This window comes from Diplotaxodon limnothrissa, linkage group LG20 (assembly GCF_057381915.1).
Source record: "Diplotaxodon limnothrissa isolate DT_005_m linkage group LG20, D_limnothrissa_male_GT1.1, whole genome shotgun sequence".
Taxonomy (NCBI): Eukaryota; Metazoa; Chordata; class Actinopteri; order Cichliformes; family Cichlidae; genus Diplotaxodon; species Diplotaxodon limnothrissa.
In genome coordinates, this window is record NC_140615.1 from 16609090 (window position 1) to 16681178 (window position 72089).

The 72089-nt window shown below is 39.1% G+C and overlaps 2 protein-coding genes across 2 annotated transcripts in view; both read right to left on the bottom strand.

Moving 5' to 3' along the window:
* Positions 1-13333: 13333 nt before the first annotated feature.
* Positions 13334-36592, bottom strand: LOC146610744 (scavenger receptor cysteine-rich type 1 protein M130-like). The gene is made up of 20 exons (XM_085345062.1): positions 36230-36592; positions 33199-33271; positions 24397-24717; positions 24098-24196; positions 23649-23867; positions 23407-23586; positions 23133-23287; positions 22796-22943; positions 22247-22549; positions 20154-20459; positions 19593-19889; positions 18916-19224; positions 18022-18318; positions 17459-17731; positions 16865-17046; positions 16334-16436; positions 15979-16128; positions 14861-14956; positions 13659-13793; positions 13334-13518 (listed from the first exon to the last, which is right to left on the bottom strand). The coding sequence occupies exons 1-20, from the start codon at positions 36590-36592 to the stop codon at positions 13334-13336; spliced, it is 4194 nt and encodes a 1397-aa protein (XP_085201188.1).
* A 26018-nt stretch (positions 36593-62610) lies between these two features.
* LOC146610745 (scavenger receptor cysteine-rich type 1 protein M130-like) overlaps positions 62611-72089 on the bottom strand; it is a 16884-nt gene continuing 7405 nt past the window's right edge. The window contains exons 12-19 of the mRNA XM_085344429.1: positions 71665-71961; positions 71102-71374; positions 70475-70635; positions 69955-70063; positions 69618-69776; positions 69107-69202; positions 63140-63292; positions 62611-62997 (exon numbers count right to left, since the gene is read on the bottom strand). Coding sequence (XP_085200555.1) covers positions 62813-62997; positions 63140-63292; positions 69107-69202; positions 69618-69776; positions 69955-70063; positions 70475-70635; positions 71102-71374; positions 71665-71961 — 1433 coding nt within the window. The 3' untranslated portion in view covers positions 62611-62812. The remainder of the gene's footprint in view (positions 62998-63139; positions 63293-69106; positions 69203-69617; positions 69777-69954; positions 70064-70474; positions 70636-71101; positions 71375-71664; positions 71962-72089) is intronic.

A 72089-nucleotide genomic window follows, 5' to 3' on the forward strand; every position in this document is an offset into this window, starting at 1 on the left:
TCAGTGAGAGACTGAGATTACCGAAAAGCACCACTGAACGACACAGGAAATCATTCCTGCCTGTGGCCATCTCCCTGTACAACGCATCCACTTAACACACTGTTTGCTGCTACAGCTACACATGTTTCTTTTCCAACTATTTATTTATAAGTGACTTATGTATGTATGTATGTATATATATGTATATATTGTACTATTCTTAGTTAGCGTATTGTCTGTCTTGTCTTAATGTTGGTTTAAAATGGAGCACTGTAACAAAAAATAATTTCCCCCAGGGATCAATAAAGTATTCTGATTCTGATTCTGATTCTGATATTGGGTTTTAATTTGCTTTAAACATTTACTGTAAATATTCGTTCAATATTCGTATGTTTGTATGACATTGAATACAATATTAAAGGGCACGCTAACCAGCAAACAAGACTCTCTGTGTGCACAGCCCCCAACACACTACAGATACACACAGTGTTAAACAAAACTGTGTGACTTTTACACATACCATACATTACCACAAACTGTAGCAACTGCCAGGGACTAATACATTGCTTGGTTTCAAGTATTTAAAAATGAAAAAAAATCACATGAAAAGACAAAAATTAATTAGTGCAGTGATGATGTATATATCTGTGCAAACCTTGATAGAGTCACTTCAGAAGTTACTCAGACATCCTCTTTTACAACATGCACAAAAATCATAATAATGTTTTAAAAATGCATTTTCTCTTGTACCAGCCACACCCTGGCCTGATTACTGCCAAACAAGTTCAGTTAAATAAAACCTGTCTTAAAAAGTGTAGCAAGGTGAACAATCTCAAAAGTCAACACATCATTCCACAATCTAAAGAAACTCAAGATGAACTGAGAAACAAAGATATTACATCTATTGGTCTGGAAAGTTTTACACAAATTCTTTTATGAATTTCAGAAGGCTGAGTAGTATAGCTGAATATCATCAGCAAAAAGATGATAAGAAACATCAGGAAACTGCTGTATCATCTGGCCTCAAGAAAGAATGTATATTAAAAACAGAATAAGTCCCAGCATGGAGCCTTGAAGAACTCCACATAGAAGTTCTGTAAATTAAAAGGATAATGGATAACTACATAAGTTACCTCAAATTTCCCAAGACAAGAACAAATCACCATCATCTAAACAAATCAGTCCATGACAAACTTAAAAAAAATGGCATTATCATAAAGATAGTAGAAAATGAATTAATAAGGACACTGTAAATAACAGAAAAGTACAACAATACTTTTCTGTTATTTACTGTAGCATTAAATGACTTTTTAGTAGTTTACAGTGTCATTAATTTAGTAATATCACACTAAATTAATTACTAAAATTAATTAATTTCTGTACTAAATTAATTAAATTCCAGTCACAATTGTGCCGTTACTTGGATTGCAAAGGTTCTTCAGTTATCTGCACACAAGGATAAAAGACACATTTTCTTTCACCTGAAGTGCCAACTACATCCACGAAAGATACAGCTGAATTATACACCTAACACAACTTCGGCTCTTCATGCAAGCATCTGCACAGACAGCATGCTTATACAAAGACAGCCAGGAGCGCAGAATGATGTTAAAGCTGAGTGTGTGCATGTACGTGTTTTAACAGTATAATCACTGTGGTGAGCTAACCATTAAAAATGTTACTGTTAATTACAATTAACTTGTGATTCAGCTTAAATGAGATTTTGTGATTGGTTAAATAATATTAAATTAAAAAAAAAAACATGTTTGTTAAGCATTCCTGTTGATGAAGGGGAACATCTGCCAGGTTTGGTTGTGAGTTTACATCTGAAGTTCAGGAACCACTGTTTAAACAACAAGTCAGTTTTGTTATGCAGCACGTTTTATCTCAAGTCATCTTAACGTGCTTTGCATTCAGATAAATGCATTTAAAAACATTTACCCAGAAACCACATCTAACCCAAGCATGAACCCCCCCTCAACACACACACACGCAAACACAGTGTAAGTAACGATAACACTGAGAAATGTTCTAGAATGCAGATGCAGATGTGGAAGCTTTCAGGTCATGTAGGCAGTTTGTTCCACTGAACAGACACCAAACTAATCAATAACATCATCAGTCTGGAGCCCACCACTGATAACTTGAGAGACTTCAGTCTAGAAGCAGGTTTCAAACTTTCTGAAAACATAAACATCTCAGTATTTTTCTTTGGAAGAAGATTAGGGCCACTGGAAGAAACAAACAAACTGGAGACAGCTTTAGTTTGGTTTTTTTTGAGAAAATAGTCAGAATTTGACTTTTTTTCTCAGAATTCAGAATTTTTTCCACAGTGGCCCTAACCCTTTTCCATATGTCTCTCTATATAACAATAAAACATCAAATTAAAACAATAAAAATGAAAGAACTGTCAAGGAATAATTATAAATAAGAAATATTATGGTCCAGTGGCTTCATAGCGTAGTATTTGCCTAAAAAGATTTCTAGTTTGATCCCACCAGGAGACACAAATCCCTTTGAACTTAAGTTTTGATTGTTTGGTCAGGGACTTTCACACCAGTGACTTGATGGACGTAATTTTGCAGCTCTAGCAGTGCTCATCCTGTTCCTCCTTGTAGAAATGACCCGACACTGACAGCAGTTTATGGCATATTTTCAATGTCAAATTAAACAGTGTCAAAGATTTTACTTCTTACCTAATGCTGTCAATAGATTAAAAAAAATAACAAATTAATCTCACAATTTTCTGTAATTAATCACGATTAATCACTATTACTTGATCAATAGCCTGGCTGCAATTACACTTCAACTTTATATTTAAGCTTGTAACAGACATTTATACAATATAACGAATTAAATGGAGAATAAACACAAGGAATGTGTGCTTAAATTCCAAGAGAATTTGAATAGTTTTCTTTTTGCACAGGTTCTCTCCTGTGAAATACAACTTTTTAAAAAACCTACATACTAGTAGGTAAGCATAGACTAATATATAATATATATATTAGTGCTCTCAAACAATTACAATTTTAAATGAGATTCATCACACAGTTACTGTGGATTAATTTTGATTAATCACGAATAAATATCATTCATTTTTATTCTATATTAATAACATTTCATTTTGCATGAGCAAACAGACAGAGTAAAAACACTGAACATTTTGAACATTCAAAAAAGCTCTGTAAACATTTATCCACTCTCTCTCTGTCACTCTTGGGGAGGCACTTCAAGTCATTGAGACGAGGAACCAAAGCTATGTAAAGTGTGTGTTCTTACTGAGCCCCCGATGCTCCGTGAGAAGGTAACTACTTGGGCAAACTGCCCGAAATGCGTTGACAGAAACATTTCAGGGATTTTGAGTCATGCTGCACTCCAGATGCGTTGATAGCGTTCATTTTTTTTATCGCGTTAATTGTGATGACGCTTAATCTAGAATAGAATAGAATAGAATAGAATTCAACTTTATTGTCATTGCACATGCACAGGTACAGGGCAACGAAATGCAGTTTGCATCCATCCAGAAGTGCTTTAGTGATATAGATATATTACAATATATATTAGCAATAATATAGATATGTGAGTATATTACAGAAATGGGTCTATTATGGTATGTTATAATGTACACGGTATGAAGTATGTTGTGAATATTCTATAACTATAAGTATGTACAGGCTGTAGTGAGTACAAGCTATGTACAGGATATGAACAGGATATAAATATGAAAAACTATACAGAATATGAAATAAATAACTTTACAGAATCTGGGATATACAGCTATACAGAAATGGGAACTATGCAAGTTGTAAACAGTTGTAGGATTAAAGATTATCGAATGTACAGAATGATTATTTACACAGAGCTATACAGTAGTGCAGTTAAGATAAGTGAGGGCGTAGATAGTTTCTACAGAGGCTATATAAAGTGCTAGTGGTTGTGAGTGGTGGTTCAGTCCATGTTATTATTGTGTTTGAGGGTACAGTTGTCCATTGTGGGTGTGTGTATGTTCAGTCCATGAGTTTAACGTGGGTCAGATGTCAGGAGGCAGAGGTCAGGAGTCTGACAGCTGTGGGGAAGAAGCTGTTCCGGTACCTGGTGGTCTTAGTCCGGAGGCTCCTGTGGCGCCTCCCAGAGGGCAGGAGGGTGAAGAGTCCATGTGATGGGTAACTGGGGTCTTTGATGATTTTCCCAGCCCTTTTCAGACACCGCTTCCTGTAGATGTCTTTTATGGCAGGAAGTGGTGCTCCGGCGATGCGCTGGGCAGTTTTCACGACCCTCTGCAACGCCTTCCGGTCCGAGGCAGAGCAGTTCCCGTACCAGACTGTTATACAGTTGGTCAGGATGCTCTCGATGGTGCAGCGATAGAAGTTCACCAGGATGTCTGAGGACAGGTGGTTCTTCCTCAGAGTCCTCAAGAAGAAGAGGCGCTGGTGAGCCTTCTTGACCAGCTTGGAGCAGTTGGTCGTCCAGGTGAGATCCTCGGAGATGTGGACTCCCAGGAACTTGAAGCTGCTCACACGCTCCACAGCCGTCCCCTTAATGTGGATGGGTGGATGTGGGTCAGCATTCCTCCTGTAGTCCACGATGAGCTCCTTGGTCTTCTCGGTGTTAAGCAGCAGGTTGTTTCTGTCGCACCACTCAGCCAGACGATCCACCCCGATCCATCTATGTTAACACGTTAATTTTAACAGCACTATTCTTATCACATTAAATAATATATATAGATATATAGGTAATAATAATTACCTATATAATGTACAGTATTTAAATAATACAAAGCTCCAGACTTTGATCAATAACATGTTTAAAAATTAAAAAAAAATGCAGATTAGAAAAACTGAACAAATTGATCAATTTTACACGTCATATCTGTTTCTCTGTTATGACACAAGGTAAAATGGAGGCAAAAATGAAATTATGTACCTTCAAGTGGTCAACAGGGAGGAGCAGTAGCACTTTAAATTCAATTCAGTATTATTTATATAGTGTCAAATCACAACAAGGTTTGGCTCAATCACGACTGGTCTTTGACTCAGCATTTTTAGTTTATTTTGTATACATGATTCTTTCCGTTGCATTATGCAGATGTTCTAAGTTCACGTTTATATAGTTTAGCCTGGAGTTTAGTTCTTTTGTGTCTGTGAGTTTTTTTGTATTTCTTTTTCTTGTCTTTGTGTCATCGCTGTGTCTCCTGTAAGAGTCTGTCATGTCCTCTGTGTATATGTTTCCCCAGTCACGTCTCTGTTTATTCCCTCTACATCTCATGTTTGTTTTCCTCGCTTCCCTTGGACTCAGTCTCTTAGTCACGTATGTGTTTCGTCTCCCTTATATGTTTCCTTGTTTCTCCCCTTGTGTGTTCCTGTCAGTGTTTGCGTGTTTGCGTACTTCTGTTTTATTTTGACATTCACTTGTTCTGTGTTCAGTGTGTTCAGTTTTGCTTCCCTTGTCTTGTTATTTCTAATGCATTCTTGCTGTTTTCCCATGTGTTTCCACTTCCCTCGTCACTCTTCAGTGTGCACATTGTCTCTGTCTTTCTCAGCCCTTTGTTGGATAGTTTGTTAATCCTTCTCCATGTTGTCAAGGTATTTCCAAGTGTTGGCTTTCTTGTCTGGTTTATGTTTGTAATCAGCTAACATAAACAAAATGTCTCACTTTTTGTTAAGTTAACCTCTGCTTGTCAGCATTTGGGTCTTCATTCTCTACAACACGCACCCTGCAGCCACAGGCCATGACAGACTGAAGTTGTGCATCTCATTTTCTTTCTTCAGACATCTTCATATTCCCCACTTTTAGACTCCAATTCTTTCCCTGACAGCGATCTTGCTGAAAGGTTACAGTATTACACATTTACTGATATAGTACATAACAACTGTTTCACTAATACACTGTGCTAATGCACCAGTACACAGCACAAGAACATAAAAAACACAAGCACAGGTCTGGGTCATTTTCCCAGTTGTGTTTTTGCATTTTTAATCAAGTAAACAAATGATTGGCTGACCTGTGCTGTTTGTTCAGTCATCAGCAGTAAAGGTATTATTAGAAATGGCTGTAAGCTGAGGAGTACAGAGGAGTCAGAATGCAGTCAGTATGTTGAAAGACTGCCCTCTCCTGGCAAAAAGCCTACAACACACTTTTACTTTAAACTTGGATGATTAGGATAAACTTTTTGCTCAGTAAGGGTTTTTACACTTCATGGCAATTCATTAAAACTGAAACAAGCTATTAGTCAGTTAATTCTAACTGATGCAATCAATATACTCACGTGAAACTTTAGACTTCTTGGGTGTTTGAACACTCAGAATTTTATATATACAAAACGGTGTCTCTATAAGAAGTCTCACACCTACAATAACAGGTGATATGAATATAGAAAAGGGGCACTGGTTGTAGTGGAAATGTCATCACATAGCCTGAAATCAAACATAGTCCTATTTAATTTTTCTACATTCACTCACAGTGACTGTGAGTCTGTGACTTGATTTATTTTGTTTATCTATATCACATCAATCAAAGTAAGCAAGTTCAGATTTACAGAATACACACCTTGGTAAACACGTGAATGAATATTTTGAAAACCATTATGAGTGACTGGGAAAGGATTCATAGTTTTAGCACTTTAGGAAACAGGTTTTTATTGTTCCTCCTGAGTAACTGACTACTAGTCCACCACAGGTCTTACTGACTTTTATTACTGGTGGTACAAGTGCCCTCCATTCATAAGTTAAGCAGCAGGGATAGAAAGGACATTCGGGAAATTTATAAAAAGAACATAAAACATAATATATTCAACAGGAACTAAAACAAATAGATTAGACACTGCAGCACAAAAAGAAGGTAAGGTAAGGTAAGGTAAGGTAACTTTATTTATACCTAAAGGCAAGGTAAATTTGCTTTACAGAAAAATGACAGCATTTGACATCCCTTTAAAAACACACATACCTAGTAAATATATAAAACTCACTGTGACACATACTTTAATATTTCGAATCAAAAACAGTTCTTATTTAATTCAGTGACAGCAACGGGGACAAAGCTATTTTTATAACGCTTTGTCCTGCATCTCGGAAATAGAAACCTCCGTCCTGAGGGAAGAAGCTGAAATTCACCCCTTAGAGGATGGGAACCATTATTAAGGATTGATAAAGCCATCCTCTGTACCTGCTTAGAGTACAGGGAGGCTAAACAAGACTGTGGCTCACCTATCAGACGACTGGACCATCTCACTATCTGATTTAGAGAGTTTTTCTCTGTGACAGAGGTCTGACCAAACCATGCCACCAAACAAAAGGATAAAACAGACTCAATAAAAGAATGATAAAACAAAGTTAAAATTTTTTGGTCAATGTGGAAATGAACAAGTTTCCTAAGGCAATAAAGGTGCTGGTGACCCTTTTTACAAACTGATTTGCAATTTTGATCAAAGTTCAGTTTTTCATTTATTATGGTCCCAAGATATTTATATGATTGTACTTGCTCTATTTTCTGACCTTTAATTAAAGTGACTGCTTGCCCATTTTGTTGTTTCCTAAAATCAACAACCATGTCTTTTGTTTTAGATATGTTCAGCTGGAGATAAGACTCCTCACACCACTGAACAAAGTCATCAATGACTGGACCGTGGTTAGTTTCACCCTCTTTCAGTAAGCTGACAATAACAGAGTCATCTGCATATTTAATAATGACCCTGTTTTCATGTCTGCCCTGACACATATTTGTATAGAGAGTGAATAATAAGGGCGATAGGACGCACCCTTGAGGAGAACCTGTGGAGGAGAACACTGGGTCAGACAGAACCCCATTTATTCTCACTCTTTGTGACCTGTCAGTTAGAAAATCTAAAATCCAGCCCACCAGGTTTTTCCTGATTTCAAACTGTTCTAAAAGTCTTTTAATTAAAATATGGGGCTGTATTGTATTAAAAGCCGAAGAAAAATCAATGAAAAGAAGTCTTGCAAAAGTCCCTTTACTCTCTACATGTTTAAGAATTAGATTTAGTAAGGTCAAAAGTGCGTCCTCCACTCCTCTGTTGGGCCTGTATGCAAACTGCATTGGATCCAGCTGACCTTCAGTCTCTTTCATAATCACATTTCTGATGATTTTTTCAAAGACTTTCATGACAACTGAAGTGAGGGCAACAGGCCTGAAGTCGTTTAGAATTTTTGGACGACTAGATTTAGGGACAGGAACCACGACTGCTTCTTTCCAAAGAGAGGGCACATGTTGTGTTTGCAAGGATTTGTTAAAAATAACCTGAAATATAGGACTGAGTTCATCAGCACAAGATTTAATTAGGCGGCCACTAATATTATCAGGACCCTGGCTCTTATTCACATTGACTGTATGAAAGGCCTTTTTAACATCGCTGAGTTCAATGATAAAGTGCTGAGTATCTCTCAGTTTCTGTTTCAGTTCCAAAATATCCTCGCTAAAATCAGAAGAACTAAAACGAGCATAAAACATGTTTAAAGCATTTGCAAAATCTCTGTCTGAATTAAAACCATCTAAAATGACCTGACTGCTGCTCTGGGGATTTTGAAACCCTGCTATGGTTTTCATACAAGTCCAGGCAGACCCCAAATTTTTTGCAGCAAATTTGCTTTCAAGAAGGTTTTTGTAGCTCTGTTTTGCTTTCAAGATCTCGATTTTCATTTCCTTGGTGGCTGTCTGAAAATCGGTAACAGCCCCCTCTTTAAAGGCCTGTCTCTTTTTCCTTAAACAGGATTTGACACTTTTAGTGACCCATGGCTTATTGTTAGCGTAAATTTTAACGCGCTTACGGGGTATAATCATGTCTTTACAAAATACTGCATAAGAGCTAGTAACATCCACCAAAGCGTCGAGATCATCTCCACAAGACTGAATAAAAACTTCCCAATCTGTACACTTAAAACATTCCTGCAAGGTAAGCACAGATTCTTCTGACCATATGTCAACATCCTTAGTCTTTGTCTTCTCTCGTTTTAAGACAGTTTTATAGATGGGCAGAAGATGCACACAGTTATGGTCAGAAGATCCCAGAGGAGGAAGCGGGAGGGATTTATAAGCATTCTTCACCGATCCGTAACAAAGGTCCAACATTTTATCCCGTCTGGTAGGACAGGATACATATTGATACAGATTGCCCAAAGTTGATTTAAGGGAGACATGGTTAAAGTCCCCCATTATAAAGTTTGGTGCATCAGGAGAAAGCGCCTGCAGCTTCTGCACTACGTCTGAAATGATGCTGCAAGTGGAGGCGGGGTGAGCCTTCGGGTGAATGTAAACTACGGTTATAAAAAGTTGTGGAAACTCACGAGGGAGATAAAAAGGGCGCAGTGACACACAAAGAAACAATATTAGCTACCACAAACCCCACATAAGAAGGCCCCAGCAGGCCAGATGATTCAAAACTGGGACCTTGTTGCTGTGAGCTAATGGGTAGGGTGGCCACTGCCCCGGGGCAGTGATTACAAATGTACCTACATTTGTAATCAGTCACTACAGAATGGTTTATTATCTGATAAGATGAAAATTGCAAAGGTTATTTCCAATATATAAACCTGAAGATAAACGTCTTCTCACAAACTGTTGGCCCATCTCTTTACCACCGCAGTTGTCTAAGATACTGGAAAAAATATTTTACAATAGATTGTATGACTTTATCACAAACTCACAAACACTTTATCATTATGGCTTTGCCAGACTGGCCCACTTGATTGATCTTTATTATTTGGTTTGTTTGTTTGTTTATTTTTATCTTTTAAGTTATTACAAACGGAACAGACATGACCAGGGGATAGAAAAGGGAAAGACAGACAATAGAAGCTGAAGAAAAGGAGAGGGAAAGAAAAACAGAGGGGAAGCGGGACAGTGAGAAAAGACACAAAAAATCTGCTAGATCACCTGCTGGGAAAAAAGAAAACAAGCAAGAACAGAACAACACAGTAGGGAAACCACAGCAATAACCAAGATAAGCATAAATAACCGTAAATAATAAATATTGAATGCTACTGAGCAACACACAAGATCGAAAACACAAGATATGTGTTTTCGACCCCCCCTCCCCGAAATGTGAGAAACTATTTTTTTAACTCAATCTCTTCATTTCAGGGGCTCAAAAGTAATAAATAAAAATAACATTTTCATTTCTAAACCTTTCATGTATGAATTATGACAACCTCAATCAAGTATTTTTATTCATCTTTAGGCATGAAAAGATGAATAAAAATACTTAAGAAAAAATGAGGTTGTCATAATTCATGCATGACAGAGTTAAATAACAATAATTACAATGAACCCCCCCCCCCCCCCCCCTACCCAATAAAATTATGAATTATCTTGCATAAATAGGCTGTTGATTTTCTTTAGTCATTAGTCAGTTATTACCAGCATAATAGTTGCATGTTTAATCATCTAGGAATTTACCCAGATCTATTTATTTATTTAGACATAGTGGGCTTTTCTGTTCAAAGTTTAGTCTTCAACAAGTGAAATGCATGCTCAATTGGGTTAAGATCAAATAACTGACTGCCCATTTAAGAATATTGACCTTCTTTGCTTTAATAAACTGCTGGGTTGCTTTGGCTGTATATTAAGGTGACTGTCCATCTATGTTATGAAATAAAATGCCACCCAATCAATTTGACTGTATTTAGCTGGATTTGAGCAGACAGTGTGTCTCCTAACACCTCAGAAAACATCAGTCACATCATTAATTAACTAGCCAGCGCGCTCTAATGTCAAGGGTGAGCATTGGTTAATGGTCATCATGTGACTGATGCAAGCACATCCTTTTATTTAGCAAAATTGTGATTAATAGTTAAATGTTATTGTTGAGGGGCACAGGCAGGACTCCACATGCACACACAAATAAATAAAAAAATGTCTCAAGAAAAGGACACTTGGGGGCACTCATCACGCTTTTCACTGTAAATTATTTGAAAAAGAAAACAATTAGTTGAAGTTACTCCTGGTGCTATGAGGTAGTTCTACAAGCTGTGGAGTCATGACGTTTTTCATGCACTGCTTTCATATTTATATTCAGTTTTTGTGAAATAAACAGTAGCATGGTGTAATAATATGTTATATAATGTTCTGAACTAATTTTATAGCTTGCAGAAACTCAATTGATTCTTTTTTGTTGTCATATGTAAAACCTAAGAACTGAAGAAGGCTGTGTGTGTTGGATAAACACACTCTTTTTTAACTGCAATTAATGATTATATGTTATATAGTTATTATGGTTATTTGTATCATTCTATGAAAAGGAAAATGCATTCATCTGCTTATTCTCCCTCTTACCTTCCCGTTGTATTCGGGTCAAATCTGACCAATTTACAAATGAAACAGTCATAAATATTGGGGGGGGGGTTACATCCGATTGCCTCGAGGCCTTATGACATCCTCCACACTATGCACTTGAACATCTAAAAGCGATGAGCACCTCTTTCATTGAATTTTGAGTGTTTTAACCAACTTTGTTACATCTGTGGTGTTCCGCCATAGGAAATGAATGGGAATCCACAGAGGCAAAGTCACCCTGAGCGATGTAGGGAAAAGAATATAAAGGTATCTTTAAAAATTCTCCTTCCTTTTCTCTGCTCGTGTTTATATATAACTAATTCAAACTGAATACATTGATTAAAATGAAAACTTACATACAAACTCTATAAAAGTTTGTATTATCATGTACTAATAACATTTTATTGCATTTGTATAACACAAGGTTAAGTTTGCTTTGCACAAATATTTAAGTCCAGAATGGATTTGCCACCTTTGCAGACAACTATGCTGAATCTATTTCAACTTCAGCTACACAGCAGACTTAATCCTACATCATGGCTCCTCAGCAAGGCATCTGACATCAGTGCTGCTTGTGACAGAATGCTCTTTACAATTAGTCCCTTTGGCTCTCTTCTCACTGGCCCTTTGCTCTGACCAAACATCTGAGGCCTTAGTAAATCTGTCAATGTCCTAAAAGCTGCACCTCAATGATGAGCTTACCCATGTTAACATTTGCAGCAAGCAGTTGCTCCAAGTTTAACCACTGGGGAAAATTATAAATTGCAATAGAGAACATTAAAGTGCATGATGATGTAACTGTATTCAAAATATTTTCAACCCAAACACTGGTGAAAGAGTCAACAACCTGTAAGAATGGAACGTAACAAGTTTCAGAACTTCAGAGACTCTAAAGCGTTGTCCTATTGATAAAACGGCTTATTGTGCTGTGTATCAAACTATATATAGCATACGTAACATACAGTTTGATACTCAACATCTAAGCCATTTCCAAAATCCCAGAGTCTCCGAGGCTTCACTAGATATTCTTTAATTATTAAACCTAAAAATGTCAATAATTTAAAGCTCTGTGAGTAAAGCAGTGTTATTCATCACTCCAGTGACTCATGGTAAGAACAAAATAATGAGTTAGTAGCTAACGGTCATGCTAGCTAGTTAGTTCTGTTAGCAATGTACATCCATAATTCACAGAGATTTCTAATCACATGCTACTGTTGACTAGTTTCAAAACAAAATGTACCTACCCAGAGAAGCTAAACAGGATGAAACATGTCATTCACATCAATCACAACCTTAATCATGCCGTAATTAAGTCTCAATACAAACAATACACAAATTGGGTGAGTTATAGAAAAATGTGCACTGTGAACAGTTGTCAGGAATGTGAAAATTAGCCACAAAAAAGCTGTAGTCATGGGGGAAATAATCAATAATAATAATAATAATAATAATAATTGGGTGTTGGGTTTTTTTGTTTAGTTTTTTTGTCAAGTTGAGCATCGTTAAGATAAGCTGTTAACAGACCAGTTAAGAAATACCAACTGCATTGGTATTTCATGTTGGACCATTTAATGACACATTGCATTAAAATGAAACAATATCACAAAAAGACGACAACCACAAGATATTGAATTCTTTATATTTATGCTTTAAAGAATATACTATATTTAGAACAATAGCTTAATATTGTGAGAAATACACTTGTATTTTTATACTCAGAGTTTGATGAGAATATTGATATTACACACATTTCTATGCTGAATATAAAAGTAACAAGACAGTTAGGTAAGCCTATAGACTAGAAGCAGGAAGAAGCGGCTGGCATTATAAAACATTGTACATTTTAAGTTTTTTTGCTATACAGTATCAAAAGATAGATTTTCAGTCGTTTTGCACTGTTCCTCCATCAAATGGAAGTTTCCTTCACCCATTTCAGTAAATGTATGTTGAATTTAAAGATTTTAATATTGCTTTTCATTTGATATTTATTTGAGAGAAATGAAGGTGAATTTGGACATGAGCCACTTTTTGAGACTGATTTTTAAAAGTAGTTTCTAAAGCCACATTCGGCTCACCCATCCACATCTGGCTCTAGGTAGTCCTCATCTCTCTCCACCAATCCTGGGGCAGCTGAGTTTAAGTCATGTGATGTTTCAAGGCTTTCATGGACCTCTGCTGTAGTCTGTGTGGTTCCAGGGATTGTATCGATGTCGTCATAATTCTCCTGTGGATCTTCCACTTCGTAGGTCACCCCGTCTGTCACAAAGAAAAACAGATGACATGTGTTAAACAGAGATTAGACTCACTGATTTTCCAAATTGCCATTTACTGTTATTGAAATGTGAAAACACTGTGATCGAACTAGTTTAGAACCCCAGTGCTTTCATTATGGACACCTTCATGCGTGTTGATGTTGATGACAGTAGTGCCTTGAAAGGTCAGGGGTCGAGCCTCATCTGCTTCAACATCCTCATAAGAGGAAACATTCTGCCCATCCTTCTCTGAGATTAATTCAGCCTCTGATCTGGTTCCTGAATGAAAAATAGCAAGAGAACACTTACATCATGTTGGCTTTTTAAAAAGAACTCCCACTTGGAAACAATCTGAGATAAATCTAAGACAGGCAAATTGTTTTAGAAAAACAATTATTTAATTAATTAATTTTTGCAGCTTCTCATGCTGAAAAATAGGTCCCCCAAGGATGTTTATACTGCACAAAATGAATTAAGTACTGCAAAAGATAAACCATTAAATCATAGAGAAGTTCCTGTCTTTATGATTTACTATTTCATTTTTTACAGTCGGTCTAAATTGAAAAAAAAAAAAAAAACCATCAGGGTATTTCCTGTGAATTAATAGAAACTTTCTATTTTTCTGTAATATTACACATTTGATGATTGCAATTCAAATTTGACATTTACTACGGCAGCATTTCTTTTTTTATCATGCAGAAAACTAAGAAATACTATTTAAATTGCCCTTATTATTATTTTAAATGTGTAGTTACATTTCTTTAGGCTGATAGAAAGTGGGATTTTACTGGTTCCTGTAAGTGGCCTACCATGTAATTTAAGATTGACAGCCATAGACTTTCACTAAAAACTGCTGCTCTTTGTATCCAGAGGCTTAACTGTTATTACCAATGATCTCTGCCATGAAAGTCCGTTTGAAAGATAATTTTTCATTTCATATATGTTTTATATCTCTGTTCAAGTCCACGGTGAAATTGAAATTGTGCGCCTTCAAGTAGTCAGCAGGGGGGAGCAGTAGGGCTGCACAAAGAGACGACATCAGACGGGGTAAAATCCAGATTTAACTGAGGTAAGGTTTTGTTCTTGACACAGTATGATTAAGCAGAAATAACTTGCAAAAGCAGAAAAAATGGAATATTGATATGCAGTGATAAGAAATATTTGTTTAAAATATAACCATGGACATAGAAATATAAGAAGTAGCAAGACCTACAACAAACAAACATGGTGTACAGTATTTAAAGGGCACTGTGATCAGAAGCAATAAAGTATTTAGAAAACATGAATGAATGAATGAAAAAAATAATCAATCAATCAATAAACAAATTAATAAATGAATGACTCACTGCCATGACTTAAGTCTTCCATCTCATTTTCTTTGTTCGTGACATCTTCATATTCCCCACTTTCAAACTCCATTTCTTTGTCTTGCAGCATTCTTGCTGAAAGGTTACAGTGTTACACATTTACTCATAGAGTACATAACAACAGTGCACTGTGTTAATGTACCAGTGATGTACCAATGTACCAGGGTACAGAAAAAGACTGGTGCGCTAATCTGGAATCAGCCATAAAAGCACTGTCAGCAGGCAATTTTTTCATTTTTGATACAGGCACTTTGAATGTAAGCAACAGTGTTATTGTTCAGATAAGATTACTTTTTGTTATGAAAAAACAGGGTTACATTTTCCTTTCAGGTTGTTGTTTTCAAATCTTTAAACTAGGCCCTCCCCTACTTTCCATGTGTGCTCACACAACTTGCAGAACAGAATTTAGTATGGACGAAGTGGCAAAAAGGTGGAGCTGAAAAGCTGAGAAAAGGAAAAGAAACGTAAAAATAAATGCAGCAAAATATATCATATTAGGCCACTTGTTATCAGGGCTGCTGCTGTTCCAGCAACAACTGCTGTAGTAACAAACCCTCACAGTAACAGGAGGCTGCCGTGGAGAAGTGCAGGGGGAGGGACAGCAGTCCCAACAAAAGTAAAATGAATGGCCACTTTGTCCATGAGCCACTGTCAACAGATAAAGTTTAGCTATTAATTGTCACATACTGTAGTGCAGTTCAACTAAGAACTAACCCAAAAACAACTTTAGCAAGGAGATTAAAAAGAAAAACTAAGGGCTGATTTTTTGTAACAGTCCAGTCCTGAGTATGCGAGCAGGAAATACAAGACACAAGCACAAGTTTGGGTAGTTTTCACAATGTTTCCCTAAGTTTTTAAAGTGAGCAATGTTTGAATGAGATGATGCGTTCCTTGTTTTGTCAGCAGTAGCGATGGCACTATTTGAATTCAGAATTCAGTCAGTATGTTGGAGACTGCCCTCTTGTGGCAAAAAAAACTCTCAAACACCTTTTTCTGGATTATGTTCTCATGTTCAGGCAGGTTTTTTACACTTTTTAAAGTAATTCATTAAAAGTGAAACAAGCCATGTGTTTAAGTCATGTAATAAAGATACTCACGTGAAACGTTGGACTTCCTGGCTCTCTTGAGATAGAATCGTAAAAATACCAAAATTAAGATCACAACAACAAGAAGAAATCCCACACCCACGATAATAGGTGCTATTGGTGTAGAAGGAGGTGGTGGAGGTGTAGGGGGTGGCTCGTAGCCTGAAATCAAAAACAACCACTTTATTTATTCTGGATTCAGTCACACTGAGAGCTGTACTTGACTCATCTTGTTTATCTGCACCACCTCAAGGTAAGTAAGCTCAGAGTTACCCATTTTAAAAAATCTCTTCTCTGCAAAACATGTTGAATGAATATTTTTGAAAACAATAGAACTTATTGAGAAAGGATTTGTGGTTTGTCTTACAAAGTATTTCAGCTGGAGAAACGTTTCCGCAGGAACGTTGTTTGACAGAGCGCTTGACATCCATGGTAACATCAGTGAACTCCAGTGTTGTTTCTAAGCTGACCTTGAATCAAATTTAAACTTTTTCACATTTAGAGATACAGCCGGAATAGAAAACACTGAAATTTCTCTGGCAGTGAAAAACAGGCCTGACTGAAGCATCAAAGCAACACACAGCAAAAGAAGTCACTAAAGTGACCAAAAGTATTGGGACATTCAATTTATTTTATATTTCTGCAAATTACGTGTCAGCAAAGTGTCCAGTAAGTTTTTAACTTAAAAATCTTTGAGCATTTTGTATTTAGTCAGCTAAACCTCCCATAGATTTCTTTCCATTTCATAAACCTAAATAATATAAAAATCACATTCCATTCTTCATTATTAGATTTAAATAAGCTGAAACGCAGGGCCAGGAAACTGTCCATGATATTGGTTTGTAGCATACGAGATAAATTAGTGACCGGTTTCAAGAAACAGAATGTAAAGATTTACCTGTTTGTCTTCCGTAGAGCCGCTATGGGTCTCATTATTAATTTCTTCACAGAGCTTTGCCGTTAAGTTTTGGACATACTCTTTCTCTTCCGCCCTAAATGGACATACTCTTTCCCACTTATCTCGATAATTGACATAAAGGACACCTCCATGTTTTTCAGCGGTGCGGAACTTTACACTTTCTGTAAAAGCAAAGAAACTGTGTTTAAAGAAGGAAACAAGCTCATCCACTTCTGTCTGGCAAATATGATGTTAGAGATGATCTGCTTGTGTTCATAATGTGTTTAAAAAATGAACAAAAATAACTTGTACATTTTTAAAATTTCTGAGATGACTTTTCTACTGAACCAGCCAAATGGTCATTGTTACAGAAACTGGAATAAGTTCCTTAACAGTGGCATAAACAACTTGAAAATGTCATTTTTATTTTATTTTTTTAAAAAAAAAACAACTTTCCTTTTGTAAAAAGAAAGAAAGAAAAATTACTCAAAGATAATGAATTAAAATACTACCATAATTAAGAGAGGACATACATGTATGTACTGTATATAGGGATGAGTTTATGGAAAGAGAGGTGTATGGACTCACACTTACCACTACAAGTAATGAACACCACATTTGTGTCACACTTTCCTTTAGTCCTCCTGCACTGGCCAATGATGGAATGGTACTTTTCACAGCTGACATGGTAAATGTTACCTGAACCCTTTGATGGAGCTTTGGATTCAATGAAGACAGCATTGCCACAAAGGTTTTCTTGGCAAACTTTGTGTGCATAGGATAGATCCCAGTTACTAGCACACACTGGAACGCCATCTATCCTCACTTCCCCACGGCAGCCCTGTGAAAGGCTGACACTGGGCTCCTCTGGGAAGGAAAGCAATAAACACTGCAGTCAAGTATTGATAAAGACATAAAGTGCTGAGGTAGAAATGATCAGTTAATCTTCTCTGCACTGCAAAGTCAAAATATGAAGCACAAGTCCATAATCAAATAGTTCATTTAACACTTTTAGCTTTGGTTTGTTACTTTATCCAGTGTATCTGGAATAATTCTCCTTCACACTCCGAGTGTCTTGTTTCACTCTTCAGTGTTTCCAGTGCAAATGTAAAATGTCTGTGATCATTTAAGATCAGTCCTGCTGATATAAATCTTACTTTTGCATTCAATAAAGACGGGCTCCTTCCTTGAGGGTGTGGTTTTATTTTCACATTCCCAAATGCTTCCTGGATTTTCACCACAGCTGAAGCTTTTGTTCCAAAAAGAATCTATTTCAATTGTTTGGGGGTGGATTTTATTTGTTGATTGGTATCCACCACAGTCCATATCCTGGCAAAGCTTTTCCTTCTCAGTTTCATTGAAGTTTTCTCTGGAAACAGCACTGAGTCCCTGTCTCCAGTGAACCAACACTGTTCCACTACAGGCCTTTTTGTCAGGTACCATCGTCCTCCATTCTGAGACAGACAAGAGAAATAAAAAGTTCACAAAACATGATGTAACCAACAGGATCTGAATGATATAAATAACACACTCTGCACACAGAAATGACATTATGATCCTGCATCAACTTAAAGTTTTACACTTTTGAAGTTTAGCTACCCTTCTGACTGCTGTGTAAATAAAATGATTTTATAGAGTGATAACAAAGAGATGACAACTGATGGCAGCGATATTTCTATAACCATCAGACTGCACAGGCCAGCTGTTTCCAGCTGATTCCAGACATTAAGTGAGTCAGACTGTGTGGCAGAGCCGTACTGGTGACATGGACAACAAGCAGAAAAGAAAAGAGTAAAACTGAGTAGAACAAATATCATTAATGGAGGTGAGGATGTTAATATTCTACCCTTTATTGCACTAAAAGTAACCTTTCAAGGCGAGCATGTCAAAGTTTGAACGCAGCATTATTTTTATCTCAACATTTTTCTGAAATACAAACTAGTCTCAGTTTGTTTCAATTTCAATTCAGTTTCAAAGCCTTTATTTTAAAATTAGGCTGAAGGAGCAAAGAATAATTCAGAAACTGCTGACACAAAGATCATTATACACACCAGAGCATCGGAGGCCACTGTGTTTGCAGGCAGCTGTAGAAGCAGTAATACTGCTGCATGCAGATAATGGACTGTTAGCATTTGCAGTGCAGTTTAGGTTTGAAATGGCTAATTTCTCTGCTGGTGCAGGTCCAAAGTAGGGAAGAGTCTCGACAGCATCACCACATTTAAGCTCCTGACAGATGGTGTTTCCATTGTTAGTGTCTTTGAGAGCATCCTCGCACACAGGGATCCACTTCCCCTCATACTCCACCTCTACGTTTCCAAAGCATTTGTAACTGGGAATGCTAAATCTGGGCTTGACACTACCTGAAACAAATTAGTAATGTTGTCACTTTATTTTTAATTATCCATCATAGTCATAGTGAAAAGATGAAAAGGTAACTTCAGAAAAATTCAAATTTGCTTCTTTAACACAAAAAGGATTTGAAGGAATATTTAAAAACAGATTCATGTTAAAGCAAAAATCAGTCTCTTTTTGTTTTTTAAATTCTGGTATCCTGTAACTTAGTGACAAAAATTCAACAATCCAATAAACTGCAACAATAAAACTGGCAATTTTTTCCAAAGGAGGCAAATTAGTTGAAAATGAAACATTCTGCCAAGGAAAGTCACAACATTTATTATATGTTTGCAATCTAAAAATAGTTTTTTTTTAAAAAAAAACAATTAATTACCTGAGCAAACAACATAGGCTGGTTTTTGTTTACAGGACTTATCATTGTCCTGGTTTTTGACAAAGATGCTCTGTGTCAGGTCAGTAGTCTGATTTGTCAGGTGTAAACTCTTAAAGAGGATATCACCATCTTTGGGACTGTTGTGGGCTTTTATGGGCGTCCCACACTTCAGCTTTTCACACAGCTTCACAGACTTGTCTTCTGTCCAGGTGTCTGCACACATATCTCCTTCTTTCTCTTCTACATGAATCCTGACTTTTCCCCAGCAGCTGTTCGTCAACCTCATCTCAATATTTCCTGTTGTGACATGAAAAAGTTAAATTTAAGAGGAAACTAGTATCAGCAGATATTTCACAACTTCTTAGACCAAGCTAGGTTTCAGAAAAAATAGAAAATAGTAGAAATTTGATTGAGAGAAAACAAGGAGGTGAATGTACATCTATGGACATTAAAAGGTAAAGTCTGTTATAAATAAATTGTCTCTTCTGTGACACAATAAATCAATTCCATAATGACCTTATTCTTAGTTTTATACTTTAACTCATTCATATTTCACATTACCTGAACATTTCACATAGGCAGTAGAATTATGGTGGTCAGGAGGCAGAGGTGTAGTTCGGCTACACTCAAAAAGAGACTTTTTTCTGGATGAGCAGCTAAAAGAGTTTTTCCAAACTTTATTAATCATATCAGCCCTAGAATTGAAAGAAAACCTGGAAGCGTTCCCACAATGCATCTGCTGACACACTGTGTCTGCAGACTCTTGGTTCCATGTCTCTTTAGACCCAGAGAGCCAGTAGATTTCTCTGCCATGCTCTATCCCCACGTGACCAGAACAGGTTCCACTTAAAAACACCACCTTGTGACCTGATGGACACAAAGAGAGAAACATGATATACAGTAAGTGGCTGTGCAGGTCGTCTACCTGTTGAAAGGTCAGTGGTTCACAAAGACATAGACACAAAAATAGGAAAGTGGTGCATAAATACATACTTGGTGAAAGAAGCTGAATGGAGATATACCACAGTCTGGGCTTATTCCAGCATAACTAAGTGATTATTCGGGATCACCTTATTGAACACTAATTATAAGCTTTATCAAAAAGGAAGGTTTGAAGCCTAATCTTAAAAGCAGAGAAGGTGTCTGTTAGATAATTTAGTATTATTGGAGCATGTACTGGGTATTCTTTTGATGATATTATACAAAGGACCCTGTTTCTGCAATGCCCTTTGTTTGAACCTCATCTCCTCTTGCTGTGTCAACTGAAGATTTTATGGTGTGAAAGTAGATACTAAGGTTGGAAGGAAAACACCAACAGAACTCAGGATGTAGCAGATCTCTGTATAAGATTTATAGGCCTTGAGAGTGCATTTTACTGCAATTGTAGAACAAAGGATTCTAACTGTCTAAGTGTTTAACGGACCTGTTAAAGGTATGTTGAGATACGATTGTAGAAGGCCCCTTTCGGAGCGGGGGGGGACCTTCCTTATATGGTTCTAACTTGAAACTTGTTGACACACGAACCTTTCTGTCTATAAATACCGCTGCGCAAAGGAATACAACTTTGAGTTGATTTTGGGAAAGCAACCCGGACAGTCTCTGTGTCGTTTTGTTCTCCCAGCTGCTCCCGACGTCGTAACTAACCCGCTGATGGCATACCTGAGTGCTACTTGAGAATATATTGCTGAGTGTTACTTAAGAATAATTTTGAATCTTATAGGGTAAAGACAAAACTCTGCTTATAGACGCCCACGCCTTGGAGAAACCCGATCCACGGACCAGACCCGGGACGTAGTTTCTTTCAGTGTCTGTCTACCAAATCCAAACTGGGAGGTGATTCCACAGAAAACGAGCCTGAAATCTGAGTGCTCTGCCTTCTATTCCACTTTTAGGAACCACAAGCCTGTAGTCTGAGAGGGAAGTGCTCAACTGCCAATGTAGTTCTTTAAGATGATTATTCAAGACCTTGTATGTGAAGAGATGGATTTAAATTTGATCTAGGGTTCCAATCAAGAGAAGCCAAGATACGACAAATCTACTCTCTCTTGTACTCTCGCTGCAGCATTCTGGATCAAGTAAAGATTTAACTGGAGGCCAATTTAATATTTATAAGATTAAAATATACTCAGTTTTATCTCTCTTTATAAGCAAAAAATGGGCATTGGCTTTAAGACTTTCTTTACGAAGCATGTGACTTTCCAAAAATAATTTTGTAAATTACATTTGAGTAAAAAGTCAAGGCAGCATGTTAAAGAAAAAATGGTAATATGGCATGATCAATGAAAGTTGTAGTGTCTTATTTCACTTTTCTGATCAAAACAGATTAACAAAAATCCGTTTCTTAGTTTGCAAGTATTAAACTGTAGGTATAGAAGGACTCTTGAGCCTGAATGAGGTCAAGAATAAGCTGAGGGGAAAAAACACATTTTCTTTTCTTCTGCCTCACATCGATGAATGAAAATGGCTTTTTCCTGGTTCTAAGATTTTGTCGTATATTAGTAATTTAGTATTTCCCGTTTTGATCAAACTTCACCAATATAATCAGTGTTAAGCAATTAAAAAGCCAAAGATACAAAAATTCTTCCTTTAAGAAAGGAAACCGTTTTTCCGGCTGATGTCACTGAAGGGCAGAGAAATTATAACATTACACTCACCCTCACAGGTGATTCCAGCTGCTTCCTGATCCGAAAATTGGTTGTTTGAGTTTTCTGTTAAACACTCAGATATCTTTGATATCTTCTTATTTCTCGGACACGTTATTGACAGGAAGCTACCAGAACCCTGACTGAACTTTTCAGTTTTGCCTTTTTCCCCACATTGCAGTTGTTTGCAGACAGCTGCTAATTGAGCGTCTGTCCATTCTTTTGCAGGAACTTTCTTCCACTGGCCCTCATGCTTTATCTCCAATCTTCCAGCACATCTTCCAGGACCATCTGCCAGGTTCACCTCCACACTGTCTGTACCACGACAATAAGAGATTTATCAGCCACGAAACACAAAAAGAATAAATACATTAAATTAAACTCTTACTGAACACATTTTGGAAAAATAAAATCAGAATTTAACAATGTCACAATTTCACTGAATGAAGTAACTCATTTTCTCTCTCGACAGAGAATTTATTGCAGGATTTAAAATCCCATTATAAAAGTAGACAAAGGCCATCAGCAGCCACTCTGTACATTTCCACTGCTGTATCTCACCTGAACACACCACATAAGGTTGGTTTGAACACTGGATGTTCTTGCCATGCTGAGACTGACAGTGCCACAGTGAGGACTCATTGCCTTTGCAGCTCACACGGTCCATTATCCCTCTTGAATTTTGACGTTCGACTTTAGTATAAATCAGCTAGAACAGAGCATTTATGAGTTTATGTTATTTCATTGATAATCATTATTAATTAAGTATTAATGGTGCACGTTAGTACACTTATCACAATAAAGTCCATAGCACTGCTGTATGGACAGTTTCTGATACACTCAGTATCCATGTATCAGAACACCAGGTAACTTATGTTGACTAAACTTGAACACTCACTTCCCCACATTCAAGCTCCTTGCAGACCAATTCAGCTTCCTTTTTAGTCCAGGTGGAGGCACACACAGGATTAACTGAACCTTTCACTTCAATATTAACTGTACCATAGCACTTGCTGTCTTTACCAGAGTCCTTCAGAACTACTTTAACTTTATCTGAGGGAGAGAGAGAGAGAGAGAGAGAGAGAGAGAGAGAGAGAGAGAGAGAGCAGTTTCACAGTGTGAAGTGTTTGCTTGGAAGTTGTTTGTGTTGGAATATAGATGTGTTGAATTACCTGTGCATGTCACATTAAGGTTTTTGTTTGGGCTGAGAGAGTTACCGCAGTGCATTTGCTGGCACACATCAAAATCAAAGTTGTCCTGTTGAACAGGTACCCAGTTGTTATTTTCTTCTTTTTCCAGCTGCCCAGAACACACATTTGACGGGTTTCCTTTGAGCTGCAGTCTCGTATAACCTGTTCATAAAAACACTTTCACCATATGTGTGTGTGTGTGTGTGTGTGTGTGTGTGTGTTACCTTCACATATGACAGAGAAAGTTTTGCATGATGCTGAATCATCATTGCCATTCGCACACTGCCACAGATGATCTGGGTCTCCGTTTTTATAAGCCGAACAATCAAGCTTCATCTTTGATGCTTTTTTGAATCTTTCCCTATCCCCCCTCTCTGAGGGAGGAATTTCTCTGAGTCCACCACACCCGAGATTTTTACACAGAAGCCTGGCTTCTTTTTCACCTTTTTAAGAGAGGAATAATTTATTGTTTGTTCATCAAAAACATCGCAAAACATAAAAAAATGATAGAACTTATTGCAAATCAAATTGAGAGCGCTCAATATTTAAACAGCCCTGCCCTTTGAAATATATATGTATATATATATATATATATATATATATATATATATATATATATATATATATATATATATATATATATATAAATAATTAACAAAAAGAGAAGACATACCAATGTTGTTGTTACAAAAGTAACCCTGAGTTATGCCATCAACAGAGTACTGGACAGCTCCAGCACATTTGGGTCCATCCAGGCTTAATGTGATATTACCTTGAAGAGCACACTCAATTATCAGCCAAATATAAACACAGATAAAAAAAAAACACAAAAAACCCCCACACAAAACAACCAAACAAACACCACAATTGATTTCCCTTAACAACTTTTAGCTAAGAGTCATTGTCACTGAGCTCACCAAAAATAAATAAATAAATAAATAACAAAAACAGAGAAAAATTTGAAAAACTTACTTGAACACTTAAGTTTTTTCACTGTGACCTTTGAGTAATCGCTGTAGTTCCAACCAGGATGTTTACATTTCCACAGAGCGCTCTCGTGTCCTTTGCACTCCAGTTCATTGAGCCAGATCGGTCTGTCTTCAGAAGGCTTGGGAATATCTGTTACTGAGTTCTCCACAGGTTCCCCACAGTGAGTGCTCTTACAAACCACTTTTTCAGTGTTGTTGCTCCAGAGTCTATCCCCAACATAACCCCATATGTTGTTATGGTAGACTTCAAGGTAGCCTTCACATGGGTAGCCTCCTTTGTTTTTTAGAATCAGTTTGTCCTCAGCTAAGAACATACAAGGTTTATACAGCAAATTATTATTATTATTATTGTTATTATGATTTGTTTCATGGCTGACTTACTTTTGGGAACTGCAAAGGATAAAATGTTAAAATTTTGTAAAGAATTTGAGCTCCTGCCATAACAAAACATTTTGTTTTTGTTTTGTATGCTTTTATGTTTTACTTTATTATTTTAATATATCTAGCAAGATATTTCTAAACATTGTTTTTGTTCATTATTATTATTATTATTATTATTATTATTATTATTATTATTATTATTATTATTATTATTATCATCATCATTATTATTTTGAATCCACTAAGTCTTAATCCAAACAGGTCTGCTTATAAAACTTCTGGGAAGTCGGAATTAAGCCGTCATAGGGAAAGAGGCAGATAACACCCTGGACAGGTCACCAATCTGTTGTAGAGCTAACACATGGAGACACTCGTGTTTACACCCACAGCTGATTTAGATTTACCAATTAACCTACTGCACGGATATCTTTGGACTGTGAGAGGAAGTCAGAGTACCCAGAGATAACCCATGCACACACAAGCCGGCTGTGCCAGCTCCACGAAGAAAAGGCCCATCATTGATTCGAACCTAGCACTCTGTAAGGTGACAATGCTCATCACTGGACCTCATGCTGCTCTTTAAGTAGTCATTTTTCTCTAAATAAAAAAATAGATCTCCACATACATTTGAAAAGTTAAAGCTTTTTGTTGACTGTGAATTTTTGAAATTCCGAATTTCCCGCAACACCTCATCTTTGCAAAAAAAAAAAAAAAGCTATAGAAATATAACCATTTCACATAACTTTTTGAATAGAGAGGGGGATTCCCATTGTAAAACATTGTTAGGATTTCAAAAATATTTTAAAGATTCCTTCCTGTAATGGTGACTGATAATGAAACAAGTCCTCTGCAAGGAACAAGTGGCTCTTTAATGATCGCAGCACATAAACCTACATAGTTGGATGTAGTAGGGTGTTACAAGCGCATTCATCAGCTCTCTCAGATGTTTTTCATCTATTTTCTCCACAGCACGTTTTCACAATACTACTCTCTAGTGGTGCAATTTGGTATATCACATTAGAGGACACAACACTTCCTACTTCGACACAAACTTACTTCAATATATTTTGCAAGAAAATAGCATATTTATTTTATTACTTTGGCTTTAAATTGAGTATTAAATCTCAAATCAGTTCAGATCCACACACACACACACACACACACACACACACACACTGAGCTTTTTTTAAAACAGTATTTCAAAGATGTTAAATACTTCACAGACATTTTTAAGATACTTTCTTAAATCTAACAAATAACAATAATTAATCGTATTCAGAATGAAATAAATTAAATTAACTTGCCTGAGATCATCAGCCCAATGTGAGCAAGGTGGAGAAGCAGGAGGAGGAACCACATCATCACCACAGCTCATGACTTGAGAGTGAGACAGACAAATGATGTTCTCAGCTTTATATTGTCGTGGCTTCGCCCACCAAAAATGGAAATGAGCAACATACGCGCCAAATTTAGACTGCCGAATATTGTCTTAATTTAAAAGAAAACTAACACACAAGTGCACTTATTTCTTATGCAGCACCTTTTTATGCTTTTCTCTTCGTTGAACTCAAACTCACTATGACGCTTTTACACACACTAGAGATTTTATAAAAATTGTGAATTGATCAACTATTGATTCAATGATTAATAACTGACTGTTAATTAATTAATTCCAAAAATGTTGACGCAGGCTCATCTAGAAACAGAGTTCTAACTATTTACACATTACAGATTTATGACATAGACTACTGATTACAGTATAGACTTCACAATCATCATATAATATCTGCCTCAAACAGGGTCATATTGGGTATTCCACTTCAAATCAGCCAATTTTTTAAGATTTTCTACCCAACCATCTCCCGTTTTGGTCTAAATCTTGAAGATATTACAAGCATAACGAGTACTGTGAAATTTTATTGTTAAAAAAAAAAAAAAAAGCTTGGAGTCTAGCTCTCCTGCAAAAATCAGTATGTAAGCACATACTAATGAAAAAATTAATATTGCAAAAGACAGCGACAATTTCTGAATGAGGTATTTACAGACTGAAGACTGAAGCTAAATTCAGCAAATAATAATTGTTCCAATCAAAATAGAAGAAATTCAAGTCTATAATGGAATCCAAATAGAGCGAAATTCAGGAGTTTCTCAATGATACCTTAATTATAACTAAGACAACAATTACGTTAAACACGTGCATTTCCCCCCAAGATCTAAGCAGCTCTGATCCAAAGTGTGATGATCATTACTGTGAAATTTTTGCTTTATATTTTTTGCATTTTGAAAACTTTGGAAATATGTGAGCATAAATATCACAAAAACTATTTTTAAATGTACTACTCTATTACTATATTACTATTACTGTTTTAACTAGTCATTCTTACCATAAAACTGAATCAGGATAACATATGGTGACAATTTCTAAATAGTTCATTTTGAATGCAAAATAAAGCCTGTTGTATGCTTTTTTTCAACAAGAAATTCTTCATCAGAAGTGACAAAAATCGTGCTGATTGCAAATATGACAAGTTGTATCACAAAATCAAAATACATGAGCAGACTGTCTGAAAACAATACAATTCTGGAGTTCTTAGATTATTCTAACTAAAATTTAAAAATAATAATTTTGTTAAACATCAGCAAAGCATTTCCGAACATTTTCTGTTAAACCCTCTCCAATTTACTTAAACAGTTTTTATTTTTTTAGGTCAGTCAACCGACTTTTAGGCCACTATGGTATTTATCGACTATGGTATTTATCACAGAAGGCCTCAAAATGGTAGGTAGGTAGAATGGTTCTATGTGTATTTGTTTAACAAATGTATTTTCTCAATCATAATTCGAGTGCCATCTTGAAATTCAGGATCTTGAATAGCCAAGAGATTTCTATTTTTTAAATATCAGTCCCAGAGAACACATCCTGACTCATGCTGACTGTAAGAAAGGACGATAGGAGATATTCATGCCCAAATAAAATCAACAGCAATCCATATATAAAATATATATTCACCCTTTGTACTATAACATCTTTATGCAAAAAAGATATACCAGAGCAGAAAATATTGAAATTCGAGTGGTCTTGAATGGAAAAATGTGTACATATTTAACAAAATAATTTTCTGGGTAATGATTATTGATATCTGATATTTTTGTTTTTGTGGCATATGTTGCCATAATTTTTCAATCTACTTTGAAAATTGAATGACAATGACATTTTTTAGTTTTTGCAAGAATTAAAATTGAAAATCTAAAATTCAGAAGTATGAATCAAAAATTTGGGGGAATATTTATGTTGATGTCATGTTTCGGCTGTGTGCAGGCAGGAGAAGGAAACGCAAAACTCACCACACAGGAATTAAACTCATGAAGTTGCTTTATTGCAGATTGTCACAAAAAATATAACAAAACTAAACTGGGACATAGATAACTAACACACAGGGAAACACAGCCATGAGGGAGACTACGACACTGACTTAGGCTACGTTCACACTGCAGGTCTTAATGCTCAATTCCGATTTTTTGATCAAATCCAATTTTTTGGTCTGCTTGTTCACACTACAAATAAAATGCGACAGCAAACGCGCTCTAGTGTGAACGCTCAAAGCGGCCCGCATGCGCAAAAGAAGACGTCACACACAACGCGCTCTGTTTAGACCCAGAGCAAACAATATTGTTTGACTGATGGCCCTTAATATAAAGACTTCGGACTTTACGTTTCCCAATTTTTGCTTTAAGTTATTTTGTTATTTACGTAACAATGTAAATAACATAATAATGATCCTTATTGCTGTTTAAGAGAGGAGCGGTGATTCAAAGGATAGTTGCAGATTTCTGTCAGAATCTGCAGATTATACAGTACAAATAAAATGTTCACGTTTCTCCAACATTATCTTCCCAACAGTTTCACTAACATATACGCTGGACGCCCAGGAGTTCGCGATGTCTTCTCGGGCGCTTCTCCGGCGCTGATAATTGCCGTCTGTCTTGTGTCAGTGACGTAAAAGACGGATTTAATGCGACATGACCGTTCAAACAGCAGTCGCTTTCTAAAACATCGGATATGTATCAGATTCAGTACCACATACGAAAGTGACCCAGATCGGATTTGTGCCGTTCATACTGTCATACCATGATCGGATATGGGTCGCATAGGGTCAAAAAAATCGGATTTGATGCGCTTTCGCCTGCAGTGTGAACGTAGAGAAACACAGGGCTTAAATATACTGAGGGATAACGAGGGAATGAGACACAGAAGCAGATCACAGCTGGGAGTAATCAGGCTGGACGAGACAAGGGAAGCAAAACTAGAAACACTGACATGAGACACTGACTGAACTCTATACATGTAAACTTAACAGCAACTGGGGAGACAGAACATAGGAACCTGAAACGTGGTACAGAAAGGCACAGTAGGCACAACATAGAACACAGAGAAGCCATATTATAAAACCTAAGAAATAAACCTATGATAACCATAACTGAAACCTAGGGAAATAACAAACACAGTACAACAAAGGACTCAAAACATAAACCATAATATAAAAACACATGAACTCAAAAAGCTGAGTCAGAAAGACCCAGAACCGTGACAGATGAAATGTTGGGTCATAACATTTTTATGGAAATCAGGGACAGTTGAGCAGACGGCCCATGTTGATTTCAGACTAAATGACCATGATCCTTTCTGAATACAAGCAAAGACAGATTGCCAAGTTCTGATACTAAAATAATAAAATTAATAGGTAGAAAATATCAAAAAAATATTTTAAAGTTTTAATTTGAACAAATTACCATAAAAATTGTTGCTGTGTCATCAGCAACAAAAATTTTTCTTGAATAAAATTCTACCAAATATCAACCTCTTGATCTTTTATATGTCTGAGAACATTATATACTAGAAAACTAATACTGGAAGCAGCACATATAGCAATCATTAGCAGAGCAAACATCAGCTCATATCAGCAAAAAAAAAATAATTCTTAGAATGGAAAGATTTAAGTGAGAAGACAGGAAAACAACAAACCAGGTATATTTTATCACACAGCATCTAGAAGTTGAAAAAAAAAAGCATCCTTAAAATAGAGAGAATGGCATTTGCGTAAAAATTACAATGACATGAAGGGGAATTATAAAGGCTGTGCAATAAATGTAAATAAGAATATTTTGCATATATAGCAAGTAAACATTCATTTGGAGTGAATGTTGCAGAGTGTAGAAAGATTATATACAAGATATAATATATAAAATATGCATAAAAACACAAGAGATTTTCTTTAAAAACACATCCAAGCGAATGGTAATGGATATCTACTAGTCACTCTAATGAAATTATCCATCTATTTTACAGTCAGATTTTACATGTGAATGTTGCCTGAACTGTGGTCACAGGTATAAAATGAGTATATGAGAGAAAATGAGTGTATGGCTCTGTGGCTTTGTGGCTGGAGACTTTTCAGAGCTGTGAGTAACTGGAAAAAAATATTCTCAAGTGCCCTTTGGTTAGCTGCGGAAATACATTTACGCCCAACCGCACATTAGGTGAAAGCAAAATAGGTCACTAAAAGACTTCCAAGAGATATCTCATTTTCTAAGAGATACACTCTGTTCAAGGGGTCTCAGCAGGTTGAAAGAAAACACTTTTTTTCATCCTACGTTGATGCACATTAATCAAATCACTTTTAATGCAGTTCAGTTTGATTTTATTAATATAGTAAAGTAAGATTGTTTATATAACACAGACATAACAGTCACAATGCAATATCAATAGAGAACTATGTTAGAAAATAATTAAAAATAACAGATTAAAAAAAATGTCAGCACAAGTCCTGAATAAACAGAAACGTTTTTAACTGTTTTATAAGAGACTACGAGGAGCCACCTAAACAAAGCCGGGGAGATGAGGTGTTTCAAAGCCTTGGTGCCGCAGACTGAAAAGCTCTGTCACCTACAGTATTCAGTCTTAGATTTTGAGCTTGCGAGGGAAGACAGCAAGCAGCAGTGTTTGTACCAAGAAGTTCAGATAAGTAGTCACGAACTTGTCCGTTTAGTGCTCTGCATGCAAGCGTGAGAATCCAAAATCAACTGGAAGCCAATGTAAAGAAACTAAAATAGGGGTCATGTGAGTTGGAAGCTGTAATTGATGTGGCATTAGTAACCGTAATCATAGAACGAGGGCCGCTGTTCTGACGCTGTTAGTTCAACATGGATATAATCACCTTTACTGCACCACATGCAGTTAGTCTAGTTTCCTTTTTTATGCTTGAATGATTTACAGGTCAGTGTTAACAAAGCAAATAATGAATGCCAAGGTTCACACAAGTTACATATTATAACTCCTTCTAAATCAGTTTGTGTGTTTGTCTGGTTCACTAAGAGACACTAACATAAAGTGAATTAAATAAAATTGTAAAAATAAATTAACTAGTTTTAAAGTAACAAAATGTTTTTCAATTCCTTTTTTTATTGGAAATCTGTTTGATTTCTTCTTGATCTCACTTTGAAGCGTATGACTCACACAGTGGTGTCGTGACCACATTTATCAGTGGACCGATCAGAGTTAAGGCATAACTGACTCAACCATCAGCTCAAGTTAGGAGCAAGTTTAACAGAAATGAAGCCACAAACCTCTGGGTTGTATTTTTGAAACCAGATAGTCTATCTAAACAGGAAACTGTACTCGTACATATGCTTCTGCTTCAGACATATTCTCAGGAAACATAAAAATATCCATTCCGAACTGGGTTTTAAAGTGTTTAAGGGGGAAAAAAAGATGATTTTGGAGCTTTCACTTGTTTTGAATATTTACTTAAACAACAGATTCATGAATTTCAGTGCTTTACATCTGTATCAAACTGAATGCAAAATTAAAGGGCATGCTAACCAGCAAACAAGACTGTCTGGATGCACAAACCAACCCTGTTGTCCTCCAACACACGCTGTAGAGACACACACTATTCAATAATGTATCACATATGCCATAACTAACTTTTACACATGAATAGTTTATGCATAAAACACTGGCTTTCTTTCAACATTGTATTTATTACCACAAAATTAAAACAGTCTATCATGACTGGTATATCTCTATCTAAATCTTCTCCTCTCAGTTTATTTGCATAAAGCTGTCAGTAACTAATATAATGTTTGGCTTTACATATTTGAATATTAAGAAAAGATTAAGAAATCACATGAAATGACAATAGTCCTTAAAAAGTGCACTGATGTGTGCAAACCTTAATATAGTCACTTGAGGAAATACATAGACCTCCATTATTTCAACACCTTATTTTCTATTAGATTTAAATTAAAATAAATAAAATTGCAACTATTTACAAATAAACTTACGCACCAAAACATAATCATCTTTTGAAAATAAATTTTCCATTTCACTAGCTGCATCAGGGCTGATTACCGCCAGACCTAATTACTGTAGACTAAGTCGACCCCTGAGCTTAAATAAATTACATTAAATTCAATTAAAAAAAAACATTTTTGCAGTTGTCTATTTAAATTCCAAACTTAAATTTGATTGAGATACTTTGGCCTGATCTTAAACAAGTTTTTCATACTGAAGCCATGACTGAATAAGTCTGCAAACAAGAATGGAGAAAAATCCTTCGCAGTGATGTGACAGACTCGTCCCAGTTATCATCCAGGGAAGGAAATCCCAGATGAACAGAATCAACGTTTTGGGATTTTTGCTGAAAAGTGTGGAACAACCAGTTATTAGTGTTAGAGGTCAATTCCTTTTTCACAGCGGGTAGGGTAGGTTTGTATACAAAAAATATTTATCCTTAAGAAATTAAAATCTTTTCAAAACTGAATTTTTTAAATGTAATTAACAGATTAACATGCCCTGTAGCCAAGACAGCAAACAACGGAGTAATATACATATACACACACACACACACACACACACACACACGTACTGCTTTATTTTATTTATTTAATAATGTTCACACGTGCGATGTGAGCTGATTGAGTTAAACACCACTACAGCTCTGACAGTCTTTAGCCATAAAAAGAAAAAACAATGTTAATATCTTAGCAGACAGCAGATGCCAAAACCAAAATTAAAATATCTTATGTATTTAAGTAAATTCAAATACACAGCTCACATTCATCAACAAATGTAATGTTTTTTTAAGAGATAAAGTTTGCAACAGGTATCTCTCGTAAATGAGACCCTGAGTCTCAGTGGGACTAACTGTGTTACACCCCTCTACAGCCCCTAATCTCTTCAGTGTGTTCAGATATTGCTAATTGCCACACCTAGTCAGGTGTGGATAAAAGCATACCTGAGGCAGGCTTTCAGGGAGGCTCACTAGTCTTTGGCGTTGCTGCTGGCCCTTCAACATTTCCATGTCTACCTAGGGTCCAGTTCGTTACCTATTGAGGTGTTTACTGATCATAACCCTCTTGTACTCTTGGCACACATGTTCAATCACAACTAGCACCTTACGTGCTGGGCCCTCATGCTGCAGGAATACAGTTTAGACATAAAAGACAAGAAAGGGTCTGAAAATGTACTGGCCGATGAGTTAGTTTGACTGTAATCTACTATGCCTTGTATGAGAAATGCGTTTACTATGTTGTTTGTTTTGCCTCTGTATTTATATTATTTTGTTAGCAAAAATGTTCTAATGGCACTGAATATAAATATGCTGCATTAACAGGATGAGCCAGGATGAGTTATTGATAATAACTAATGGTTAAACACAGAGTGGTCTATAAACACATACCTCTACTGCAGCGTAACTAAAAGAGGATTAAGGGTCACCGGATCCAACTTTAACTGTAAGATTTACCAAAACATTGTTTGTATTGATAAATGAGTTAATCTGGCTGGGTTGGTTGTGAGTTTACACCTGATGAAAACGTCGGTTTTTGGCGCTCAAATCATCTTAACATGCTTTGCATTCAAACAAATGCATATGAAAACATTTACTCAGAACCCACATCCAACCCAAAGACAAACCACAAAGACCCCCACCCACCCAGACTTGCATGCAGACAGAGTAACCAATGAGAACCTTGAGAAATGTTTTTAGTTTACATTTGCATGCAGATGTGGCAGATCTCAGGTCACGTAAGTAGTTTGTTCCACAAGATAAGAAAAAAAGAAAAAAAAAACATGATCAATTCGGAGATTGCCGCTGGTGATTTGAGAGACTTGAATCTATGTGCAGACCTAAAAATTTCTGTAACACAAACTCGTAACTACTTTTCTCTGTATTCACAAAACATCACATTTGTCATGAATCGCTGTGCGGCAGGCAGGAGTTGGACCCAAAATGCAGGACTCAGACTCGGGGAGGTAAACTCAAAACACAGCTTTATTTGCTGGCAGGGAAAAAACAGCCAAACTAAACTGGGAACAACAAACTAAGCACTCACAGAGAGACACAGGGAGATCCACACAGCATGAGGGACGACGCGACACCGACTCAGAGAAACACAGGGTTTAAATACACTGGGAAGAAACGGGGTTAATGAGACACAGGAGGAGGGCACAGCTGGGAGAAATCAGGACTGACGAGACAAGCGAAGCAGGACACATTCACATAAGACACGGACCATCAAAGTAAAACAGGAAGTATCATACAGAGACGCACACTTGACACAGTGGAGACAGCAACTAAGAAACACAGAGACATAAACCATAAGGCAGAGGACTCTAAGAACCGAGAGACACAGAGGGGAACTCAAACATGCAGACACAGACTACACAGAACAGAGGGGACACAGAGAAACATGAAGGGCAAGGGATCGAAACTAGAAACCATAGAATAACTCACACAAGTACAATATTACAAACATCACAAGGAACTAAAAACGTTGGGTCAGGGGACCCAGGACCATGACAGTACCCCCCCTTAAGGGCTGGCTCCAGACAGCCCAAACACAGAAAAACAAAACCAAACAGAAAACAACCCAGGGCGGGCAGCGGGGGCCCAGGACGGAGGGCTCGGGACAGAAAACAAAAGAAGAGCACAGCAAACACCGGAGCCCAAGAAAACAGCCCAAACACAGTGCAGTTCAGGGGGCCGACCATGCGGACGGCAACGGCGGCGACGTGGAAACAGTTCAGGGGGCGGACATGAGGCCAACTGGCGCCGCACCAAGCACTGACTCTGCCCAGGCAATGCTAACATGGTGCAGTTCTTAGGGGGCTGTTTAAACTGCAGGGGTCCAGAATCAGCTGGGGACTGAGACCCAGCCTCTGGGGAAGCCCTGGAGTGGCAAACTGTGCCAACGGCGGCTAAACCATGAAAAGTGCCCTGAGTAGAAATTAAGGTACCTCCCTGCGTGGAGTGAATGAGCAAAACTGGCGACACAGGAGACTGAGCAGAGAGTGGCTGCTGGCCAGCTAACTGAGCAGAGAGTGGGAGCTGAGCTACTGGAGACACGGGTGAGAGTGGGAGCTGAGCTACTGGAGACACGGGTGAGAGTGGGAGCTGAGCTACTGGAGACACGGGTGAGAGTGGGAGCTGAGCTACTGGAGACACGGGTGAGAGTGGGAGCTGAGCTACTGGAGACACGGGTGAGAGTGGGAGCTGAGCTACTGGAGACACGGGTGAGAGTGGGAGCTGAGCTACTGGAGACACGGGTGAGAGTGGGAGCTGAGCTACTGGAGACACGGGTGAGAGTGGGAGCTGAGCTACTGGAGACACGGGTGAGAGTGGGAGCTGAGCTACTGGAGACACGGGTGAGAGTGGGAGCTGAGCTACTGGAGACACGTGTGAGAGTGGGAGCTGAGCTACTGGAGACACGGGGACCTGAGCTACTAATGGTGGTGAAGTAGATAACTGCACGGGAGACTGAACTGAGGGCGTCTGCACTGGCACAGGGGACTGCACTGATGTCTGTTGTAACGGTGGTGGTGAGAGTGGAGTAGGCGGTGGAGTTGCTGACTTCACAGGAGAATGAACCAGAGGTGAGTGCACAGGAGACTGAGCTAGAGGTAGTAATGATAGTTGGGGGAAAAGTGGAACTGGTGATTGAGTGGATGACTGTGCTAAGGGAGGCTGCACTGGGGACACTGGAGACTGCACTGGGGACACTGGAGACTGCACTGGGGAAAGCAGAGCTGCAGGAGGCTGCACTGGGGTCACTGGAGACTGCGCTGGGGAAAGCTGAGCTGCAGGGGACTGCACTAGAGACTGCAGTGACGGTTGTGGTGAGAGTGGAGTTGGTGGTTGAGTAGACGACTGAGCTAAAGTCAACTGAGGAGGTAACTGAGTGGCAGACTGAACTGAGGGAGACTGAAGTGATGGTAGGGGTGAAAACGGAGCTTGTGGTGGAGTTAACGACTGTGCTAGCGGGGACACAGGAGACGGAGCTAGCGCTTCTGGCTGGGCAGCTAAGTGAAAAAACACAGCCCCGGAATAAACAGTCCCAGAGTCAGGAAACTCCTGATTGTCCCTTCCACTCACCACAGCTAGCAACTCAGAAGTCTCGGGGTCCGGCTGTGGCGGTGGGTATCGGCGGTGGGAACGCCGTTTCTTTTTTGATGATGGCTCTGACGGGCCGAGCAGCTCCACGTCCGGCCCTTCAGGCAGGTGGGCAGTAGGAGCTGGGGGATGAAGGTGGAGCTCATTTAGGATTAAATCCTGTTCGAGTGGGTGGAGCGCACTGAATAGCCAAGGAAGACCAGAGATTAAACGCTGTAGTCTGGTTTCCACAGCACGGCGAAATTCCTTCCCCTCATGTTCGAGCCACAGATGCAGGAGTCTTTCCACGGAGTAGATTATGTCCAGACGCAGTTCTTCTGGTGGGTTGAGTGCTGCTGGGTCCATGTCTGGTCGCGTCGTACTGTCATGAATCGCTGTGCGGCAGGCAGGAGTTGGACCCAAAATGCAGGACTCACAGACTCGGGGAGGTAAACTCAAAACACAGCTTTATTTGCTGGCAGGGAAAAAACAGCCAAACTAAACTGGGAACAACAAACTAAGCACTCACAGAGAGCCACAGGGAGCTCCACACAGCATGAGGGACGACGCGACACCGACTCAGAGAAACACAGGGTTTAAATACACTGGGAAGTAACGAGGGGAATGAGACACAGGAGGAGGGCACAGCTGGGAGAAATCAGGACTGACGAGACAAGCGAAGCAGGACACATTCACATAAGACACGGACCATCAAAGTAAAACAGGAAGTATCATACAGAGACGCACACTTGACACAGTGGAGACAGCAACTAAGAAACACAGAGACATAAACCATAAGGCAGAGGACTCTAAGAACCGAGAGACACAGAGGGGAACTCAAACATGCAGACACAGACTACACAGAACAGAGGGGACACAGAGAAACATGAAGGGCAAGGGATCGAAACTAGAAACCATAGAATAACTCACACAAGTACAATATTACAAACATCACAAGGAACTAAAAACGTTGGGTCAGGGGACCCAGGACCATGACAACATTAGAACAAGAAAAAAAAGCACTGTCAAAGAATATCTATATACATGAAATATTACAGTCCTGACGGGAAACATCTGCACCTGGTTTGGGAACAGCACCAAGCAGGACAAACAAGATCTGCAAAGAGTGGTGCGCTCGGCCGAACACATCATTCAATCAGAGCTTCCTGACCTGCTGTCCGTTTACACTAAGCGGTGCAAGACTAACGCCAGGGAGATTATGATGGACCTCTCCCATCCCAACAATGGACTCTTCTCACTGTTGAGGTCTGGGAAGCGCTTCCACTCCCTTAAGCCCAAAATAGAGAGAATGAGGAGGAGCTTCTTCCCCCAAGCTATTCGGGCCCTAAACCAGGTGTAGGACTGAACTCGCCCACACACATCACATCACTGTAGGACTGGACGCTTTCACACGCATCTCCACACGCACTCTAGTTTTTCCTTTTGCACACTTCTTATGATTTATAATTAATTTTTATTAATAATTTCTTATGCAAACTGTTATTTGCACATCTTACTGTAAATTTCTGAGTTAAATCTGTAAATATTACTGTCAGTTCTGGTCGGGCATTGCACAGCAATAAGCATTTCACCTCATGTTATTCTGTGTTTGGTTGTGTGTGTGACAAATAAAATTTGAATTTGTGTAAACTGTGGCTCTACTGTTTACACATTTGTCTAACAAACAAGTTGCCACATTATTAACACTTTCTGTTGTAGCTAGTTATTAATATTATATAACCATTATCACTGTTTATAACTTGCACACTACCTCAATATTAATTAAGCAGTAATAAATTGCTTTTAACATATTATCCCCATATGTTCATTCTTTGTGTTAATTAGTTCACACTCTAGCATCTTTTCACATTTATTTAAGATTTCACAAAACAAGTATTTCAGATTAATTTTTTTTTAAATAAATAACTTTCATCATCAAAAATACACAAGGATATAACAAATACAAAAATAAATGACACATACAAATAATATAATTGTTACAGAAGAAGAACGTTATGGAAGTAAAAAATGAATTTTGGGTAACATGAAGCATTTTTTTTGTAGGCTCTATTTTTAAACTGACCTCACTCTGGCCAGAAAAATGAAGAAACACATTTTAGATAATACTAGATGTTTAAATTCTTACTCATATAAAGTAAGAATTTAAACATCGTGTTTTAGGTTCCAACAGCTCATTTCATCCAAATGACAGATGAAAATTTCCTTTTCACCAAAGATTCTGCCACTGTGGTTCTGAAGTATGAGAGTAAATAATCTGTCAGTTTAAACTATACTCATAAGCACCTTGTGCACATGAGTACAGTTTTATTAACCCTCATCCTATACAGAACGTTTGATATCATTGCAGCCAGGATATATTGTTCCAGACAGTATTCTTCCTGTTTTTAGTTCTATGAACAAATGATCTTTAAAAAGAAGTTTATGTTTATTTTTAGTCTTTTTGTCAGCTGCCTTTTTGATTTCCTTTGTCTTCAGGATTGAAAGGATCTAGTTCAGGAGAGGGAGTCAGTGAGAAGCCCACTGCAGCTGACCTGGTTTGTCCTTATGAATGAGGTGCTAGGAGAGAGCTCTTCAACTAGGCCTCCTGTCCTAATTGTTTCTATCCCCAAGGACACTGCACGGCCAAAAGGTCAGCCGGTTCTCCTTTTGTCTTTTGCCTGGCTACAAATATCATAGCTGAGCCAGTTTTTTTTTATATTTTTAATCTTTCTATACAACAGAACACTTTAGCAGGGATGTGGAGGTGCACCTTTGTACTCCCCCTATGGAAAGGTGGTGGTTCTTCCATGACTAATAACTACTGGCCAATTTCCAAACTTTGTGTCGTACCTAAGGTTCTTGAAAGGCTGGTAAATAATCAACTTAAAAATTATCTGTATTAAAATAGTATTTTATCTCCTTTCCAATCTGGTTTTAGAAAACTGCACAGTACTGTAACTGCCTCCCTAAAAGTTCTCAGTGAAGCCCTGGACGCAAAGATCTACTCTGCAGCTCTTTTTATATGATCCATCAAAAGCGTTTGACACTGTTGACCATGGCACTTTATGCCAACGATTACTGGAAATAGGCCTTTCAAACCAGGCAGTTGGCTGTTTCTCTAATTATCTGTCAGGTTTCTGAAAGTGTGCTTATTTACAGTAATTCAAGATAAATGGTGCAAATTAATCACAGTGAGTGATCTCTCCTTGTGATGATTCCCAGCTCCCGTGCAGTGACTTCTCACCATGGTCCGTGGTGACAAAACAACTTACAGCTGTGTCTATGTAAAATGGTGCGCAGCTCCTTCCACACGTTTCTGTAATTCACCTGGAAACAATAAGACACTGCAGTAAGTACTCTTATCACAACGACTTTCACCTGACGAGCTGGAGTACTGACTGTGTACAACAACGATCCAGCATCGTCTGTAGCTCAGCTACTCTGTTTGATAGTGATCCCTTGCCAAGGCTAAACAGCATCAGGCGAGTGTGATTACTACACGGGTGTGGCTGGCTCCAAGGCAAGAAAACTATCCAGGCCTAGTGTTGCACCAAAACGTGAACATCGCCATACACACACAAACTTGCACAGAGGAAAGTAGACAACACAAATCCAAATACATGGCAGCTCGACTGGCAAGGACTGGCGGACCACGACATTATCTTTCGTACTGTAAGCAGTGCGTACAGCTCAGTGGTCTCTCTTCCAGTTTTTAAATGTCTCTAATGGAGTGCCACAGGGTTCTCTCCTGGGGCCTACTTTATTTACTATTTATGTCAATGGGGGAAATCAAGATGCATCTGTCCATTTTTATGCAGATGATACAATTATTTATTTTCGAGTTGGTTTTTAAACAAGAGCAAGCTTTTGACAGTATTCAGTCTCAATCTCAGTCAGCTTAGACTGGTTTTAAATGCAGAAAAATACAAACTCATGATGTTCTCAAAAGAAAAAGGGTGCCAGCAGTATTTCCTTCTCTAGTATCTGCTGCAGGCATTTCCATTGAAACTGTAGCCTCCTACAAATACCTAGGTGTTGTAATTGATGTCAGTCTTTTCTTAAAGCCACAGATTGACTATCTGTGAAAGAAACTGAGGCTGAAGTTCGGGTTCATTTTCAGAAACAGATCATGTTTCTCACCACAAGTAAAAAAAAATTTTTTTACCCCTCCAGAATTACAGTGACATAATTTACATGAATACCTCTGCTCACTCTCTTTATCTGTTGGATTCTGTCATGGAGCATTAATATTTATAACTGGCTGTAGACCTTTAACACACTACTGTACTGTATATGCTCTGGTTGACTGGGCCTCTGGGCAGGATGTTTCATTGGTATCACTTTATCTATAAATCTATTTCTGGTTTACCTCCCTCATATTTATCAGAGTACATGTTACGCAAACATTTCTGTCATAGATTGCAGCCTCAGGACATCATTACATTCAGAGCTTGAGAAGAAGCCATTCTCCTTTTCTGTCCCGTCTTCATGAAATACATTGCAGAAGGATTTGAAGCTCGCTCAAATGATTTCACTTGCAGATTTCAAAAGACGTACAAATGATTTTGTGAAATCATCACTGGGAACTTGTTTTTGTCTGTGTACACAAGACAAATTGAGCTATTTTATTGTATCTGTTATTTTTGTAGTTTTAATATGTTTGTCTGGAAAAAATCTCTCTTTTAAAGAAGACACTGAGCTGCAATGGGACTGCTTGTATAAATAAAGGTTTAAAAAAAAACCAGCAGGGAAAGCATGGATAGATTATTTTCAACACAGATTAAGCTGTGTTCTTATAAACTAATTTAAAATTAAATTAAATTAAAAGTTCAAGAAGTTATTTTAACTTCTAACTGATGTTTAATGAATAAACAGATTTACACAAATGGTATTTTGCATCAGTGTGTTTATTTACAGTATTTGTTTATTGCTTATTATTTGCTAAGTAATCTGTTAGCTAACTAGAAACATTTTTAATGGCTGATTGCTGAATGAGAAGGAAATGGAATTCTAACAAAAAAAATCCCAAGAATAAAAAGCTTTGAATTTTAATAGAATAGCAAACCTGATATTTGCCCTAACAGGAAGTCTGGTTTTGGTAAGCACAGGGTGGTCACACAGGGTGGGCTGCAGAGAGTGTTTGGGATGCTTCTTTCCATTGTCCACTGCCACATCACATAGATGGATTCAGAGAAGTGCAAAGATAAAAGATGGTGGATACAAAATATTACTACTATAATATAAAACAAGGAACTCTTCAACAAAAACAACAAAAAAAAGGTTAACAAAGCACTGTGAAAAAACAGGAATCCTAGATTTATATATTTTTTGCTTACCTGCCTGTTAATAGTAGTGACGGTGTGGTGGTTGGTCATTACTTACATCAGATACCAAGGTGTGGTGCATCTGTTTGCAGGAAGATGGCCTCGAACCTGGTCTTCATCATTCCAAAAGCATGCTGGATTCTAGAGTGTGTCCTGGAACGATGGCTGTTGAAGTGATGGGCTCCACTGCAGAGGTGTGGCCTGGTTAAGTTGAAGGTGGAGAACAACATAAACATTTTTTATTATTATGGTATGAGGTGGGTTATTTTAAAAAATCAACACATTTGAGACCTAAGAGGGTTAACCCCCCACCCCCCAAAAATAAAAATAAATAAAAATTAAAAAGAAACAGAAAAATTAACAGAAAACAAGCAAACTTTCGGGCTACATTTTTACAGTTTTTTCCACTTCTCTGTACTTTGCAATTTCAGGGTTGCCAGTCGACAGAGGCTATTCTGATGTAAGGGCAGTGACTGGTGGTGACAGAGCTGAAGGCTAGACAGCCTGCTGCTGTGGGTCATTTCATTTCATTTTTTATTTTGTTTCACAAATGATACAGCAGTAGTTCATTTCCTACACACAACCTTCCTTTCAATTAAAGTAACACTGTTTCCATGCATGAAAAGGAGCAGGAAGAAGAATAAATTTATAGCTCGAGAGTATGAAGGAAAGTTCCTGAATGATTGAGTAAATTGATACCACTGACTGGCCCCCACGCGCGGCTGACCAAAATCCAATTGAACTCTTAATGAAACTTGAATTAAAAAGGAAATGGATATATTTTTAGTTTGTTACAGTGTCAGAAACGAGATGACTCTATGTTAGGGGGGTCCTATTCCTCTGCGGGGCAACCTGCATATGGCCAATAAAGCATTCATTCAATTCAATTCAATTCAACCTCCTATGAACTCTTTCATGGCATGCATTTTTAATTTCGCTTTGATATTTGGGCTGATTGGGACCCGATGAATGTAAAAACTAAGACACTTTACCAGATTCTTGTTTCTTTTTCTTTTTTTTTTGCCTGTCCCGTTTGGCTCTTTTGCCATCAGAATTATTGTCTAAAGGCAAAGAAAGATACCCAACGGATTTACTTTACCAAATTGACCATCCCAGCCTTGCCATAATGGTCCATTTGATTCACCTTTTATTGTTTATTTTATTTTCACTTGCTGAATACGGGACAGACTTGACTGGAGGAAAGAAGGGGAGAAAGAAAGAGGGAAAGAGAAACAGCTGAGAAGAGGGATGGGGGAGAAGGGCAAAAAGCAAAAACCAACAGAATAAGCAGGGGGGAAAAAAATGCATATATCGATCACCTGGATCACCTGTTGAAAAAGAAAAAAGAAAACAAGCAGAAGAGAGCAAGAGTAATAGAATAAACAACATCACAATGATATATGGGAATATGACAGTAAATACTAAATATTAAACATTATTGTGCAGCACGTAAGATCGACAGCACACAGTGTGCTTTGAGGTAGGAGCCAAAAAGGGTGTAGTTTGTGGGTGTGATCACCCGTGTGTACACCTGTGAGCATGGACGAGCTTGTTTTTTTAAAAGGTTCCTTCATGTAATGATCTGCTAGAGGGTATGGGGGGGCCACTGCCCCGTCCTCCAGGGCATGAAGCAGGTATGGAGGAGATCAAAACTCCAGACATCCAGAGGCCCCCAGAACACAAGAGACCAAGGAAGACCAACAGAGGGGCAGCCGCGCCACTGTCCCAGAAAGAGCTGAGGAGAGTCCCAGATGAGGGCTCACTCAGCAGCCGCGGAGCAGAAGCCAGGGGGAGTTGCAGTGACGCGCCCGTGAGCTCCACCGGCAGCCAGCTGTGCCTGAGTGACCGAGCCCCAGGCCGAGAGGCTGGGGGCACCCCACCTCCGAAGTGGCCCGAGCGAGCCCCAGGCTCCAGGCCCCGATAAGCGGCCGCCAAGGAGTGAGCCGGTGTGTACCTGGACGCCCATCCCCAGACACAAAGAACCACCAACGCACCGATGTCTGAGGGAGTCCGCCACTGGCAGGGGAAGTGGTGGTAGGGGGAGATAGACCTCCAAACCTTGGAGGGCCTGAGATGTCCCCAGAGAGGTGGCGTCTGATACCCAACCTGACATATAGACAAAGACATACAGGCATACACAGATACAAACATCCATTCCCACCCTCATGCTCTCATATGCACTTACTCCACACTCAACCAACGTGGAGACAGACATAAAGAGACGCTGTACGCACGATCACACTCCCCAAGCGTACTCTACGAACTGGGTCTAGGTACCCTTGCCCCTGGAGGGGGGAACTGCACCCAGACCCAGGTGGTGTTACCCTTTTCCCTGCGGTGGGGGGAGGCAGACCGCCCCGACTCCGCAGCAGCAGGGAGGCCCCACACTCCAGACCGCAGTCGGACGGCCAACTCCTCCTCCTAGCCCCCCCGCTCCAGCAGGCCGCAGAGAATGGGGGTGAGAGAAGACTCCAAACCTCCCTCCACCCGCTCATTGTAGTGTTGATGCATGTGTGTTCTAAGGTGCATTTAAAACCCAGGAGGGCATGGAGCTACCTGCCAGAGAGCAGCAGGTAGGCGCATAGCCCCTCCTGCTAGCCCTCAATGTCTATGTGTATTTAAAATTGAGAGGTGGGCAACGACGCCAAGGGTGAGGTGTACACACTGATGGTCTTTTGGAGTCCGTGTAGCGTGCCCACCCCCAAGATCCTATATGTATGTGTAATGAGAGTGTGAGTAATGTGAATGTCTAAGTTGTGGGATAAAATTGAGGCAGAGGCAGCCAGAAGGGGACAGAGGGGGAGGGGGGGTAGCCTCCTCTGCACCCTGGTGACATACCCCTACTCCAAGGCCCTGCATGTGTGGGTGGTTGTGGTGGAGCGGGAAGAGGGAGGCAGCTGAAGATGGGGAGGGAAGGAAGGGAGGGGCAAGTGACCCCTCCCTGGGGCCAGCTCCCCAGTTGAAGAGTCCCCCAGGTGGCTCGACGCACCGGCGGCACCCTGCTCCAGGGCTGGGCCCTCATGCACCCACCCGCCCACAACACCCGGCAACACACCAACCAGGACCCAAGCCCCAGAGGCCCGGCCAGGGCCCCAGCCCAGAGACGGAGCGCCCCCAGAACCTCACGCCCATCCCGGACCCACCCAGGGGCAGCCAGGCTACCAGGTCAGTAACCCACGTCCGTCAGCACAGACCCTCCCCTAGCCCCGCTGCACGCAGCCGCGAGGAAACAGTCACCTGAGAGCCAACAGAACCCCTAATCGGACATGACTGCTACCCCGGGTTGAGCCCCCCAAGGAAGATGCCTCCAGGGAACCCCCAGACGCCCTAAGCCTATCCCTACCCCCACACCAATCACAACAGTGAAGGCGGGACCAAACTAAGAACCCCCCACCCCCACTAGGTGATGGAGCTGATCAAAGGAGCCCAGAGCAATTGATCTGATGTGGTGGCAGAGGCTGTATCAAGATTAATGTGATCTAATAGATAATTTCTATATTGGTTAGAATTAAGATTATTTTTATTTTTCCAGTTCACGAGGACTGTTTTCTTGGCTATGCATAGGGCAGTGAAAACCATATGGGCTATATTATTTTCTGAAGTGACAATATCTAAGCTGCCCAACAAACACACTAAGGGGGAAGTTGGAATGTTACATTTCAGACACTTTGATAAGTCTTCACATATCTCGCGCCAAAACTTCTGAACTGGTGGACAGAACCAAAGAGCGTGGATATAATTGTCCGGTGAATTGGTTTGGCAGTGGGAGCAGGTGTTGGTAGACGTAAAGCCCATCTTGAACATCCGATGACCTGTATAGTGCACTCTATGTAATATTTTGTATTGAATTAATTGAAGACTGGGATTTCTAATTAGATGAAAGGTTTTTAAGCAAATCTGAGACCAGAAGTTTAGGTCTAAGTTAACTGATAAATCCGCTTCCCATTTTGCAATAGGAAGTGATATTGATTCATCTGTTTTAGAAAGCATTCTGTATATTTTGGATAGTAATTTGGGGGTTTTAAGAGTAAGAAATTGAACCACACTTGGTGGTGTTTGTAGTTCAACTTGACCCGGTCTAAATTTCTTTTTTACTATGGATTTAATTTGTTGATTCTTGTTTCTAAGAAAAATGAGAGCCATATATGAGGATATTTGTTTTAACATTTGATAAAACAGAAACAGTACAATGTCCTCATAAGTGGATAGCAGGCCCTTGTAGAGTAAAATACTGTATTTTGGTCTAGACCAGCGGTCCGCATCCCCCGGGCCTCCGAGTTGTTTGGTACCGGGCCGTGAGAGTTGAGGCTCAGGTGTGAAATGTATGGTTTTCAGGGTTTTTATCGGTTTTCAGCGTTATTCTGTTATCGTTTATATCGTTTTCTCGGTTTTCCTTGGTCTTTTCACGTGTGTTATGAATAAATTTTCTTTTTTTCGGTACCAGTACTAGTTTTATTTTGTTGTATTTATCCGCGACACCTTAAAGGCCGGTCCATGAAAATATTGTCGGGCATAAACCGGTCCGTGGCCCAAAAAAGGTTGGGGACCGCTGGTCTAGACAACCAAAAATGTGATGTACACATATGTGGTCGGCAGGTCCTAGGAGGTTAAAGACATGAACAGCGTTGTATTTAAAAAGTTCTGCATTTCTTCTTTACAGAAAGATAGATCAGGTGAGTGACTTGTGTCTGTGCAGCTGACAGACTAGCTCATAGTAGCTCATGTAATATTATCAGTATCAAATAAAACGATGTTAAAGATTTTGCTATTTCTTGTTCTACATAAATACTTCTTGTTTATAATGATTATAACAACCTTAGTGAAGTACAGTATTTAAATGACACAAACTTTCAAAAATGAGGATCAGTAATAAAAAACAGATTAAAAAACAAACAAACAGATTAATGAATTTCATATTTGTTGTATTTCTGTTCAGCTCCACAGTGAAAACTGAGGTGAAATAGAAATGATGCACCTTGAATTGATCAGGAGCAATAGCACTTTTTATGGTTGGAGCCTCTGTGCTTACTTGATACAGTTGTAGTAGTAGGTACAGCAGTAGTTAAGTAGAAACAACTTATGGAAGCAGAAAATTGGAATATCAATATATCGATAATATTATCGATGTAAAATATTAAAATGTAATATAATACCATTCCTAATCCAAATGAATGACCTTATTGATGTACAGGATATAAATCACACTAAGCTAAAGACTTTAAGCAGAATCAGTAGTGTTTAGAAATACATTTTTAAAAAGTTAAAATAAATAAATAAATGACTCACTGCTATGACTGAGGTCACCTCATTTTCTTTGTTCATGACATCCTCATATTCCTTACTTTCAAACTCCAGTTCTGTCCCTGGAAGCATTCTTGCTGAAAGGTTACAGTGTTACATATTTACTCTTACAGTACATAACGTGTCCAGTCAACAGCAAGTGATGGCATTATTTGAAATGGCCATGTACTGAAGGGCACAGAGACGTCACAATTCAGTCCGTATGTTGAAGGAGCGCCCTCTCATGGCCAGAAGCTTCCAAAAACCCTTTTCTCTTTCTCTCTAACTGTAGTGGAAATGGCATCACAGTCTGAAATCAAATACAGCCACATTTTAGTTTTCTGGATTCATTCATAGTGAGAGCTGTACTTTATTTAAGTTCATGGATGTACAGTCCCTTTCTATGCAAAACAAGTGAATGAATATTTTAAAAACCAGTATGGCATACTGAGAAAGGATTAATAGTTTTGGCACTTTAGGAAACACGTTTATCCACTTTGAGTCTGAAAGACATACAAATATGAAACTGCAGATGGTCAGCTTAGCAAAAACACCAAGATAAGATAAGATAAGATAAGATAAGATAAGATAAGATAAGATAAGATACTTTTATTAGTCCCACAAGGGGAAATTTCATGTTAAGGCTGCCGACCTATTGCACGCAATGGCGGCGCCATCTTACCCTCCGATCATACATACATTATACAAAAACATCACATGGGGAAGACAGGTTAGAGAGGTATAACAATGGAAAAAGCACCACATGAGGAAAGATAAGGAGAAAAAAAAAACTCCCCCCAGACTGAGCTCCAACATGGAGATCAGTTTGAGAACAGAAAAAAAACACCTGCACATAGCACATGAAAAAACTCTTAATACACCAAAGAAACACATGACAAGCAACAGGGATGGGTAAAGGGTGAGAGACAGCCAGTGTAGACAGTACATCCGGGCCTGCAGCCAATGCGCTGGTCTCCTTGATCCACCGTCAGTATTGGAAGGGAATAAGCGTCGAAGGCGTTTGGAGGGGGAGGGGGGATGAGTGTACATCTGCATGTGTATATATGTCTGTGTGTGTTTGTGTGTGTGTGTGTGTGTGTGTGTATGTCCAGAGTTCAGCTGAGACAGTGTCCTTCGCCCTGCCAGGCTAAGTAAACAGTCTTCCAGCCAACCCGGGTGGCCTTGCATTGAATGGGAAGAACAGTCTAAACACAGTCCGTATCAGGGTGTTGTTGTTCAGCTCCAGCCTTGAGACCGCAGCTGGCGCCGAAGGGGAAATGATGGTGGTTTTTACTTTAGTGCGAACAACTCATAAGAATTTCAAAGTTGTTCTAACAGTCTGACACTGGTCTGTCAATCTCCCGTTGGAGAGCCGTGAGCTTCTCCATGATGTTATCAACCTTGCGCTCCGTGATGTTGTCATTCTTGTGCTCAAAGAGCCGATTCTGAGAACTCACGACCACAGTGAGCTTCTCCAAAATGTGATCCAATTTTTGCTCAGAGGTGTTATTCCGAGCGAGCCCCTCCAAAATGTAATCCAGTTTGCGCTCAGAGGTCTTATTCTGAGTATTCACGGCAGCCGTAAGCATCTCCAACATCTTATCCGTGCTGCACTCAATGGCCCATTTTGAGCCCATCGTTTCAATCCCAGCGTTCAGCCTTGTGGGGGTTTGAACAGCCGGTTCCGCTTTCTTAATTCTTCGATAAGCCGGGGCCAAGCCAGCTCCGATCAGCAAGAACCCTGTTATCATGGTTCCGAATAGGTAGATATCTTCAGCGTCTTTGATCGACAGTCCCACCAGGCACACGATCCTCCAATTCTGCCACCCGTCCATTGTGTATCCGGCAGGGAAAGTACCTCCAGGACACTCAGGCTCACCTGAGCCCAGACTTCTCGTTGAGAAAAGGGTGTCAGTTGCATTCAGGGACCAGTTGATCAAATCCATAATTCCTCTTTTAGGTTTTAGAAAACAGACTGTGAGAGAGTGTTCCAGGGAAAAGTAATACAAAAAACACGAGACTAGACAAGGACACAAGAGGCTAAGCAGGGAAGCTAAGGGAGAGGAGGAGGAGGAGAGGAGAAAAGTGCGACCGCCTTCGTCAAGAGCAAGAGCAGAAGGGCCGAGGAAACAGCTGGCTTCCCTCTGTCCAAAGGTATGAAAGCCAAAGTGTAAAAAATGTTGCTGTTTAAAAACTCAAAGAAAAATTTTTCACACTTGTGAGCTGAGGTCACTTGCTTCACCAGGCTCCAGCCTAAGCTAAGTTAGACACAATGTGCCTTGGCTCTAGCTAATGTATGAGTTACATCAATCTTAAAATCCTAATTCTGTGCTAGAAATACTAAGGAAAAATCACATCACGAAATATTATCACTACTGCATATACAGATTATTTTAGATCTTTCCCACAAAGACCCTGAAAATGTTATTTTTCTCAAATATTTGTTTCATTTATATGAAAAAAAAGTTTTTAAAATAAATGGACTAAGAAAACTAAGCAAAAATGAAAGTGGTTTAGCAGAGGAAACACATATGTATGTAGTGATGTATGAATCAAGGTAGAGATGTATGCATGGGAAGACAGGTGTATGGACATATACAGACTACTACAAGAAATTTACATCACTCTTTCCTTTAGTTTTCCAGCACTCGCCAAAGTAGTAGTGATGCTCATCACAGCTGACATGACAACCATGACAAACTCAGTTTGAATAGCTTTTGTCTCCGCGACTATCACACACTAAAAGGACCTGTGAGGGTGAGATATGTAGCAACGAGTGAACTGGTACCTTCAGTTTTGGGGAATGTATGGGATTTCTGTTAGAGGAGAGAAAATATTAATGCAGATTCCAGGATGGTAGAGACATAGCAAAATAATTTTTGAGCTTCATGATTGTCTAAATTTCTACTTGAGTCTGAGTGATGGGGAGAGGCAGCAATGGGGAAGTGGTTTGCACAAAGTTACCTACAAGGGATAATGACAGTACGCGGCATGAAGGCTGATTGACCTGAAGAAGGCAGGCAGAAAGATGATTTAACGAGACCAGTGATGTCACAATCAGCTTGATAGCCTGGGAAAGTGGAATTGATGTAAAGCTTAGATTAGCCACAAACACCTGGGAAAAAGAGATGTATTAGAATTTAGCAGGTGGATTTCCAGAGGCTGTAAGGTTGTACAGGTGAAGAGCGGCCATGAACTTGAACGTGGAGTGGGGAAGAAACAAACTGAGTGAGTAGGTGAATAACTATGAGATAAGGAAATATCCATTGGATCCTAACTGTCACCATAACGGCAACTCCCCCCGATCAGAGTACAGAAATCCTGTACTTAAGTAGAAGAATAGAAACCTGTCATAAATAATACTGTGGTAAAAGCTAAAGTACTGATTAATTTCTTTATTCAAGTAAAGGAGAAAAAGTAAGATAAGATAAGATAAGATAAGATAAGATAGAACTTTATTAATCCCTCGGGTGGGTTCCTCTGGGAAATTCGATTTCCAAAAAAGCACAGCACCGACAGAAGTTACAGAGTTACAGAATATTATATATATATATACACACATACACACACATATATAAATACAGAGACAAATATAAATAAAATATACAAAGGGGATAAATAGAATAAATAGGAATAAAAATAAAAATACAAGTGAATTGCACATTTCAAGTATTGAGGTCTATTGCACTGTTGACTATTTACAAAAGTATTGCACAAAGGTATTGTACAGTGAGGTGAAGAGGCACTACAGCTTAGTTGTTCCCCCCGCCTTTGTCCTCCTGTTTCCCCTCCCTCTCCCCTCCAGAGAGGAGTTAAACAGTTTGATGGCGTGTGGGACAAAGGAGTTTTTAAGTCTGGGGCGCTGGAGCCTATCCCAGCTGTCATAGGGCGAGAGGCAGGGTACACCCTGGACAGGTCGCCAGTCTGTCGCAGGGCCAACACACAGGGACAGACAACCATTCGCACTCTCATTCACACCTAGTGGCAATTTGGATTATCCAATTAACCTATCCCCACAAGCTGCATGTCTTTGGACGGTGGGAGGAAGCCGGAGTACCCGGAGGGAACCCACGCAAACACGGGGAGAACATGCAAACTCCACACAGAAAGACCCCGGCCTGATGGTGGAATTGAACTCAGGACCTTCTTGCTGTGCGGCAACAGTGCTAACCACCGTACCACTGTGCTGCCCGTGCTGTTTTACTGCATAATACTGCTAATTGGTGATGCTTAGTTACCTTAATTTCAGTATTGAGAACAGGTACATTTGTCCACTTTAATTTTAACCAGCCAAGAGAGTGATTTGCCTTAAATACATATTGCTGTAAGATGCACTGTAGATGTATTAAAGCTTTCAATCCCTAATGAAGTACATGTAAAGAGATGGAACATTGAAGTGTGAATGCATTTATTTTTCTGCTTATGACTTAAAAGATGAACATATGCAACGTGTAAGATCACTGAGACTGAAAGCGAGTGATACACATGGATATTGTTACTGTTAATGAAACTTGAATAACAGATGCAGTTTGGAAGGTAAACCGAGTGCACTGTGCCTTTATTGTTCCTGAATTTCACTTGTATTTACATTAATTTCATCTTTGTTATAGTGACACCACTCCTGGGGCCTGTAACAAATACACCAAATATAATACTATCATATATATAATACAAAGCTTAACGTGTATGAATGCAGGAATAAACCCTTTCCAAGCTAGCATGAATGTAAAAAGTGTTTGCATAAAGTTAGTGGAATATTAACATGGTGATTAAATGACTAAAATATCTTAGAATAGCTTGTCCCATTTCACACACATTTACATGAGGCCTGATGATAGTTTTCCCACAAAATAACAGTTTATATGCTTTATTTTACTGCTGACATCAGAACAAACAAATCAGAAAAATTATAAATTGCTAAATATGTACTTATCCAGAGATGGTAATGCTAAATTAATGGAGTTCTAAATCAGCTAAATATAATCAGCAGGTAGCTAAAACCATCATTTACATGACTCTGACATGAGTTAAGAACTTCGTCTCAGCTCATGTTCTCTGTTCGTGGTGTGCCCCGCCGCTGGTTCCAACACCCCACAACACTGATAAAGATAAGTGGAAGAGGATGGATGTATGTGAAAGAAAACCACATGGCTGCTGTGGAGATGTTGTGTTGCATTTTTGTTGTATATCAAGGTTCAAGGTTCAAGGTTCTTTATTTGTCACATGCATAGTTATACAAGTATAACACACAGTGAAATGTAGCCTGACACGCTCCTCGACATGTGTGCAAAAATTGGGGGGGGGGGGGGGGGGGGTGTAGAGGAAGAACATATATATATATATATATATATATATATATATATATACACACATATAGTATATACACTGGGTGAATGTGCAGTAGTAGCAGCAAGCAGGTGAATTCTGTACATTAATATGAATAGACATCTGACTATTTTACAGGATAGACAATATAAACATATTTAAAACTAGAAAAATTTGCATTTCCTGCGAAAATGCAGTGTGGATGCTTAAAGCTGAAGCTGTATGCAAAAAGTAGCTGAAAAAGCTGAAAAGTTGCAGAAATTGTAAAAACTTTGCAGAAGCAAAAGAAGTTTGCTAAAATGGAATAACTTAGCAGAACTGCAATATCTTAGAGGAAACATAATACTTGGCAGAAATACAATAGCATAGCAGAATTTAGCAGAAATATTGTAACTTACCAGAAACATGATAACTTCTCAAAAATACAAGAATTTAGGAGAAATAGTATAAGATAACAGAAAGAATATATTTAGCCAAAAATACTTAAACATTACAGAAACACTATGATTTAGAAAAATAGTACAACAGAGCAGAAATATTGTGATTTACCAGAGACACTGTGATGAACTATGAATATTGTAATTTTAAATTAAGACTATGTTTTAGCACAAATATTATAATTTGGCAGAAATACTATAATTTAGCAGAAATACTATATTAAGCACAAATCCTATAAAAAGCAGAAATGGTATGATTAAGCATAAATACTACATTTAGTAGAAATACTTTGTTTTAGCACAAATCCCATAAAAAGCAGAAATACTGTACTATGATTTAGTAGAAAGACTATAATTAATCAGAAATACTAAATTTAGCAGAAATACTATATTAAGCACAAATCTTATAAAAAGCAGAAATACTATATTAAGCACAAATCCTATAAAAGCAGAAATAGTATATTAAGCACAAATCTTATAAAATAGCAGAAATAGTGTGATTTAGCACAATAGTAATAAGTTAAACAGAAAAATTGGAAAAGCAAAATGGACAGCTGAAAAAATGCTGAACATGCTGAGGGTCCCTCAAATATACTTGTTAAATGACACACACGCAGCACAGAGAGGCACAGGATTATTGCAGTCTATTTCTCATAGTGAGGACTCCCCTCAAACAAATGACCATAATTTCCTAACTGTAGGGGCTAGAGCGGTCATTCTTACACCGTTTTGTTCAGAAGTGATTGGGGAATCTTCAAGTGTTGACAATTTATCATTAAAATATGAATTTTTAGAGATATATGACATGGATGACTTATTGACTTAGAAGCCACGAATTCCCCAATATGCAAATTTGAATGCCTGAGGCCACATATATGATTGGCTGGCTGGGAAGCTGTGCAGGCCCTGATTTGAAAATTTGAATTTCTCAGTCCTCACAGAGGATTGGCTGCCTGGGGACCTGGCAGAAATATATAGAAATATTATGATTAAGCATAAATACTACATTTAGTAGAAATACTATGTTTTAGCACAAATACTATAAAAAGCAGAAATACTATAATTTAGCAGAAATACTATATTAGGCACAAATAGTATAAAAAGCAGAAATACTATATTAGGTACAAATCCTATAAAAAGCAGAAATACTATATTAGGCACAAATCCTATAAAAAGCAGAAATACTATATTAGGCACAAATAGTATAAAAAGAATAAATACTATAATTTAGCAGAAATACTATATTATGCAGAAATCTTATGAAAAGCAGAAATAGTATGATTTAGCAGAAATACTGTATTTAGCACAAGTACCGAAAAGTACCAGAAATACTATGATTTAGCAGAATAGTAATAACTTACAAAATTACAAATATGGAGGCATATTGAAACACAAATGCACAGAGGGACACACAAACACAGGCTCTAATCCAGTCAACCAGTCTAACTATATTCAATTTAAATCCTACAATGACATGCTGCCAAATAAGGGCAGGGTCCTCTCTCTCCCACTAAACACACACACACACACACACACACACACAGAGGGAGAGAGCTGCCGAATTTAAATCCACCAATCAGAGTGGCTGTTTATGTTTTCCCGCCAAAACAGGTGCATCTTTTTACACACGCAGCACAGAGAGGCACAGGATTATTGCAGTCTATTTCTCATAGTGACGACTCCCCTCAAACAAATGACCATAATTTCCTAACTGTAGGGGCTAGAGCGGTCATTCTTACACCGTTTTGTTCAGAAGTGATTGGGGAATCTTCAAGTGTTGACAATTTATCATTCAAATATGAATTTTTAGAGATATATGACATGGATGACTTATTGACTTAGAAGCCACGAATTTCCCAATATGCAAATTTGAATGGCTGAGGCCACATATATGATTGGCTGGCTGGGAAGCCATGCAGGCCCTGATTTGTGGATTTGAATTCCTCAGCCCTGATATGATTGGCTGGCTTAGAAGCCATGAAGGCCCCAATATGCAAATTTGAATGCCTCAGGACACATATATGATTGGCTGGGAAGCCGTGCAGGCCCTGATTTGAAAATTTGAATGTCTCAGTCCTCAGAGAGGATTGGCTGCCTGGGGACCTGGCAGATATATATATAGAAATAATATGATTAAGCATAAATACTACATTTAGTAGAAATACTATGTTTTCGCACAAATACTATAAAAAGCAGAAATACTATAATTTAGCAGAAATACTATATTAGGCACAAATAGTATAAAAAGCAGAAATACTATATTAGGTACAAATCCTATAAAAAGCAGAAATACTATATTAGGCACAAATCCTATAAAAAGCAGAAATACTATATTAGGCACAAATAGTATAAAAAGAATAAATACTATAATTTAGCAGAAATACTATATTATGCACAAATCTTATGAAAAGCAGAAATAGTATGATTTAGCAGAAATACTGTATTTAGCACAAGTACCGAAAAGTACCAGAAATACTATGATTTAGCAGAATAGTAATAACTTACAAAATGACAAATATGGAGGCATATTGAAACAAATGCACAGAGGGACACACAAACACAGGCTCTAATCCAGTCAACCAGTCTAACTATATTCAATTTAAATCCTACAATGACATGCTGCCAAATAAGGGCAGGGTCCTCTCTCTCCCACTAAACACACACACACACACACACACACACACACACAGACAGACACAGAGGGAGAGAGCTGCCGAATTTAAATCCACCAATCAGAGTGGCTGTTTACGTTTTCCCGCCAAAACAGGTGCATCTTTTTACACACGCAGCACAGAGAGGCACAGGATTATTGCAGCCTATTTCTCATAGTGAGGACTCCCCACAAACAAATGACCATAATTTCCTAACCGTAGGGGCTAGAACGGTCATTCTTAAACCGTTTTGTTCAGAAGAGATTGGGGAATCTTCCAGTGTTAACAATTTATCATTAAAATGTGAATTTTTAGAGATTTACGACATGGATGACTTGTTGACTTAGAAGCCACGAATTCCCCAATATGCAAATTTGAATGCCTGAGGCCACATATATGATTGACTGCCTGGGAAGCCGTGCAGGCCCTGATTTGTGGATTTGAATTCCTCAGCCCTCAGATATGATTGGCTGGCTTAGAAGCCATGAAGGCCCCAATATGCAAATTTGAATGCCTCAGGACACATATATGATTGGCTGGGAAGCCGTGCAGGCCCTGATTTGAAAATTTGAATGTCTAAGTCCTCACAGAGGATTGGCTGCCTGGGGACCTGGCAGAAATATATAGAAATACTATGATTAAGCATAAATACTACATTTAGTAGAAATACTATGTTTTAGCACAAATACTATAAAAAGCAGAAATACTATAATTTAGCAGAAATACTATATTAAGCACAAATCCTATAAAAAGCAGAAATAGGATGATTAAGCATAAACACTAGATTTAGTAGAAATGCTATGTTTGAGCAAAAATCCTATAAAAAGCAGAAATACTATATTAGGCACAAATCCCATAAAAAGCAGAAATAGTATGATTAAGCATAAATACTACATTTAGTAGAAATACTATGTTTTAGCACAAATAGTATAAAAAGCAGAAATACTGTAATTTAGCAGAAATACTATATTAGGCACAAATCTTATAAAATAGCAGAAATAGTATGATTTAGCACAATAGTAATAAGTTAAACAGAAAAATTGGAAAAGCAAAATGGACAGCTGAAAAAATGCTGAACATGCTGAGGGTCCCTCAAATATACTTGTTAAATGAAAAAATCAGCAAAAAAATGCACAGGGAGAGAGAAGTAAGTTTCTAGGTCAGCCTGGGAGCTGCTGAATTTGAATCCACCAATCAGAGAGCCTGTGTACTTTTTCCCGCCAAAACATGTGCCTCTTTTTACACACGCAGCACAGAGAGGCACAGGATTATTGCAGCCTATTTCTCATAGTGAGGACTCCCCTCAAACAAATGACCATAATTTCCAAACCGTAGGGGCTAGAGCGGTCATTCTTACACCGTTTTGTTCAGAAGAGATGGGGGAATCTTCCAGTGTTTACAATTTATCATTAAAATATGAATTATTAAAGATATTTGACTTCTAATGCACCATAACTGAGTAGAGCGAAGCAAAAACTGCCTTGACTTGCCCTCAAACAACGCTTTGTGACTTGAAATCTATTTGGAGTATCGATATCATTCTTTCACCGTAAGAGACAGCAGGCTTTGGTGAACAATCATGGAAATTTTCAGGTCTCTGTGGAAATCCAACAAAAAGTTATGACGAGAGAAAAAAGTGGTTCATTTCCAGAGATTGAAATCTGAAGAAATCTGAGCGAAGGACGAATTTCCTACCCTCAAACAAGTCCAACTCATTTCAGAACGGTAATAGGTGAGAAAGAAATTCTTGAATTGTGAGCGTCAGGGGTGTCTGAAGATATTCGGGGACAAGCCTCATGTCTTAACTTTGCTTCGTTAAGGAGATATGACGATTCGAATATGCCTCTCATTACAGAAATCCAGCGGTGATTTTGAACAAGCTCTCCATTCACTTTATATGGAGAGTTTTCTGACATTGTGTTGGTCTGAGGAGATTTGCGAAAATTCTATAAATCCCACAACAATGATAGTGCCATTTCCTGAAAGCCAGCAAAAATACCTACGTTTTGATGTATAATTTGTGGAAGTTGAGTGAAAATTGAGCAAGTAGCAAACAGTTGTTCCGACATGAAGAGAAGACTGCAAAACCTTCAGTGACACACTGGAAGCCAAGAGCATAGCAACCATAACAACGCATGTATTTTGTGAAAAATCACAATTTTGCAACTCAAAACTTTAAGAGGCATAAAAGTAAAACGGTAAAAGATTTGAAAAAGCTGAATCATACATGAATAGCCCAATAATTTGTGAACATTTTAAAGTTTGAATGGTTGTTCTAGGTGAAAGTATGAGCAAGTAGTTAAGTTTCAAAAACAAGCAAAATTTAGCAGAATTTTGGAAGTTTCCCATTCATTTCAATGGGACAAATTAAAGGAAAAAAGCTTAATATTTTAAAAAGTATAATAGTGAAAAATAGCAAAAATCGTAGCGTAAATTAGCAGAAATAGCAGAATAGTTTAAAATTTGAACGGTGAAAATCGGCTGAAAATTGTGGAAGTAGTTAAGTGCCAAAAAGTGTACGGAAGCAACTAGAATAATAATAATAAAGAATAAAGAGAAACAGGAACTCAATAGTGTGGATGCTTAAAGCATCCACACAATTAAAGGAATTGAAATGTACATTGTGCCTTGGTTTAGAGTGTCTCTCCACAGCGCCTGTATAGAAAATCCTGAGGATCTTTGGAGAGACCCTGAACTTCCTCAGTTGTCGTAGGTGATACAGGCGCTGCCTAGCCTTTTTGGTCTGGACCTGAATGTGGGCAGCCCATGTCAGGTCTGAGGAGATGTGGACACCAAGATACTTGAAGGACTGCACCCTCTCCACTGGAGCTCCATTGATGATAATGGGCTTATAGTCTCTGTGCTGACCCCTTCTGAAGTCCACCACCAGCTCCTTGGTCTTGCTGACGTTCAGCTGGAGGTGGTTGTCCTGGCACCACGATGCCAGATTCTTCACTTCATCCATGTAGGCCGCTTCATCGTTGTTGGAGATGGCACCCAACACCACTGTGTCGTCAGCAAACTTCACAATGGTGTTGGAGCCATGGGTGGCCACACAGTCTGAAGTGTAGAGGGAGTAGAGCAGTGGCGAGAGGACACATCCCTGAGGTGCTCCTGTGTTGATGGTGATGCTGTTGGAGAAGCACCTGCCCACCCTCACCACCTGAGTTCTGCCAGTGAGGAAGTCCAACACCCATGCACACAGACGGCTGTTAAGTCCCAGATCCCTCAGCTTTGTGAACAGTCTGCAGGGCACTATTGTGTTAAACGCTGAACTGTAATCAACAAACAGCATTCGCACATAGTTACCCTGTTTCTTGTCCACGTGGCTGAGAGTGGTGTGTAGGACGTGGGCGATGGCATCCTCTGTGGATCTGTTGGATCTTGTCTGAGGTTCGCTTTGTTAAAGTCTCCTGCTACAATGAGGGCTGCGCCCGGGTCCTTGTTTTGAAGCGAGCTCAGCACATCATGTAATTCGGACAAAGCCATACCTGTGTCCGCTTGGGGTGGGATGTAGACCGCCGTGGCGATGACTGAGGTGAACTCACGGGGCAGATAGAAAGGGCGGCACTTAATGCTCAGGAACTCCAGATGTGACGAGCAGCCGCTGGAGAGAGTAGAAATGCTCCTGGCATCACACCACTTTCTGTTTATCATGAAACACACTCCCCCACCTTTGGTTTTGTTCGACTCTGCCGTTCTGTCCGCGCGGAGCACAAAGAATGAATCCGACGGAGTTACGGCCTGGTGGGGGGTCAGCCATGTCTCCGTGAAGCACAGAATGTTGCAGTCCCTCATGTCACGTTGGAAGGTGACCCTTGCTCTTAGGTCATCGAGCTTGTTCTCCATGGATTGTACATTGGCCAGTAGGATACTGGGCAGTGGTGCGCGATGCGCCTGCTGTCTCAGTCTGTTCCTAATACCAGCGCGTTTTCCCCGGCGCTTCTTTGTTCTGTCCCTCGGATGAGAGGCCCGTCCTTTGTTGTTCTCCGCGCCGCGTAGAATCTCTGGCGGCCAGGAAGGGTCAGGTTTAAAAGTGTCCAAGATTAGATGTGCAACCTTGGCACCGATAAATAAGTAAAAAACAAGAAAAGTGGATAGTCGGAGCGGAGCGGTCAGGAAGGCGTCTGGACGTGGCCGCGCCATCTTGGTTATATAGCAGTGATTCCCATAGTGTACCCAGGTGGGCCACAATAGTAACAGAATTTCTGGTTGTACACGCTTGTGAGTAATTTCAAAGTGAATTAAATAGGACAATATTACTGATTACCCTGACCTAAATTTACTACTCTTGAATTGAAGTTTCCCAGTGGCAGTTTACAGCCAACGGTCTTTATTGTTGATCTTTTTGAATACAACTTTCAAAATAAATAAGATTGGGTTAAATTTTGCTGGGCCCCAGAGATATCAAAAGCACAAACATGCTTTAAGTGGAAGAACAAAGACCTGTGTTAAAAACAGTGCAGTAAGTTGCAGTATTGTATCAACTACTTTACTTAATTGAAAGTGAAAAAATGCAGGCTTCTATCATATATTTTATGCAAAGGTATCTACACCTTGTGCCATCTGTTACGACCTGTCTAGGGCCAGGCCATAACATGAGCGAGGCACTCGCTTCCCCCCCCCAAGACCCAAGCAGTCACACGCAACAAATCCGTTAGATGTGAAGTGATTTATTTACAAGGTGAATAAAGAGAACCAAAACGGGAGTGTCAACACTTCAGGGTGAGCCAAGGCCAAAACAATAAACAAAACAAACCTACACAAATCCCGCACCCCTGACCTCACCAAAATAAAGTCAAAATAAAGACAGAGTCTGACCTCCTTAACCAACTCAAAAACAGGAGAAAACGGGTGATCAAAATAAACGGCAGCTCACCCCTACCCACTCCACTTCCACAATTTTCGCACGTATACTGCAGCCAGCGGCTACCACAGGACTACTGCTGGGTGATGAGGAGAAATGCGAGGACCTCTCTCGCTTTAGCACTCCAGCCGCCTTTTATTGGGCGGGTCCTCCAGCTGGATCCAATCACGCCGGGGCAGTAAGTCCACGCACCAATCGGAACAGGGACCTGGCACAGCTAAATTAACATAGACAAAAACACAGCACCTGCACAAACAAACACACGGACATACAAGTTCGTAACACATCCTAACATAATAATGAAGAGTTCGTCCTGCACTAAACTACAGTGTTGGAATAACACAAAGCTAGTATATATTTATTTTACAGGATGTTTTCGCAATATAAAATACATTTAATGTATTTATTAATTTATCAAAACAAATCATATATGGATCCAATATATGAAAAAAATGATGATGATACATGTAAGCTTCACATTTGCACTTTATCAAGTGTTGCTTACCTTTGAAACTTACATCTCTATCCTTCCTTCTTACATCGTTCTCCATCCCTGTATAAAATTAGCTCTAATCCTGCTCCAACTGGAAAATACAGCAGCAAGACATTTAGCTAGCAGAAACACTGTGTGTGAAACTACACACAAAAATGTGTGTGTACTGATGTTTGTTGAGCTAATAGAAACATGTTACACTCTCCATCCTCACTCCTTTCCCGTAACACTAGATGCTGAATTACTGTGACTACAGCTTACAGGCATGTGCACTCACTCTGGCTCACTTTAACCCCGAGTGTAACACTATAAATTATTCCACTGATACCACCTAAAGTAATGAGCCTGAGTTGAAAGTACAGATATCTGTGTAAAAATGTAGGGAGTAAAAGTTAAAGGTTGTCAGACAAATAAATAATCAAGCAAAGTATAGATGCCTGAAAATTCTACTCAAGTACAGTAACAGTAACATGTATTGTTTTTTTTGTTTGTTTGTTGTTTTTGTACCTACCACAAACTGACAGGTCGTCACATAGTCATCACATGTGAATTTTCCCAAGACAATAATAAAGACACCGCAAGGATTTATTACATATCAGCTAAAAGTCATAAACAGGACAGAAACTAATGGAAGTTATAAACAGTTATAAACAATGTAAGCGGTTTGACAACTATTGGAATAGATGATCAGTGCAGATAGCTATAGTAACTGCTAAAAACAAAACAAATTTCCCACGTGTGGGACTAATAAAGGTTATCTTATCTTATCTTATCTTAAAATTTAAATGGCTGTTATAGTTTTAAGAATTCAGCTGAAAATGATTAATTATAATAGAGAACATTAAAGTGCATGATCATGAAAATGTATTCAAATTCTTTTGAACCCAAACATTAGTGAAAGAGTCAACAACCTGAAAGAATTGCATGTAATATTTTCAGGTTCAGAGCTTCGGGTGACTCTACAAGCGACGTCTTATTGATAAAATGGCTTATTGTGCTGTGTATCAAACTATAAATAGCATACATAACATACAGTTTGATACTCAACATCTAAGCCATTTCCAAAATCCCCGAGTGTCTGAGGCATCACTAGATGTGCATAAAGGATCAAACCTAAAAATGTTGTTCATTGTCAGTAAAGCAATGTTATTCATCCCTATGAACAGAATGTAATCTCAACTGGGAGTAGGGTAGAGCTTGGGAGTTAGCAGCTAATCGTAGTGCTGGCCAGTTAGTTCTGTTAGCAAAGTACATCCGTAATTCACAGTGACTTGAAATCACATGTTAATGTTGACTAGTGCTGAAACAAAATGTACCAGCGAAGCTAAACACGATGAAAGATCACACACGTGTCACTCAGATATGTTCCTGTGAAGTTGAGCATTTTTAACATGAGGACTAAAGGACCAGTTTCAAAATACCAACAGCACTGGTATTTCAGGTTGGACCATTAACTGATGTGTTAATTGAAACAAAATCACTCAGAAAGACAAAAGATGGCAACCAAAACTTATTGAATTCTTTATGTTGTGAAGAGTATACTATATTTAGAACAGTAGCTTAATATTATGAGGCATACACTTGTTTGTTTCTACAGAGTTTGATGAAAATATCGATATTACACTCACATTTATAGCTGAATATAAATGTAACAAGACAGTTAGCTTAGCTAAGCCTGAAAACAAGAAGCAGGAAGAGGAGGCTAGCTCCCCGCCTTTAAGAAACTGTAAGCTAAGCAAACCTTTTTAATATCTATCTATCTATCTATCTATCTATCTATCTATCTATCTATCTGCTAGCTCATGTGTTGCATCAACGTCACGCATTTAAACAAAGAAAACTGAATGAAAAATGTAATACCACACAGTACAGACATGTTTGATAAAAGCTTTACATTCAACTACTATTAAACACAATATCATGGAATGATTTATTGATAACACTAGTATCTGTCTTTTTTGTTACATTTTAAGTTTTTTGCTATACAGGATCAAGGGATGGATTTAAATTCTTTTAAAATTAAGTTCTTGCATTAAATGTCGTTTTCTTCAAGGAATTTCAGTAAATGTATGTTGCATGAATATATTTTAATTATTTTTGACCTCTTATTTTTAATTAGAGAAAAAGAACAGTTAATTTTGTCGTGTTTGTCATGAGCCACTTTGTGAGACTTTTTTTTTTTAAAGTAGTTTCTAAAGCTGCATTTGGCTCACTTGTCTTGATCTGGCTCTAGGTAGTCCTCATCCCTCTTCACCAATCCTGGGGCTGCTGTATTTAAGTCATGTGGTGTTTCAGGGCTGTCGTGGATCTCTGCTGTAGTCTGTGCAGTTTCAGGGATTGTATCAATGTCATCATAACTCTCCTGTGGATCTTCCACTTCGTAGGTTACCCCGTCTGTCACAAAGAAAAATGTTTGGCACAGTTAAACACTGATTAGATTGATGCCATTTTCAAATTTGAAATTTATTGGTACTGAAATGTGAAAACACTGTGTTCAAACTGGTTCAGAACTTTCTAGTGTTTTCATTATGGACACCTTCATGAACGTTGATGTCTTGGGCAGCAGGAGCAGTAGTGGCCGGAAAGGTCAGGGGTCGAGCCTCATCTGCTTCATCAATATCATCATAAGGTAAAGAGGAAACACTCCGCCCATCATTTTCTGAGACAAATTCAGTCTCAGATCTGAATCCTGAATGAAAAAAAGCTAATATTGTATTAAAAAATAAACTTTCACATCCCAGATCTGTGCCTGTTTTTTATTTTCTGAATCCTGAATGAAAAAAAGCTAATGTTGGATTAAAAAATAAACTTCCACATCCCAGATCTGTGCCTGTTTTTTATTTTTTAAGAAACTGGGAGCTGTCTGAAATAAATCTAAGGCAGGCAAATAGTTTGACAAACAAGGGGGTCTAATATAGAAAAAAAGGAACATTTTAATAAACCGAAAATGTATTACTTTTTCAATTTGTGACAGTGTCAGAAAGGTGATAATTCTACCTTAGGTTATTATTGATCTGGTAGCAGCAAAGTCTGTCAACTCTATGAAAATAAGTGATGAGCTAGTGATACCGCTAAAGACTCAAAAAGTATAGTGTGTGTGCAGTCTTATCTGTTTTACTGAAACATGGTTGAATCAAAGCATCTCAGACTCTAATGTCTGGACAAACAGATAAACACAGTGGTGAGAAAAAGCTTTTTTCAGCTGAGGCAGCTCTCTAAAGTAAAACCTTTTATTTCTTTTTATGACTTGAAGAGAGTTTTACATGCATTTCTGACAACTCGCCTTGATTTTTGTAATGGACTTTATATTGGTAGATATAAAGTCCATATATATATATATATATATATATATATATATATATATATATATTACGGGTGCAACGATATTCGTATCGATATTGAACCGTTCGATACAGTGCTTTCGGTTCGGTACGCATATGTATCGAACAATACAGCATTTGTAATTAATTTTATCAATTTTCCTTCTGACGATGCTGTCTGTGTTGAGCGCTCAGTGAATCTGCATTCGACTACTCCGCCTAGGCTCGACAGTGCAGCCTAGGCGGAGTAGTCGAATGCAGATTCACTGAGCGCTCAACACAGACAGCATAGTCAGAAGGAAGAGCGCAGGGCAAGCTAGCGAGACAGAAGTTAAGCTCTCCTTGTAACAGGCAAATTGAACCTCATTCAGATCTGGCGTTTGGAATTATTTTGGTTTTCATGTGACGTATGACCCTGAAGGTAAGCGAGTCATGGACTAAAGTAAAACAGTATGTTGGATGTGCCATGCAATGCTCAATTACATTGGTGTGAACTAGTGTGTTAGCGCAGTTAGCTCGTTAACGTGTTGGCCGTCTAGCCCCATGCACGGAGCGATCGGCGATAGCTCGTTAACGGAGATTTGCCGTGTTGTGGCGTTAAGGTCATTTCAACGAGATTAACCTGAAAGCACTAGTGGGAACACAACGAATATGACTGCACATTTACGCCGACATCATCCTAGTGCAAAGACAAAAACAACAAGCATGCTACTAACTTTAGCCGAGTCATTTAGACAGCTGTTAGCACATGATTCTCCTTATGCTGCTGAGAATATAGCCCAGAAGAAGCGGATAGTATAGCTTTTATTTTGGAAAGAGCCATTTCTCTGTAATAAACTCTCTTTTCCAAAGATGAGTGATTCCTCAATCAGATACAGGGCTCGCAATATCGCTAGCCCGACGTCCCGGAGCTAGCGATTTTTTCAGTCGGGCTACCAAAATCTATCTCTTCCCGGCTATTGTAGGAAAAATATATGTCAATGCTTTTGCATTCTTTCAGAAATGTAGCTGGGTAATTACGTCATTGGCATCGGTGAGCCACTGTCAATATGTGACATATTGAAGTCGCGTTTGAATTTGCGCTTGTTTTTTTGCTTTCACTTTGCAATCGTGCGAACTGTGTATAGAGAGCGACAGCACTGATCTGTGAGTGATGATAATTTGTGCACCAATTCCTCTGACATCGTCTTATTAATCGTTAGCTTACTATGCAAACATGACAAGTGAAATCAAGCTTAAACATGTGAGAGGTTGATCGCGCAGAGAATCGCTGAGCTTATGTGAGTCCGTGTGTAAAAGCAGCAGAATATATATTTTAGTTCTGCTGAGCCAAATAAGACAGGTCAGGGTGAAGAAGTGACAGGCAAAGAAAAGCTTACCACAAAACGGAGAAGTTATGACAAATGAGACTATAAGGCAAAAAGAAAGTGCAGCTTTATGGTTTCATGGACAAAATCATTTCTGTGGCTGCAATATGACGAGCTAAATAACCAGGGATGCACATAAGTGGTCCGCAGGTGCGTATTCGCTGTCAAAATAAAAAACGCGCACAAGGGTTAGGGTTAAATTTAAAAACTGTACTTTTGAGTTAAAATATATATTTATAATTTTAATAAATGACAAATTAAAAAGGCATGAACATTTTTTTTGTATCGAAAAAATATCGAACCGTGACACCAAAGTATCGAACCGAACCGTGAATTTTGTGTATCGTTGCACCCCTAATATATATATATATATATATATATATATATATATATATATATATATGGCTGTTCAACTTTCAAAGTAGCATGGAGGGAGGTTAGCCAACTAACGGAGTTGCAGAAAGGTGCGACAAAGAAGGTGTATAAGAAATACAGCAAGCTGTCCATACCTGAGGCCTTGGAAACTGCCAAGCAAAGACTCACAGCCTTGGCCAGCCGCTTGAGGAGGTACACCAGAGAGATAGAAGGCAGGAGAATAAACCAGCTGTTCTCCACAGAACCAGCAAAGGTGTACTCTCAGTGGCAAGGGAACAATAATAAGAGAACAGCACCACCAAGGCTGGAGACGGAGCAATACTGGAAGAGCATATGGGAGAAGGACGCAACCCATAACGGCAATGCTCAGTGGCTAGTGGATCTGAGGGCAGACCACAGCGACCTCCCTGAACAGGGTCCAGTAACCATCACAGTGGCAGATATCCAAGAAAGGGTCTCCAGTATGAAGAGTTGGACAGCACCAGGGCCCGACATGGTTCACGCCTACTGGCTGAAGAAGCTGACTGCACTCCACGAGTGTCTGGCAGCACAAATGAACCAGCTGCTAGTTAACGAGAGACACCCGGAATGGCTAACCGAAGGTCGGACGGTCCTGATCCCCAAGGACCCCAAGAAGGGACCGGTCCCCTCCAACTACCGACCAATAACCTGCCTCAGTACTACATGGAAGCTCCTGTCAGGCATCATATCGGCTAAGATGAACAGGCACATGGGTCAATACATGAGTGGGGCACAGAAAGGGATTGGCAAGAATACCAGAGGCGCAAAACACCAGCTACTGGTAGACAGAACAGTCAGCCGAGACTGCAAGACCAGACTGACCAACCTGTGCACTGCCTGGATTGATTACAAGAAGGCCTATGACTCAATGCCCCACAGCTGGATACTGGAATGCCTAGAATTGTACAAGATCAATGGGACCCTAAGAGCCTTCATCAGGAACTCAATGGGGATGTGGCGTACAACACTAGAGGCCAACTCCAAGCCCATAGCACAAGTCACCATCAAGTGCGGGATCTACCAAGGAGATGCTCTGTCCCCACTGCTGTTCTGCATAGGCCTGAACCCCCTCAGTGAGATCATTAACAAGACTGGCTACGGATACCGACTACGGAACGGAGCAGTTGTCAGCCACCTCCTGTACATGGATGACATCAAGCTGTATGCCAAGAGTGAACGAGACATCGATTCACTGATCCACACTACCAGGCTATACAGCAATGACATTGGAATGTCGTTCGGACTGGAGAAGTGTAGTCAGATGGTAACAAAGAGAGGGAAGGTAGTCAGAACTGAGGGGATTGAACTACCAGAAGGCAACATTGCAGACATAGAGGACAGTTACAAGTACCTGGGGATCCCGCAGGCAAATGGGAACCATGAAGAGGCCGCTAGAAAGGCTGCAACCACCAAGTACCTGCAGAGGGTCAGGCAAGTCCTGAGGAGTCAGCTGAATGGTAAGTACAAGATCCGGGCCATCAACACGTACGCCCTGCCCGTGATCAGGTACCCTGCTGGGGTAATAGGCTGGCCAAAGGAGGCGATAGAAGCCACTGACATAAAGACAAGAAAGCTCCTTACCATGCATGGAGGGTTTCACCCCAAGTCCAGCACCCTGAGGCTGTACGCTAAGCGGAAGGAAGGGGGCCGGGGACTGGTGAGTGTCAGCACCACAGTCCAGGATGAGACAACGAACATCCAAGAATACATTGGGAAGATGGCCCCAACTGACCGAGTGCTCAGTGAATACCTCAGGCAGCAGAAACCCAAGAAAGAGGAGGGAAACGAGGAACCATCATGGAAGGACAGGCCCCTGCACGGTATGTACCACCGGCAGATAGAGGAGGTGGCTGATATCCAGAAATCCTACCAGTGGCTGGACAAAGCTGGACTGAAAGACAGCACAGAGGCACTAATCATGGCAGCACAAGAACAAGCTCTGAGTACAAGATCCATAGAGGCTGGGGTCTATCACACCAGGCAAGACCCCAGGTGCAGGCTGTGTAAAGATGCTCCAGAGACAATCCAGCACATAACAGCAGGGTGCAAGATGCTAGCAGGCAAGGCATACATGGAACGCCATAACCAAGTGGCCGGCATAGTGTACAGGAACATCTGTGCCGAGTATAACCTGGAAGTCCCAAGGTCAAAATGGGAGATGCCCCCAAGGGTGGTGGAGAATGACCGAGCTAAGATCCTGTGGGACTTCCAGATACAGACGGACAAAATGGTGGTGGCTAACCAACCGGACATAGTGGTGGTAGACAAACAGAAGAAGACGGCCGTAGTGATCGATGTAGCGGTTCCGAATGACAGCAATATCAGGAAGAAGGAACACGAGAAGCTGGAGAAATACCAAGGGCTCAGAGAAGAGCTCGAGAGGATGTGGAGGGTGAAGGTAATGGTGGTCCCCGTGGTAATCGGAGCACTAGGTGCGGTGACTCCCAAGCTAGGCGAGTGGCTCCAGCAGATCCCGGGAATAACATCGGAGATCTCTGTCCAGAAGAGCGCAGTCCTGGGAACAGCTAAGATACTGCGCAGGACCCTCAAGCTCCCAGGCCTCTGGTAGAGGACCCGAGCTTGAAGGATAAACCGCCCGCAGGGGCGTGCTGGGTGTTTTTATATATATATATATATATATATATATATATACACTGATTTTTACCTTTTTATCTTCTTTTTCATATTTAAATATGTATTACATAAAATATGTATTTATTTTATTGTTATTTATATTTATTTCTTTGTATGCTTAATGTATGGTTTTTAACTGCTATCTCTGTTTTATTATTGGAAAGCACTTTGGTCAACTTTGTTGTTTTTAAAGTGCTATATAACTAAAGTTGGATTGGATTGGATAATGTGTATATAACTGGTTCCACTCTGATACAATCTGACACAGAAGCTAAAGCTAGTGGCAAGAGAAAAGGTGGGGGTCTGGATTTATATGTGAACAAAAGATGGTGTAATCCTGTCAAAGAGAAGATGCGTTGTCCTGATATTACTTTTTTGAAAGATAATTTTACTTTTTATACCTGTTTTATGTCTATCTTTTTGAAATTTAGGTGAAATTTAAATTTGTGCACCTTCAACTCGACAGCAGGAAGGATGACGTTGAAGAGGATAAAAAACATATACATGTTTTTATATAAAACATATAAAAACAGGTAACAATTTATATGGGCAGAGCCACTGACGTTCTTGATATAGTACAGTTATTTAAAAATAAGTTATGAAGACAGAAAACTGTAGTACTAACATGCAGTAGTTAGTGTAGGTGGTGCAGCTTCTCATATTATCGTGTCCAAATTAAAATAACGATAGTAGTGGTGTAGAGTATATCAAAGGCCATTAAGCTATGGACTTTAAACACTGTTTAGAAAGAAAAACAGATAAGATAACACTGAATGAATGACTCACTGCCACGACTGAAGTCTTCCATCTCATTGTCTTTGTCCATGACGTCCTCATAATCTCCACTTTCAAACTCCATGTCTTTCCCTGGCAGCATTCTTGCTGAAAGGTTACAGTGTTATAAATTTACTCATACAGCAACAGCTGTCTCACCAATGCACTGTGCTAATGTACCAGTGAAGTAACTGTACAAGGAGCACAGGAGCATGAAAAACACACCACAAGCACAGGCGTTCTTAATTTTCCCTGTTCTGTATTTACATTTGGTCGAGTTTGGTGGAGCTGATGTGCTCCTTGTTCAATCAGCAGCAGTGACGGCATTATTTGAGTCAGAATTCAGTCAGTATGCTGAAAGACTGCCCTCTAAAAGTTTCCAACACCCTTTTCCTTTAAGCATGAAAGCTCTGGATTGATCTCATGTTCAGTCAGGATTTTTATGCCTTTTAAGGTAATTCATTAGAGCAAAAACAAACAAATAAAAAAACATGTGTGTAAGTCATGTAATAAATATACTCACCTAAAGCTCTGGACTCCCTGACTCTCCTGACATACATTCGTATAAATGAAGAAATCAAGATCACTACAACAAGAAGAAATATCACACCCACGATAATAGGTCCTGTGGGTATAGGCGGACGTGGTGGGGTTGGTGGTGCGGTAGTCAGTGTTTCATAGTCTGAAATCACACACAGCCAGTTTATTATGTTTTTTTCCGGATTCAGTTACAGTGAGTTTGAATTCCACTTTGTCTGTATCACGTTGATCAAAGTAAGTCAGCTCAGATTTACAGAATACAAAAAGTGTCTTTCTGTCAAAAACAACTAATTGATTGATGGATTCATGGTTTCTCTTACCGGGACAGTATATTTTAACTTGATTAGTGCTTTCACAGGAACTTCTTTTGACAGAGCGCCTGACATCCATGGTAACATCAGTGAACTCCAGTGTTGTTTCTAAGTTGACCTTGAATCAAATTTAAACTTTTTCACATTTAGAGATACAGCCAAAATAAAAAACACTGAAATTTTCTCTGGCAGTAAAAAACAGGCCGGACTGAAGCAACACACAGCAAAAGAAGTCACTAGAAGTCCAGACCAAAAGTATTGGGACATTCAATTTCTTTTATATTTCTGCAAACTTTGTGTCAGCAAAGTGTCCAGAAAGTTTCAAACATTTGGTCAATTTGTGTTTATTCAGATACAAGTCTCATGCATTTCTTTCCATTTTATAAACCTAAATATTTAAAATGTGAGATTCCAGTCTTCATTATTAGATTAAGCTGAGACACAGAGCCAGGAAACTGTCCATGATTTTGGTTTGTAGAATATGAGACAAATCAGTGACCGATTCAAGATGTAAAATGTAAAGATTTACCTGTTTGATTTCCGTAGAGGTGCTAGGGGTCTCTTTATCAATCTCTTCACAGAGCTTTAAGTTTTGGGAATGATTAAATGGACATACTCTTTCCCACTTATCTCGATAATTGACATAAAGGACACCTCCATGTTTTTCAGTCGTGCGGAACTTTACACTTTCTGTAAAAGCAAAGAAACTGTGTTTAAAGAAGGAAACAAGCTCATCCACTTCTGTCTGGCAAATATGATGTTAGAGATGGTCACCTTAGCTTTAGCAAAATCACTAGGAGCAAAGCAAGCACCTGTCATCACTCTGCATTTATTAAAGTTGGAGTGTAAAACATGTGTTCCACATATTTATTTTTAGAAATTTTCAACAAATAACTCAGATTTCTGGACAGAACCTGCCAGACTATAAGTGTCATGGTTTGCAATGCAAATTATTTGTAGCTTCACTATCTTATAATGAGCTTGACAATGTCATTTTTATTTTAAAGAAATAATCTTCTGTTTTATAAAATAAATACCTAAAAATTATCCCAAGATAATGAATTAAAATACTACCAGAATTAAGAGAGGACATACATGTATGTACTGTATATAGGGATGAGTTTATGGAAAGAGAGGTGTATGGACTCACACTTACCACTACAAGTAATGAACACCACATTTTTGTCACACTTTCCTTTAGTCCTCCTGCACTGGCCAATGATGGAATGGTACTTTTCACAGCTGACATGGTAAATGTTACCTGAACCCTTTGATGAAGCTTTGGATTCAATGAAGACAGCATTGCCACAAAGCTTTTCTTGGCAAACTTTGTGTGCATAGGATAGATCCCAGTTACTAGCACACACTGGAACGCCATCTATCCTCACTTCCCCACGACAGCCCTGTGAAAGGCTGACACTGGGCTCCTCTGGGAAGGAAAGCAATAAACACTGCAGTCAAGTATTGATAAAGACATAAAGCACTGAGGTAGAAATGATCAGTTAATCTTCTCTGCACTGCAAAGTCAAAATATGAAGCACAAGTCCATAATCAAATAGTTCATTTAACACTTTTAGCTTTGGTTTGTTACTTTATCCAGTGTATCTGGAATAATTCTCCTTCACACTCCGAGTGTCTTGTTTCACTCTTCAGTGTTTCCAGTGCAAATGTAAAATGTCTGTGATCATTTAAGATCAGTCCTGCTGATATAAATCTTACTTTTGCATTCAATAAAGACGGGCTCCTTCCTTGAGGGTGTGGTTTTATTTTCACATTCCCAAATGCTTCCTGGATTTTCACCACAGCTGAAGCTTTTGTTCCAAAAAGAATCTATTTCAATTGTTTGGGGGTGGATTTCATTTGTTGATTGGTATCCACCACAGTCCATATTCTGGCAAAGCTTTTCCTTCTCAGTTTCATTGAAGTTTTCTCTGGAAACAGCACTGAGTCCCTGTCTCCAGTGAACCAACACTGTTCCACTACAGGCCTTTTTGTCAGGTACCATCGTCCTCCATTCTGAGACAGACAAGAGAAATAAAAAGTTCACAAAACATGATGTAACCAACAGGATCTGAATGATATAAATAACACACTCTGCACACAGAAATTACATTATGATCCTGCATCAACTTAAAGTTTTACAC

Excerpts from the sequence above, each read along its gene's own strand:
- LOC146610744 (XM_085345062.1), bottom strand. The coding sequence starts at position 36,592 with ATGGACCCAGCAGCACTCAACCCACCAGAAGAACTGCGTCTGGACATA. Across the intron at positions 23,868-24,097 it reads CTTTTGTAACAACAACATTG|GTGAAAAAGAAGCCAGGCTT; the intron begins GTATGTCTTCTC and ends TCTCTTAAAAAG. Across the intron at positions 18,319-18,915 it reads CAGTGGCCTCCGATGCTCTG|AATGGAGGACGATGGTACCT; the intron begins GTGTGTATAATG and ends TGTCTGTCTCAG.